The sequence below is a fragment of the Bufo gargarizans genome, chromosome 2 (assembly GCF_014858855.1).
Source record: "Bufo gargarizans isolate SCDJY-AF-19 chromosome 2, ASM1485885v1, whole genome shotgun sequence".
Classification (NCBI taxonomy): Eukaryota; Metazoa; Chordata; class Amphibia; order Anura; family Bufonidae; genus Bufo; species Bufo gargarizans.
Window position 1 is genome coordinate 225,802,190 of NC_058081.1, and position 72,089 is coordinate 225,874,278.

The window sequence follows — 72,089 nt, forward strand, 5'->3', positions numbered from 1 at the left end:
CCCTATGTGCACCTTCAATATTATATACCCTTTTTGGGATAGATTTCAAATAGCTCTGATATAGCAGGAACCACTAAATTATGAAATTGCTAAATTGGGAATTGTACTTCAACCCAGAACAAAAATGTGCTTTGACGGGCACTAAATAACTTTCCCAGCTACAACAGGACAACGGTAACGAGAGATTTAGAGGGATTTAAATTTGAGGCCTAGTATTTAGGCGCTGGGTGACAGGTATGGGTTTAGTGACAGAATTAGACTTGGAAATACACAGTAGCGGGTGTGTGTGAAGTTATTCTGAATGACCCTATGTGCACCTTCAATATTATATACCCTTTTTGGGATAGATTTCAAATAGCTCTGATATAGCAGAAACCACTAAATTATGAAATTGCTAAATTGGGAATTGTACTTCAACCCAGAACAAAAAATGTGCTTTGACGGACACTAAATATCTTGCCCAGCAACAACAGTACAGCGGTGGGTAACGAGAGATTTAGAGGGAATTAAATTTGAGGCCTAGTATTTAGGCGCTGGGTCACCGGTATGGATTTAGTGACAGAATTAGACTTGGAAATACACAGTAGCGGGTGTGTGTGAAGTTACTCTGAATGACCCTATGTGCACCTTCAATATTATATACCCTTTTTGGGATAGATTTCAAAGAGCTCTGATATAGCAGGAACCACTAAATTATGAAATTGCTAAATTGGGAATTGTATTTCAACCCAGAACAAGAAATGTGCTTGAACGGACACTAAATAACTCGCCCAGCTACAGCACTAGGGACAGATTTAGCTGGATATAAATTTGAGGCCTAGTATTTAGGCGCTGGGTGACAGGTATGGGTTTAGTGACAGAATTAGACTTGGAAATACACAGTAGCGGGTGTGTGTGAAGTTATTCTGAATGACCCTATGTGCACCTTCAATATTATATACCCTTTTAGGGATAGATTTCAAATAGCTCTGATATAGCAGAAACCACTAAATTATGAAATTGCTAAATTGGGAATTGTACTTCAACCCAGAACAAAAAATGTGCTTTGACGGACACTAAATATCTTGCCCAGCAACAACAGTACAGCGGTGGGTAACGAGAGATTTAGAGGGAATTAAATTTGAGGCCTAGTATTTAGGCGCTGGGTCACCGGTATGGATTTAGTGACAGAATTAGACTTGGAAATACACAGTAGCGGGTGTGTGTGAAGTTATTCTGAATGACCCTATGTGCACCTTCAATATTATATACCCTTTTTGGGATAGATTTCAAATAGCTCTGATATAGCAGGAACCACTAAATTATGAAATTGCTAAATTGGGAATTGTACTTCAACCCAGAACAAAAAATGTGCTTTGACGGGCACTAAATAACTTTCCCAGCTACAACAGGACAACGGTAACGAGAGATTTAGAGGGATTTAAATTTGAGGCCTAGTATTTAGGCGCTGGGTGACAGGTATGGGTTTAGTGACAGAATTAGACTTGGAAATACACAGTAGCGGGTGTGTGTGAAGTTATTCTGAATGACCCTATGTGCACCTTCAATATTATATACCCTTTTTGGGATAGATTTCAAATAGCTCTGATATAGCAGAAACCACTAAATTATGAAATTGCTAAATTGGGAATTGTACTTCAACCCAGAACAAAAAATGTGCTTTGACGGACACTAAATATCTTGCCCAGCAACAACAGTACACCGGTGGGTAACGAGAGATTTAGAGGGAATTAAATTTGAGGCCTAGTATTTAGGCGCTGGGTCACCGGTATGGATTTAGTGACAGAATTAGACTTGGAAATACACAGTAGCGGGTGTGTGTGAAGTTATTCTGAATGACCCTATGTGCACCTTCAATATTATATACCCTTTTTGGGATAGATTTCAAATAGCTCTGATATAGCAGGAACCACTAAATTATGAAATTGCTAAATTGGGAATTGTACTTCAACCCAGAACAAAAAATGTGCTTTGACGGGCACTAAATAACTTTCCCAGCTACAACAGGACAACGGTAACGAGAGATTTAGAGGGATTTAAATTTGAGGCCTAGTATTTAGGCGCTGGGTGACAGGTATGGGTTTAGTGACAGAATTAGACTTGGAAATACACAGTAGCGGGTGTGTGTGAAGTTATTCTGAATGACCCTATGTGCACCTTCAATATTATATACCCTTTTTGGGATAGATTTCAAATAGCTCTGATATAGCAGAAACCACTAAATTATGAAATTGCTAAATTGGGAATTGTACTTCAACCCAGAACAAAAAATGTGCTTTGACGGACACTAAATATCTTGCCCAGCAACAACAGTACAGCGGTGGGTAACGAGAGATTTAGAGGGAATTAAATTTGAGGCCTAGTATTTAGGCGCTGGGTCACCGGTATGGATTTAGTGACAGAATTAGACTTGGAAATACACAGTAGCGGGTGTGTGTGAAGTTACTCTGAATGACCCTATGTGCACCTTCAATATTATATACCCTTTTTGGGATAGATTTCAAAGAGCTCTGATATAGCAGGAACCACTAAATTATGAAATTGCTAAATTGGGAATTGTATTTCAACCCAGAACAAGAAATGTGCTTGAACGGACACTAAATAACTCGCCCAGCTACAGCACTAGGGACAGATTTAGCTGGATATAAATTTGAGGCCTAGTATTTAGGCGCTGGGTGACCGGTATGGATTTAGTGACAGAATTAGACTGGGATATGGCCAAAAAATGAACAGACTATTGCTGGTTAAATGCACTTGGTGTGACAGCTTCACCCTGATGTAGGCTTTAGCCAAAAAACAACCACACCATTGAGGGTTAAATGCACTTGGTGACAGGCGCAGCTTGCCCCTGATTTTGTATATGGCCAAAAAATGAACAGACTATTGCTGGTTAAATGCACTTGGTGTGACAGCTTCACCCTGATGTAGGCTTTAGCCAAAAAACAACCACACCATTGAGGGTTAAATGCACTTGGTGACAGGCGCAGCTTGCCCCTGATTTTGTATATGGCCAAAAAATGAACAGACTATTGCTGGTTAAATGCACTTGGTGTGACAGCTTCACCCTGATGTAGGCTTTAGCCAAAAAACAACCACACCATTGAGGGTTAAATGCACTTGGTGACAGGCGCAGCTTGCCCCTGATTTTGTATATGGCCAAAAAATGAACAGACTATTGCTGGTTAAATGCACTTGGTGTCACAGCTTCACCCTGATGTAGGCTTTAGCCAAAAAACAACCACACCATTGAGGGTTAAATGCACTTGGTCGCAGCTTGTGCTGGCGCACCACAAGACACAAAATGGCCGCCGATCACCCCAGAAAAATGAGACTGACAAACGGTCTGTGCAGCCTAAAAACAGTGAGCAATTGAGGATCAGCAGCTCAATGATCCACAGCTGCAGATCGATCAGTTAATCAAGTCCTTTGGAGGAGTTAATCTGCCTAATCTCGCCCTACTGTCGCAGCCGCAACCTCTCCCTACGCTAATCAGAGCAGAGTGACGGGCGGCGCTATGTGACTCCAGCTTAAATAGAGGCTGGGTCACATGGTGCTCTGGCCAATCACAGCCATGCCAATAGTAGGCATGGCTGTGATGGCCTCTTGGGGCAAGTAGTATGACGCTTGTTGATTGGCTGCTTTGCAGCCTTTCAAAAAGCGCCAAGAAAGCGTCACAAAAGCGCGAAGAAAGCGACGAACACCGAACCCGAACCCGGACTTTTACGAAAATGTCCGGGTTCGGGTCCGTGTCACGGACACCCCAAAATTCGGTACGAACCCGAACTATACAGTTCGAGTTCGCTCATCCCTAGTCACAAGGAGTGCAGCACTGAAAATGGCTACAGGAAGTGACAAGGACCAAGGCTGCTAAAAACCACGCCCAGCAGAGAAAAACTTTATAGACAAGAAACAAGGCGTGCAGCATATGAATTCCGGCCAGCAGATGGCAGCAGAGAACAATACGTTGGTAACAACATAGTGAAAGAAGATATAATAATACAGTGCAGGAATTCAATTTGAAAAGAACAGCACACTCCCCGTCTGAAATTCACTTTGGGGATTTCACTATGACGAATGTCCATAAAATATAAAACAACCTGTAAAAAGAACATGTTAGAATGCAAAACATAGATAGTCCTGTTTTCCAACTTGGAATGGAGAAGATCTGCGAAGCTAGATACCGTCCTGTTCACCCAGCAGGGACGTTCTCGATGGGTAATATCAAAATGAGTTCGTTGATTGGTCTTGAGAATGTTTTAAGCTCGCCTTTCCTGAAGATCTTTAACTCCACCTTCCGGACCTTGCCATCCTTGCTAGGGAAAACCTTTGAAATTAGCCCAATAGGCCAGTCAATCCTTTCGGTTTGTTGCTCTTTCATCAATACAAGGTCTCCTTCCCTCAAGTTTGGTTTGTGGTGTTGCCATTTTCTTCTTCCTTGAAGAACACTGAGGTACTCCTTTCGCCACCTGTTCCAGAAGTAATCTGCTAGGTATTGTACACGTTTCCAGTGTTTTTGATAGATGTTAGCATGAGTGAATTCTCCACTAGGAATAAGCGTACTCTCAGTTTTTTGGGTAAGTAGAATAGCCGGAGTCAATATGGCTGGTGTTTCAGGATCCATAGACACTGGCACAAGGGGTCTTGAATTGATAATGGCCGAGACTTCAGCAAGAAGAGTGACTAGAGTCTCATGTGTGAGTCTAGATGAGTTTACATCCATCAACATAGAATTTAAGATGTTGCGTGAGATGCCAATCATTCTCTCCCAGGAGCCCCCCATGTGGGAACTATGAGGAGGGTTGAAAATCCAGGTGCAACCTTTTTCCGCCAACTGATCTTGAATGGACTTGGTGTTGATGTTAAGTTCTCTACAGGCTCCGATGAAGTTGCTTCCCTGGTCAGACCTCAATTGTTTTACTGGTCCTCTGATTGCGAAGAACCGTCTTAAGGCATTAATAAGGCTGGATGTGTCCATAGATTCTATCACCTCTATGTGAACTGCTCGCACACTCATGCAAGTAAATAGTACGGCCCAACGCTTACTGTTTGCGTGACCGCCGCGGGTCCTGCGTGCGGACACCATCCATGGCCCAAAGACATCTAGGCCAACATAGGTGAAAGGCGGCTCTGTACATAGTCTATCTGCAGGCAAGTCGGCCATTTGTTGGTGTAGTTGTTTTCCTCTTGCTTTACGACAGTGCACACACTGATGCAGTACTTGGGCCACACGTTTTTTCATACCTATAATCCAAAGGCCTGCAGACCGTAATTTGCCTTCAGTAATTTGCCTGCCTTGGTGTTCGGCTGTTTCGTGGTAATGGCGGATTAGCAAGACGGTGATATGATGTTTGCTGGGAATGATGAGAGGATTTTGTTCTGCAATCCCCAGGTGGGCTTGATTCAAACGACCACCAACCCTCAGTGTTAGCTATTTCTCTTGGCAGGTTTATGATGGTTATATTATGAGGCTTCAGACCTCCACACCCGTGAATATTTCCCTGTGCAACGAATATCCCCTTTGCTTCTGATCAGAGAGATAAGACAGCCCAGACTCAACATAGGTTGTCAATATCTGAAATCTTTATTCTCCCAGCACATAGTTATATAGGGCTTGCTGGGGGTGGGAACATAGTGTCCTTCCAGATTCAATTGCACCAATCCTCCTAGAACTCACAAGGCATTGGGAAACATGTGTTTGTGAATATACAGTTGAAACTTTGCTAAACAATGCTTGCATCTGCTATATACAATACATGAAAGGGTTATTTTACATTGAACAGGTTTCTCTCTCCATGCTAACAAGTTAAATAGGAAATCACAGGTTCCTGTCAATGTATGTGAGGTGAGATGTTAAATAGCCTTTTGGTCAGGAAGGCTGCTATTGTGTCCCGGACTGGCAGAGGGTGTGATATGTTAATGCGAGGTACTGCATCTCACAAGAGGAGGCTTGTATAATATATGTCTAATCTGTGATGTATCAAAAGTAAGATTATGAAAATCCCTTTCACTCAGCAAGCCAAAACTGTTGATAACTGGATTTAAGTTGGCGAGAGGACTTTTTAAAGGAATCTGCTGTTTGTTGTACAAACACTTCCATTCTATGTTAAAATTTTCCTGCTGGACGTGACGTATTATGAGGTACTCACTATGAGAGATGTTCTCAGCAGAGAAGGGTTTATGGCAGGCATGCCAACCATGACAATCTTTATCTTGGTGAGTATTATGATAACATCTTGCAATGTGCACTAACCTTGCAATAGTTCTGACGAGTCTCATCCAACTGGAGAAACGCTCGAAGCGCCGACAACCGAAGCTGGCTGTTTGCTTAGTTCCAGTGACTAATGCGCTAACTTCAGCACGGATTTCTGGATCATTTTCCGGATCCTGGATGCTGAAAGCTTCCTGTACATATTTGTCCGCCTCTTCAAGCAGAAACTCTGGACCTGTAAGCCAAGTAGAGTTAGTAAAAGAACCTTTAGACATAGGCATAGTGGTGTGATCTGCTGGATTAAGTTCGGATGGTACATAGTGCCATTGTTCAGGTTTGGAGGATCTCCTGATTCTCTCTATGCGGTTACTAACGTACACATAAAATCGCTTGGTCCGATTGTGGATGTAACCCAAAACGACCTTACTGTCGGTGTAATACTGGACTTCAGCTATGTCGACACCCAGTTCTTGTTGTATGAAATCCGCAATCTCCACTGCCAACACAGTCCCACAAAGTTCCAGTCTGGGAATAGTATGATCGGGCTTAGGGGCTAACTTAGCCTTACCAAAGACGAATCCAACGTGATTCTGGTTGTTGGGTTCTGTCACCTTCAGATAGGCAACCACTGCGATGGCCTCCGTGGAGGCGTCTGAGAACACATGGAGTTCTTTCATTATGCTAGAGGAAAGTGAGGTTTTAACATAGCATCTCGGGATGTGGATCTCATCCAAGGCACACAAGGATCGCTTCCAGGCTTCCCATTTTTGCTCTTTCTCAGAGGGAAGTGGGGTATCCCAATCCTTGACTGTTTCAGAAAACTGTCTCAGTAGAGATTTACTTTGTATGGTGATGGGCGCTACAAATCCCAGCGGATCAAATAGGCTGTTTACCACCGATAGGACACCTCGTTTTGTAAATGGCTTGTCTGCGCAACTTATCTGAAAACCGAAGGAGTCAGCAGAGAGATCCCATCTGAGGCCCAAGCTCCTCTGCACAGGTGGACTGTCCAGTCCCAAGTTAATGTCCTTGAATCCTGGTGCATGATCACCTGATTCGAAGGACCTCATAACGGCCAGGCTGTTCGAAGCAATTTTGTGTAGTCTAAGTTTAGCTTGGTACAACATACTTTGAGCAGATCGATGGCCGCTTCTTCAGTCGGTAGTGATTTGAGTCCATCGTCTACGTAGAAGTCCTTTTCTACAAAGTCTCTGGCGTCTTTACCGTACTCGGATTCTCCCTCTATTGCAGTGCGCCGAAGGCCGTAAGTTGCCACGGCAGGTGAAGGGCTGTTTCCAAATACGTGTACCCTGATTCGATATTCTGCCATCTCTGCGTTGGTGTCATTATTCTTGTACCACAGAAACCTGAGGAAATTCCGGTGGTCCTCTCTGACTACGAAACAGTGGAACATCTGTTCAATGTCGGCGGTGATGGCAACAAGCTCCTTTCTGAACCTCATCAGCACTCCAACTAGGTTATTCGTCAGATTAGGACCTGTGAGAAGGACATCATTAAGAGATACACCTTGATGTTTGGCGCTTGAGTCGAAAACAACCTTAATTTGATTAGGTTTCCGTGGGTGATACACTCCAAATGAAGGCAAGTACCAGCACTCGTCGTTCTTCCCTAAGGGCGGAGCTGGTTCTGCATGGTTGTTGCGGAATATTTTGTCGATAAAGGCAACAATGTGTTCTCTCATCTCAGGCTTACTGTTCATGGTACGCTGAAGAGAGTTAAATCTAGACAGAGCTTGTTCCCTATTGTTCGGGAGTCTCACCCTGGTAGCTCGGAAGGGTAATGGAGAAACCCAGTGATTGGTTTCGTCTTTAAGGAACTCATTGTCCATTATCTTGATAAATTCTCTGTCTTCTACTGACAAAGCTACTTTATCATCGTCCTTGCTTGTGTGAAAGACTAATCTTCCCAAGTTGTCGGCAAAGAAGGGAGGAATGTCGTCAGGTGGTTGTATGGGGTCTGGAGGCTTCTCTTTCACCTTGTAGTGATGAGGGCAAGGCTTAATGCAAGTTGTGCGTCCATCTCCACGCACGTACGTTTTGAAAGAGTGGACTCTTTGTTGATCCAAGCATACATTTCCTATGACTACCCATCCCAAGTCCAGTCTCTGGGCGTATGGTGAATAGTCGGGACCATTACACTGTTGACGCACCTTGTGTACCCTTAGATTGTCTCTGCCAAGCAGGAGTAGAATCTCGGCGTTGTTGTCCATAGGTGGGATAACATTGGCTAGGTGCCTTAGGTGTGGTTGGTGAAATGCAGCTTCCGGGGTAGGAATCTCATCCCTATGGTTGGGTATTTGATCGCATTCGATCAGCGTCGGTAGAGGTATTTCTGTATTCCAACTGACGGAACAAGCGATGAATCCTTGTGCCCTCCTGCCGCTAGTCTCTATGCGACCCGAGCAGGTGTTTAAGATGTAGGGTTCTGACGGTCCCTTTATTCCAAAGGCTTCAAAGAATTTAGGTCCTGCTAGGGAGCGATTGCTTTGGTCGTCAATGATGGCATACATTTTTACTGCCTTTTCTGGTAGCCCCTCCGGGTAGACCTTGATAAGGCATATGCGGGCACAACATTTCTCACTCTGGCCCTCCCCACATACGTCCAAGCATGAGCAGGAAACAGCAGTGGCTGTGTTAGCGTTGTTTTGGGGCTCCCCGCCATGACTTGGAGCGGGACTGGTGGTGACAGCAGCCTGTGAATCCCTTGTAAGTGGAGTTGGGTGCATAGCTGAGGCGTGTCTTTCACTATGACACTCCTCACACTTGATAATGGATTTACAGTCCTTAGCCATGTGCTCCAATGAAGCGCAGCACCTGAAACATACCCCAAGCTCGGTGAGGACTTTCTTGCGCTCCTGTATGGTTTTGGATCTAAATCCTCTGCATTTGTTTAGTGAGTGTGGTTTTTTATGAATGGGGCATTCATGATTGAAGGCCTTGTCTCCTGATGAGGTAGTGTACTGTTTACCAGTGGGTACTGCAGATGATGGTAGGTTAGTCTTCCTAACATTCACGCTGCTCTTAAAGTCTCTGTGTTTATGCACAATACTTTCATACCTTGATGATGGTGTCACTGAAGCTGTAGTATTGAACTCCAGGAAGTCGAGGCTGGGGTCATTCCTCATCTGGGACTGTTCGTCGATGAACCTACAGAAATGAATAAATGGGGGAAAAGTGACGTCATGCACTCTTTTGTACCTTGAGACGGATGCCGCCCACTTCTCTTGCAGGCTGTATGGTAGCTTCACGACAATTGGGTTCACCCCATGGGCAGTATCCAGGTAGCACAGCCCGGACAGACGAGGATCTCTTTTGGCGAGCTCCAGTTCCATGAGCAAATCACTTAAATCCTGAAGCTTGTGGACATCCTTGAGACTGATCTTGGGAACGTTCTGCAGTCTCCTGAATAGTGCCTTCTCTATTGCTTCTGCACTGCCAAAGGTGCGTTCGAGTCTCTGCCAGGCTGCAGCGAGACCTGCTTCTGCTTGTCCCACATAGACAGTTCTAAGGCTCTTGATGCGATTTGTGGAGCCTGGGCCCAGCCAGTTGATCAAGAGGTCGAGCTCCTGCTCTGCGGTTAGGTTGAGGTTGGCAATGGCGGCTTTGAAGGTTGCCTTCCAGGCTCTGTAGCTCTCCGCACGGTCATCAAATTTTGAGAGACTGGTGTTAATAAGCTCTCTGCTCACCATAAACCTGGCAAACTCAGACATATCTGATCTCTCACTGCTTGTTGCCATGACAACTTGTGATGCCCCTGGGGCGTATAGGCTGCGTGGCGTGAAAGGGTGAGATGCTTCCGGGTAGAATGATGTTGCTGCAGGGTTGAGCTGTGGTCTAGCCTCTGTAGATTCTGATGACTGCTGCTTGAGCTGTGGGGGTAGGCCAGGAAACACCTGGTAGCCATCTTGCTGTAATAGCTGTCCTTGAGGGGGTGCGCCTGGGCAACTGTTATTGGGTTGCTCGGGTGCTGTGGGTATCGCTGGCACTGCAGGTAGAGCTGACTTGGAGGTTTCAGTGTAGTTGGCTTGGACAGTACTGCACACTGGGGGTGGTGCAGATAACTGTTTCAGTACATAGTCGCTGGTGCGATCAACTGGATCGTCTATCTCCTCTGGTGGTAAACAGACTGAATCAAGGCCTTGGCTCAATGCTTGCTCAAGTAGTCTTACTTTTGCTAATGCGACTTCCTCCTCTCTCTCTGATTCAAGGATCTTTATTCGAGCCTCTGCTTCTGCCCTCTGAGCTTCTGCCTCTGCCCTCTTGGCTTCTGCCTCCGCTTCTGCCCTCTTGGCTTCTGCCTCCGCTTCTGCCCTCTTGGCTTCAGCCTCCGCTTCTGCCCTCTTGGCTTCAGCCTCCGCTTCTGCCCTCTTGGCTTCAGCCTCCGCTCCTGCCCTCTTGGCTTCCGCTTCTGCCCTCTTGGCCGCCGTCTGTGCTTCTGCCCTCGCAAGGACTTCTTTTTCGGTGAAGGAACGCCTCACTTTGGATTGCTCTGCCTTTATGCGGGCCTCTAGTAATCTGTCGCTCAGGGCGGAGCTTCTAGAGCATGATGATCTGTAGGACCGCGAGGAATGTTTGGATGAATGCGATCTGTGTGATCTAGTTTCTTGCAAATGAGAGATGCGGAGTTCCACTCTATCTTTAGCGTCCAGCACCATGGCATCTCTTTGTCTGTCTATTGATTCCGCCTTGCACAATTCTAACGGGGCTTCTTCAATATTAGAGTCTTTTAGAAAGGTTATATACCTTGTGGACAGTCTCTTGTATCTTTCATGGGCTGAGTTCAGCCGCCCGACGGCAACTTTTAAACTGGTGGCATCGCCTGAGGAGGATTTAATTCCTGATATGAGGGAGGAAACTCGTTCCCATAGCTCTTCCAGGTTGTCACATAGCTCATCTTTCCTGGTGTGATAATTTTCTGTGATCTTTATAGTTGGTTTGAGAGAGCGCCTTGGTCGCGTGACTTGGTCTGCTGGAAGTGTGGATTCTACCTCCAGCTCTTCATAATGATCAGTATCAGGTTGAATTTGCTTTGTTTCATCATTGGGGAACTGTACGAGGTCCTTTTCGGCCATTTTGATTTAAGGTGCGCTGTCTCTTTAAGAAAATGAACTTTCGAATTGGGGGCTGAAAATTGCCGTGCGGCTCAGATGAGGCACCCCGATAAGGTTCCTAAAGTGTTTTCATTGAATTGCGGGGTTTTTGTTTGAGGGAGGCCCCGCGTGCATAAACAGTTCTTATATCATGCGAGCAAGGGTTAACATAGGATGTAGAAAGTAGCTTGGCAAGTAGTAGAGGACTTCCAGGCAAGAGTATATCTACTGCGGACACGCCGTGCTTCCCCTTGGGCTTATGGGACATGCACTGTTGCCGGGCAGATTTGCTGCGAGTGGGCCTGTTGCAAGGGAGGTTCCTGAGTGTGGCACTGGGCTCTGAGTGAATCTGTAGCCGGGCATTGGACTTGAGACGGGTATTTACTGGGGGATAAGGCTTTAAGGCAGTTTTTGACTGTTCTGTCCCCACATGAAGGCGAATGAAGGTGTAACTGATAATGACCTTGTGACTGTCCTACCTTCGTATCCAAGCAGTGGAGCAGACCGAACCGGCAGATGCTCAGGTTAGATGGACCCAGACGCAGACATGAGGATGCAATCAAACGTGGGTTTATTTGATCCAAAGCAGTGACATACAGTGATGCAGTACAGTGATGCAGTAGATGCTGTCATGTGGATGTCTTTGCTGAGGCAACTGCTGAGGCAACTGCTGGTCAAAAACTGATGCCTTCACAAGCCAAGGTGTGAGTCTCTAGTCACAAGGAGTGCAGCACTGAAAATGGCTACAGGAAGTGACAAGGACCAAGGCTGCTAAAAACCACGCCCAGCAGAGAAAAACTTTATAGACAAGAAACAAGGCGTGCAGCATATGAATTCCGGCCAGCAGATGGCAGCAGAGAACAATACGTTGGTAACAACATAGTGAAAGAAGATATAATAATACAGTGCAGGAATTCAATTTGAAAAGAACAGCACATTTTCCTTTGCAGGCTGTGATTGGGGAAAAAGCTCCCCCTGTGGGTAAACATGTGTCTGATATAAAAGTGTTGATAAATGTTGAAGAAACACCGCTAGGAGTCCCCATTGTAGACAACGTGGTGGGGCTAGAGGGTGTACCACACGGACCAGAGGTGGATGTGCAGTCTCCACAGGTTTCTATGATTAATAAAATGTCCCAGGTGGGGATTGACTCAGGGGTGCCCCTAGAGGCCAGGGTTAATAATGACACGAGCCGTATAAGTGGCCTATGTGCCGTGACAGTTAGAAACTCCGAGAGTGAGGCTACCATGTCAAGACCAAGCAAAACTAAAGTCGTTACTAGTAGCAACCAGGTGACAGTTATATCTGAAGAGATGAGAGTTCAGTCGGGTGACAGCCTAGTGTCTGAAGCTCATATCCTGACAGTTGTAGATTACCTGACAGGACAGTACAGCTACAAACTTGATGTTTTTCGCTCGCTCTGCACAGTCCCTAGATACACTAGAGACGGGGCTAGCGGTTCTCGCAGAGCAACTGCAGGAATCTCCAGAGGAGTCACAGAAAGAGATGAATGAACTGAAGGAACTAGAGTCACTAATAGAAGCGGAAATTCTCCAACTTCAAGAGGAACTTGCAGTTTCTGAGCAATCCAGACTTCATGCAGAGCAGGAAAGAGATGAGCTGGCTGATGAGGTTCTAAACAGCGCCTCAGAAAAATCTGCTCTCTTGGAGGAGAAAAGCCAGGATGGCTCAACTTGATCAAGAGTTATGTGATCGCATGGTGGACCTGGACCACCAGAGACAAACTGTGTCTAGATTGGAGAAGAAACAAAAGAAGTTTGACCAGCTCTTGGTTAAAGAGAAATACATATCGGCTAGATATGCCGAAGAACGCGACAGAGCGGAGGCTGATGCTTGGGAGAAAGAGTCCAAGACCCTCTCCTTGGCTAGAGCCCTTGAAGAAGTGCTTGAGGAGCGAAATGAATTAGAGAGGCTGAACAAGCAACTCAGAGCAAAGATGGAAGCTCTCATGAGCTCAAAAGATGCCATCTATGAGGTGGAGAAGCCTGAGTGTGCTCCTGCACAGCAGGTGGAAGAAAGTGAGAAACCAGAAGAGGAAGATCCTCTGGAAGGTGCCAAGAAGTCAGAGCCTGGTAAGAGTGGGTCTGGAGATGGTGGTGCCAGGGTACTGGCCAAGGCAGAGAAGGTTGAAAAGGTATCAGCTGAACCAGTTGATGGGGCTGATGTCGATGCAGAGGCCAAGAGTCTCATGACAGTGTGTAACCAGGACCAGGTTGCAAAAGACATCCCCTCCGCCTACAAGGCCTTCCAAGTAGCCAGCTGCCTGCCGGGGAAGAAATATGAGGAGACGGACGACCAGCATGCAGATCCGGGCTATTGCGATGGGCTGTCTCTCCTGACTCCTCCCCAAAAGGAGACCAGTGTCCTGGGGAAAACGCCAGAAGACAAGAAGTATGCTGAAGACCCCAGTGCCTCCAACCTTGATGCGAAAGGGAAGGAGGAATTAAGAAACCAAGGATATGATGCCATGTCCCTGAATGGGGAGAAGGCTAATAAAGTAAAGGCCAAAGAGACAGAGGCCAAGGGAGCTAAGGCCGAGCTCTTGAAATGGGAGAAAACTTTGGATGTCCCAGAGACCAAGGCTAGGGCGGAAAGAGCGACTGCTGAAGTGGGAAAAGCCACTGAAGACGCAGAAGACTCTGAAGCTGGCTCCAAAACACCTGCTGAGAATAATAGTAAAGGGGTCCAGAGGCGTGGAAAAGGAGCGAGACATAAGAAACCTGCTCTGCTGAAGGAGCCCTGCAAGGCAAACGAGAAAGGGTTGGGACACGACCATGACTGGGACCAGTTCAGTCAAGAGTTGCCGCAGTCCAAGAAAGGACGTGAGGGGCCTGTTCAGAAGCCAGGAAATATAAAAAGACAGTACCTGCTCATGAGATGGACAAGAAATACCCAGAGGCCTTGTCAGCTCTGTAATAAACTCATGAGGGTAACAAACCAAGCGCTGTGGTCCTGGGTCTGGCAGAATAAGGGGAAGACTGTAGGCCAGATTAATGCCCGTTCACGTGCATCTGGATTTGATGCTAGTGTTCACCCCTACAGGCTTGAATAAAGGGGGGAGGTATGTGAGGCAGGGACATGACTCATGGTTGTTAGGGGAGATATATGGCAGGATTTGCTGTGTCTTCCCTCAGAATCGCCAGGTCTGAAGAAAGACCAGGTGCAGTAATCACCTGGGGATAAAGGAGTGAGAGGGGGTGGGGACTTGCACACAGAAGGCTGGAGTGGCTCTGTGTGGTCTGAGCCGAAAGGGCTGAGAGACCTCTATCCCCAAGGAGACATTGTTGTGGGAGCAGCCAGGAGGCTGTGGGACATTGGCTGACAAAGCCGCATGGGTTCACAGGGTGTGGACTGTGACTTAGGTGAGTCAGGAACGTCATGTTTAGTTAGAGCCCAGCCGGGCAGGTGTTTATTTTGTATTTATGTTTGGTTTGCTGAGGCGCAATAAATGCACTGTTTGGACCTGAAACCTGGTGTCCTGAAGCCGTATAAGGTTTATTAGATGGCAGGCACAAAGTGAAAGTGAAATTACCAGTCACAGTTAGAAAAACAGTTAACCCTTTGTGACAGAATGTCTCAATATTTTTAATAAAGGAAATTGAAAAGACAATTCAACCATGGATTTTTAGACAATATGTTTATACTATGCAGTAAAAATGACATGACGACCCTTTTCTGTGGCTTGATATGATTACGTTTATATAGTTTCTATTATGTTATTTTAAAACAAATAAAAACCTTAAAAACAAATTATTTGAATCATTATATTCTTCATTAACCGCCATAATTTTTTTATTTTGTCTAAGCTGTTTGAGGACTTTCTTTGATGGGGTAAGCTGTAGTTTTTATTGGTACCATTTTGGGCTACACATGACTTTTTGATCACTTTTTATTCAATTTTGTTTGGGTGGCTAAAAGCAATGTGACCAAAAACAGCAAATTGGCTATTTTTGCTTACCATTATGGCTTTCACTGCTCAAGATAAATATTTTTTTACTTTGTTACTTTGGACATCTCCAGAAGTGGTGATAACAAAGATCTTTATTTTTATTGTTTACTTTCATGTTTAATCGGGAAAGGAGGTGATTAGAATTTTTTATATTTTATTTTTTTTAAAACATTTTTTCCCGGTATGTTTGTTGCCTTAAGGGACTTTTGCACATGCAAACTTCTGATAGCTTGTATCATAGACTGCAGTAGAACACTCCTGTACTCTATAGAGGTTTCATGGGTCACCTCTCAGGTCATGTCGTGGGCATTACTTTGCATATGACTCAATATGACAGGCCTGGGAGCCATTATTTAGAAGCAGAGATTTAATCAGAGGACAGAGGGAGCCCCCACTCTGTCTAACCCCACATATGCCACAGCCACTATTGACAGCAGAATCTGAGGGGCTAAATGATTTTGGCGTCACTGATCCCTCTCTATACTTCTCCTTAATGTTTATGATGTACATGTACACCATATACCATTGAGGGATTCATATTTTGGAAATTTTTGGACATGGCAATACAATTATGTTTAGTTTTGTTTGTTTTTGTAAGTAGTATATAAGTATAGGCAATAAATATATGTATAGCAATTTACTACGGCATGGGGATGCTGATTAAAGGTCAGAAGGAGCCTCCTGGCTCTGACTAACCTCTCAGATGTTGTGGTTGCTACTGACTTGTTACACTGGTAGCCTGTATCCACTGCTCTACTTGCTATGTATGTATGTGTGAACAGGAGCTTAAGTCAGAGTATTTCTTCTCAGGTTAAGCACTGTAGCGCATTCGTTCCATTCCGTGCATTGGGGACCACAATTTTCGGTCCCTAATGCACAGGCAACCTCCTTGTGGCCGCCGGGATGGATCCAGACCCATTCAACTTGAATGGGTTGGCATCAGTCCGTTCAGCAAAAAGATAGAGAAAGTTCTATCTTTTTGCGGAATGGAAGTACGGAACTGGTGTTTCTGTAGTGTTCCGTGATTCCGTTCCATACCGTTCCGCATCTCTGGATTTGCGGACCCATTTAAGTCAATAGGTCCGCATCCGTGATGAGGAATGCACAAGGAACAGTGCCCGTGTATTTCGGATCCTCATATGCGGTCCGCAATACGGCAATGGGACACCTACGTTTGTGTGCAGGAAGCCTTAGTCCTCTTTCACAAGAACGATACGGATTGTGTCAGGGTCTGTTTAGGAAAAAAATGATGGTTTTGCATGCAATTTAAGTCAGTTTTTTCTGCAAATACATTCAGTGCACTTGAGAAAAACTGAAGAATAACAATGGACATCTCCTAGCAACCATTAGTGAAAAAAGCATTGCATCCGGATGCAATTTTTACGCAAGCCCCATTCACTTCTATGGAATCAGAGCTGCAAGAAACACAGAATATTGAACATGCTTCAATTTTTCCTGATTGCAGAAATGATGTGTGAGAAACTATGCTTATGTAAACAGACCCAATAAAATGAATGGGGCAGGATTCAGTCTGGATGCTATGTATTTGCTTCATGCATTGCACCTAGTGACGAGCGTCAGGGGCTATATTCAAATTCGCAATATTTCATGAATATTTTGTAGAATATTCGTCATATACATTATATGTTGAAAAGCTTTTCGTGTAGTGTAAAAGTGGGAAAAAAAATTGTTGGGAAAATTAATGGGCGATTGTAGACTTTGTTCTGTAGGAACCGATGTTATATGTTGAAAAGCCTTTAGGCCTCTTTCACACGAGCGTGACTGATTAGGTCCGGATGCGTTCAGGGTGCGTTCCGTGAAAATCACACTATTTTGCAAGCCAGTTCAGTCAGTTTTGTCTGCGATTGCGTTCAGTTGTTCAGTTTTTTCCGCACGGGTGCAATGCATTTTGATGCGTTTTTCACGCGCGGGATAAAAAACTGAAGGTTTACAAACAACATCTCTTAGCAACCATCAGTGAAAAACGCATCGCACCCGCACTTGCTTGCGGATGCAATGCGTTTTTCACGCAGCCCCATTCACTTCTATGGAGCCAGGGCTGCATGAAAAATCCAAAATATAGAACATGCAGCGCAGAACTGATGCGTGAAAAACAACACTCATGTACACAGACCCATTGAAATGAATGGGTCAGGATTCAGTGCGGGTGCTATCCGTTCACGTCACGCATTTCACCCGCGTGGAAAACGTGCTCGTGTGAAAGGGGCCTTAGGCCTCTTTCACACGAGCGTGTCCGGATTAGGTCCGGATGCGCACTGGTGCATTGCGGCAAATCCGCGCGAGTAAGTGCGCAATTGCAGTCAGTTTTGACTGCGATTGCATTCCGTTGTTCGGTTTTTATTGCACGGGTGCAATGCGTTTTGCACGTGTGTGATAAAAAACCGACTGTGGTGCCCAGACCTGAACTTCTTCACAGAAGTTCAGGTTTGAGTTCAAGGTTGTGTAGATTGTAACTTGGCTACATTTTTCAAGCTGGTATAAGTTTCCTGAGACTGGAGAAAATGGTTGGCACTGCAGAACATTAGAATAGCTTTATATGGAGATAGAGTCAAGTGCTCCAATATATTAGCAATTGCGCTAATTGGCAGTGATTAGAATATTTTATCGCACTACGTGCAACTTCACATTTTAGCAGGTCTGACTGCAAATTACTAATTGGTGCACTATGTATTGTCGTGAACTTGACATTGCTGCCTTCTCATTGGCCCACAAGCAAGAAGCAGAGAGGAATCATGTGTTAAGATGGAAAAAAAATGCTGAATATTCGATATAACGATATTTGTGAATTCTCGAAGTGGCGATATTCGTGATAAAAATTAGCTATTCGAATATTCGTGCTCAACACTAACTGCACCTGGACAGAAAACTCACTCATGTTAAAGAAGCCTTAGGCCCTTTTCATACGAGCGAGTTTTGCGCGCGTGCAATGCTTAAAGTGAATGCATAGCACCCGTCCTGAATCCTGACCGATTAATTTCAATGGATCTGTGCACCTGTGCACATGAGCGTTGTTTTTCACGCATTATTTCTGTGTTGCATGAGAATTGCAGCATGTTCTATATCCTGCATTTTTCATGCAGCCCAGGCCGTAGAATTTAGTGGGGGATGTAATCCAGATGCAGTACAGATACAATGCTTTTTTACTAATGGTTGCTAGGACATGCATCAAAACTGTTTGCACCCACACAAAAAAACTCAAACACTCAACACAATTGCAGACAAAACTGACTGAACTTGCCTGTAAAATAGTGCAAGTTTCACTGAACGCATCATGAATGCATCTTGATACAATCCATAATGCTCGTGTGAAAGAGGCCTTAGGCCTCTTTCACACGGGCGTCAGTTTTTTTGCCCAGATAAGAGGCGGTGCGTTGCGGGAAAATGCGCGATTTTTCGACGCAAGTGCAAAACATTGTCATGCATTTTGCACTCGCGTGAGAAAAATCGCGCATGTTTGGTACCCAAACCCGAACTTCTTCACAGAAGTTCGGGCTTGGGATTGATGTTCTGAAGATTGTATTATTTTCCCTTATAACATGGTTATAAGGGAAAATAATAGCATTCTGAATACAGAATGCATAGTAAAACAGCACTGGAGGGGTTAAAAAAATAAATAAATAATTTAACTCACCTTAGTCCACTTAATCGCGAAGCCCGGCATCTCCTTGTGTCTCCTTTGTTGAATAGGACCTGTGGTGAGCATTAAAAACAGGTAAAGGACCTTTGATGACGTCACTCCGGTCATCACATGGTCTTTTACCATAGTGAATCACCATGGTAAAAGATCATGTGACGTACCATGTGATGACCGGAGTGACGTCATCAAAGGTCCTTTACCTGTATTTAATACTCACCCCAGGTCCTGTTCAGCAAAGGAGACACAAGGAGATGCCGGGCTTCGCGATCAAGTGGACTAAGGTGAGTTAAATTATTTTATTTATTTTTTTAACCCCTCCAGCGCTGTTTTACTATGCATTCTGTATTCAGAATGCTATTATTTTCCCTTATAACCATGTTATAAGGGAAAATAATAATGATCGGGTCTCCATCCCGATCATCTCCTAGCAATCGTGCGTGAAAATCGCACCGCATCCGCACTTGCTTGCGGATCCTATGCGATTTTCACGCTTCCCATTCACTTCTAAGGGGCCGTGAAAATCGGACAATATATAGCATGCTGCAATTTTCACTCAACGCACAAGTGATGCGTGAAAATCACCGCTCATGTGCACAGCCCCATAGAAATGAATGGGTCAGGATTCAGTGCGGGTGCAATGCGTTCACCGCACGCATCGCACCCGCACGGAAAACTTGCCCGTGTGAAAGGGGCCTTACTCTCCTTGATCTGTGTGTTGCTGTCCAGCTGCTGAAGAGGCAGTGTCACCCAGCTTGCAGGCATGCTGACTTGAGCTTCCTTCTCCTGATACAAAAGGTCATCACCTGCATGTGCAGGTGCCAATGAAGTTCTTGTCCTCTGGCTCCCCTAATGGTTCCTTGCATTATTTAAGACTCATTTGGCTTGGATTTCTGGATTTGGTGTTGTGAAAATGGCTTCTGGCGTTTTGTATTAATTTCCTGGTTTGGACTTTTTGGCGTGTTCTGGTTTTCTTGTTTGCCTCTGCCATTACTTGTCCTGCACTGTCCGATCGGAATTTGTCCTTTTTTCTGTATGACAACCCTATTAGTGTTTGTTTGTTTGTCCCTCTTTGTGTGCCGTTCTTTCACGTATTGCAGTATAGAGACCGTCGTCCATTTGTGGGGTCACTGCCTAGGGTTTGACCTCAGCTTATTCTCGACTATGAGTCAACCTGATTTCTCTGGTACTCAGCTCCGGTGTTCCTGATCCCTGTGGACCACTCCTGGGAGGTTGGCACAGTGGATACACATTCACAAATCATAACATGACTGCGACATCTGAGGGTTTAAACGACTAAGATTTGAGATTTGAGTTAACACTGATTGTGGTTAGAGATGAGCGAATCGAAGTTGATGGAGTGAAATGCTGCACATGTTACAAAGTGAAAGTAAGAAGCCTGGGAATGAGGAAACACCCACAATGCCATGCAAACCGCCAATCAGCAGATAGCCAGCCCCTGTGATCTCACAGCCCTATAAAAAGCCTCCTTATGCCCAATCTCCGCCATTTTACAGTGAATTTAGTGCAGGGAGAGATGTTACAGGCACTAGGGGCAGTGTTTAGAAAAGACTTTATAAAAAAAAAAAAAAATTGACCTGTTCAGGGAAAGATTTTTTATAGTATAGGGAGGCATTATCAACACTGTAGGGAGAGATCAGGGCCTCCATTTGCTCGCGACGGGCCGACCGCCGCCATCTTGCTTGAAGATCTCGGCTGAAATCTTGTGTGGCACGAGATTGTCATCACGTTGGCTGGCGTGGTGATGTATGACGTCATCACGCTGGCCGGCGTGATGATGTAATCTCGCGTCGCACAAGATTTTGGCCGAGATCTTCAAGGAAGATGGAGGCTGGCGGCCCATCACGAGCAAATGGAGGAGGTAAGTTTGAATTTATTTGTTTTTTATACTAATTCAGGTTAAATCGATTCGCTGACACGAAGCACGAGGATATTCGGCTTCTAGGTGAATCAAATTTACCTGAAATTCGGATCGAATTTCACTTTGTGGGATTTAATTCGCTCACGACTTTAAAATTTGGCATCGAACTCAGCTTTGGTTTTGAGGTACCAGTCAGGACTGAAGCTGAGTTTGGTTCCAAGCTTTAAATTGGTTTTCCACTTTAAAAATCAACTACCAAAGTTATTCAACAAAGTCTTGCACAAGTTCGCGAATAACTGACTTCGGCTCATTGGAGCCTGCACATTTTGAAACTCTGCTTTGGTTCTGACACTGATAACTTTGAACTGAAGACGAGTTTGGTTTTAAGTTTTAAAGTGGTTTTTCACTTTAAAAATCAACTACCAAAGTTATTCAACGAAGTCTCACATGACTTCATGAATAACTGACTTCGGCTCAGCGGAGCACCATACAGTATTACTCTGAAGTTTTGAATAAAACAACTTTGGATGTAGAATCTGAAGATTGCTTCCCTCATCACTATGGATGATCTATCCTTTGGATGATATGTTAATTAAAAGGTGTAGAACCCCTGTAAAGTAAATTTAAAAAAAATAAACTACAATAAGGCTGCAATCTGTGACCCAAGCAGAACCCATACCTATACATATAGCCAGAGTTTCAATTTACCTAGTTGCAATCCATTTGTCTAGCTCCTGTGTGAGCCTGCAACACACTGAGAGAATCATGGCGCCTGATCTTCCATCACAAAAGTTCAAAAACTACAATCCCAATAGTCCCTAGCTTTCCTTCTGTGAGTTTGTGCTTGTTAATGAGTGTTTATGTTCAGTAATCACAAGCACACTAGAGAATTGATAGCAACACACTGAGCATGCTCGATTTAACAGAGGCTCAGAACTACAGGTCGATGCCATGGTAACCTATGAGGAAACACAGTGGGTAGCAGAGGAATAAAACTACTTTTATAACTACTGAACAGTAAATATGTGAAATTTACATTATATCAGGTAATTATTGATGCTGAATTAGTCTAAAACATAAGTTATATTTATGGTAACCAGAATACCCCTTTAAGTTGCTATATTACATTATAAGGGAAAGTTACTTATTTATAATATATTATAACATTTTTGTCTGCTTTTTAATGATTTTTTTCATTTTTTGTGTTATACAATTTAATATTTATGATGGTTGATCACAAAAAAAACTATACATTGACCTTTATTTTCATTCAGTATATACTGTTGGATATAATTTACCTTGAGAGATACTTGATTCATTGAAGATATTAGCCGCTATGTTCACTAACTGTACCAAGTGATATTATAAAATATGGTATTTATTTGACGTAAGTACTGTAGGCTATTCATGAGGACAGTGCATCTGATCTATTGTCAGTTTGTTTTTAGATCTTTTTTTTTGTTTCTGTCTGTGCTTTTGATATGTTAATAAAATGACTTGTACATTTTTGAACAGCTGGAATCTGTCTTATTATGAAGTTCATGTCCCTGCTCTTTTAGAGAACATGTCTTTTTCTGTTTTAAAAATTTAAAAATCATTTATTGTAACTCAAACTATTAAAAAAACAATTCCTCATAATGACATAGACATTTAGATATATCTTTCTTCAACTGTAGGAGAAATGGACAAATGGAGATATCCTGCAAGTATTCCTACTGGAAAGCATTAATGAATGTGGTGGGACTTAAAGGGTTTTGCAGGGGTTTTATATTGATGAACTATTCAATATCTAATAAACGGGTGTCCGACACCTGGCATCCCCTGGCGATCAGCTGTTTGAAGAGGAGGCGGACCTCCATGCAAGTGCTGCTTTCCATTAATTACACTGTCCATTGTCTTGGAAGCAAGTGCAATTACAAGTACTCGCTCCATTCACTTGAATTGTGCAAGTACTTGTAACTACAATACACCACGGTTGCAAAGGAGACGACACACAGTGTAAATAAGAGGTGCAAGGAGAATAAGGGAGGACTGGTCACTATCAGGTGTATTTGCTGGCTACTGTCAGCTCAGCTTCTGACAAGTACTTCTATAGTACATATTGCATTCTTGCAATCATCGAGAAATTTCACCTTTCTTTCTAGAAATTAGTTTTACAATTGTGCATCTCAGTGCGTTATAGCCCTATTACTAAACATTACTGTAACATAGGGGGTGGATTGGATACAGCAGCAAATGCATTTCACATCAGTAAAACAAATTATAACTGTGTTACTGAAGACAATTGCATCATAAAGTCTAGATAAAAAAACATCTGGCATCAGTGCCAAAAAAATGACAGTTAATCCGAGATTTGGACGTGCGCTATTCTTTTAAAAAAGAGTACGATAATTTTTCCGGTAATAAAAATCATACGGAAATCCTAACGCCATTACTATAGTTTAGTTACTGAACACGTTGCTGTCAGATATGGGGTGGATAAGGTAGTATTCACATTTCCCCATCAGTAATGCAAATTATAACTGTGCTACTGAAGACAACTGCATCACAGAGTATAGTTAAAAAGACATCTGGCATATCACTGCAAAAATAATTGCATTGTCACACACATTTAGTGAAGGGATGTTTTACTGCTTCAGAGCATGTAGTTTAAACATGTTTCACTGCAAAAACTGCATTATTACCAATGAAAATTTTTAATAACAGTATACAGTGTGTTTGTAGATGCGTTGCGGGAAAATGCACGTTTTTCCACACCTTTCAATGCGTTTTGCACACGCGTGAGAGAAATCATCATGTTTGGGTTAGGTGTTGTGTAGATTTTATTATTTTCCCTTGTAACCGAAAATAATTGCATTCTTAATACAGAATGCTAAGTAAATTAGGGATGGAGGGGTTAATTTTTTTTTATTTTTTTATTAAACTCACCTTATCCACTTGTTTGCGCAGACCGGCTTCTCTTTTTTCTTCTTCTTTGATGACCTGGGAGGAAAAGGACCTGTGGTGACGTCACTGCGCTCATCACATGGTCCGTCACATGGTCCATCACATAATGATTTATTTTTTATTTTTTAACCCCTCCATCCCTAATTTACTTAGCATTCTGTAATAAAAATGCTATTATTTTCCCTTATAGCAATGTTATAAGGGAAAATAATAAAGATAGGGTCCCCATCCCGATCGTCTCCTAGCAACTATGAGTGAAAATTGCACCGTATCCGCACTTGCTTGCTGATGCTTGTGATTTTCACGCAGCCCCATTCACTTCTATGGGGCCTGAGTTGCATGAAAAACGAACAAAATATAGAGCATGCTGCAATTTTCACTCAACGCACAAGTGATGCAGGAAAATCGCTGCTCATGTGCACAGCCCCATAGAAATGAATGGGTCCAGATTCAGTGCGGGTGCAATGCGTTCACCACACGCATTGCACCCGTGCGGAATTCTCACCCGTGTGAAAGGGGACTTAGAGAAAAAAAATATGCAAATTCTGGTTTTGGGGACTGTTCGCACCTAGAGCAGCAACACCTAAAAAAGCAGGGTCCAGAACTCACATTATACAGATAATTAATAGGAGTGCACAGCTAAAACCAGACTATTAGAGGCACTTACAGTCAGGTCCAAAATATTGTGACATCAAAACACAATTCTAACATTTTTGGCTCTATACACCACCACAATGGATTTGAAATTAAACAAGATGTGCTTTAACTGCAGACTGACAGCTTTAATGTGAGGGTATTTACATCCAAATCAGGTGAACGGTGTAGGAATTACAACAGTTTGCATATGTGCCTCCCACTTGTTAAGGGACAAAAAGTAATGGGACAATTGGCTTCTCAGCTGTTCCATGGCCAGGTGTGTGTTATTCCCTCATTATCCCAACTATGATGAGCAGATAAAAGGTCCAGAGTTCATTTCAAGTGTGCTATTTGCATTAGGAATCTGTTGCTGTCAACTCTCAAGATGAGATCCAAAGAGCTGTCACTATCAATGAAGCAAGCCATCATTAGGCTGAAAAAATAAATAAATCAGAGAGATAGCAAAAACATTAGGCGTGGCTAAAACAACTGTTTGGAACATTCTTAAAAAGAAGGAATGCACTGGTGAGCTTAGCAACACCAAAAGACCCGGAACGCCAGAGAAAACAACTGTGGTGGATGACCGAATAATTATTTCCCTGGTGAAGAAAACACCCTTCACAACAGTTGGCCAGATCAAGAACACTCTCCAGGAGGTAGGTGTATGTGTGTCAAAGTCAAGAATCAAGAGAAGACTTCACCAGAGTGAATACACAGGGTTCACCACAAGATGTAAACCGTTGGTGAGCCTCAAAAACAGGAAGGCCAGATAAGAGTTTGCCAAACGACATCTAAAAAAGCCTTCACAGTTCTGGAACAACATCCTATGGACAGATGAGACCAAGATCTACTTGTACCAGAGTGATGAGAAGAGTATGGAGAAGGAAAGGAACTGCTCATAATCCTAAGCATACCACCTCATCAGTGAAGCATGGTGGTGGTAGTGTCATGGCGTGGGCATGTATGGCTGCCAATGGAACTGGTACTACTTTTTGATGATGTAACTGTTGACAAAATCAGCAGGATGAATTCTGAAGTGTTTCAGGCAATATTATCTGCTCAAATTCAGCCAAATGCTTCAGAACTCATTGGACGGCGATTCACAGTGCAGATGGACAATGACCTAAAGCATACTGCAAAAGCAACCAAAGAGTTTTTTAAGGGAAAGAAGTGAATGTTATGCAATGGCCAAGTCAATCACCTGACCTGAATCCAATTGAGCATGCATTTTACTTGCTGAAGACAAAACTGAAGGGAAAATGTCCAAAGAACAAGCAGGAACTGAAGACAGTTGCAGTAGAGGCCTGGCAGAGCATCACCAGGGATGAAACCCAGCATCTGGTGATGTCTATGCGTTCCAGACTTCAGGCTGTAATTGTCTGCAAAGGATTTGCAACCAAGTATTAAAAAGTGAAAGTTTGACTTTTGATTATTCTGTCCCATTACTTTTGGTCCCTTAACAAGTGGGAGGCACATATGCAAACTGTTGTAATTCCTACACCGTTCACCTAATTTGGATGTAAATACCCTCAAATTAAAGCTGATAGTCTGCAGTTAAAGCACATCTTGTTAGTTTCATTTCAAATCCACTGTGGTGGTGTATAGAGCCAAAAATGTTAGAATTATGTTGATGTCCCAATATTTATGGACCTAACTGTATATAATATAGTAAGAGCAAATTATGTTCTTAGAGACTTTTCGCATCTAGTACAGCATCACCCAAATCAATAAGGTCCAGAAGTCAAATTATACAGATAATGAATGAATGTTGGAAATACAGTATAGTATAGGCTTATTGCCATTCAAATTACATTCTTGAAAGCACTGAGGAATTGCACCCCTTTCCTTCTAGAAAGCAGTTTCTTTTGAAATTGGGCATCTTAGTGTGTTATAGCTGTGCTACTGAATGTATTGTACAATGGTGCAAGACAAGGGATTAATACAGGGGTGTACACAAACAGCAGAGTGGGGGGCCCTATGCAAAGAATGTGCCTGCTCCCCTCAGTGCTTTGTGGCAGGGCGCAGTGGTGCATATAGCAGGGATGGCCAGCGTGCAGCTCTTCAGCTGTTGCAAAACTACTCCCAGCATGCCCAGTCTGCCTACAGCTCTCAGCCTACAGCAGGGCATGGTGGGCCTTTCTGCTGCCAGAGGCATAAATTGAAATAGTGCCCCCCACCCCATGCCAAATTCTCACCATAACAGTAAATAGTATTTCTGACACTAATAGTGTATCCATTAGAGTTGAGCCGACACCTGGAAGTTCTTGTTCGAAGGGTTCGGCCGAACTTCACAAAAAAGTTCAAGTTCGGGACCAAAACTTGACCCCGAAACCCATTGAAGTCAGTCAGTTGGGCACTAAAATGGCTGTAAAAATGTCATGAAAAGGGCTAGAGGGCTGCAAATGGCGTTAAAATGTGGTTAAGAGCATGGCAAGTGTTCTGCAAATAAATGGATAGGGAAATGACTTTAAATAACATAAAATACGTAAAAATAATAATCTTGATCTAGCAGGACGAGGTCCATATGGAGTAGGAGGTTGAGGAGGCGAAGGATGTGGCAGTGTAGATGGAAGAGGCAGTGGAGGAGGAGGAGGTAGCCTACACTGCTTTTTGGTTTTAAATTTATTTTTATTTTTTTAAATTAGGTTACACCCCAAAACATTGAAAAATATAACCTGTGATAACCCCTTCCAGTCATGCTAAATACACGTTCAGACAATACACTGGCTGCAGGGCAGCACCTCCAAGGTGTAAAGGGCAAGCTCAGGCCATGAGCCCAATTTGGAGACCCAGAAGTTGCAGGGGACAGAACCATCACTCAGTTCATGTAGGCGTGTACAAACATACTGCCCCACCATGTCGCACGTCCCCGTGATGTTCACGATCCATTTTGATATCTGCACTATCAACTTTCGATGTTCTTTTCTGCACCTACCATGTTGATCACGGTTAGTGGCGAATCAGGGTTTCACCCCGGAGAGGGAGCATGAGAAAGAGAGACCACATCCAAGGGAGATCAATGGATGAAATTTAATTGTAATTGAGTGGAAATGTGGAAGAAGCTATTAAAACGGAAGAATTGAAGAAAAGGAGGGGGCGCGCAGCAATTACCCACTCCCGACTCGGAGAGGTAGTGACGATAAATAACAATACAGGACTATTAAGAGGCCCTGTTATTTGAATGATTATTTAAAAATTACAGGGAATGTCACTGCGGTGTTTTGGATTAGGAAACGTTAGACAGGACTCTAGATAACTTCTGCCTGATCGCACGACCCTGTGACGTCCACCATGCATTTGGATATCTTCTCTATCAACTTTCGATGTTCTTTTCTGAGCCTATCATGTTGATCACGGTAATCACCAAATCAGGGTTCCACGCTGGAGAGGGAGCATGAGAAAGAGAGATCACATCCAAGGGATGCCACCTATGCAGAGTAGGGGTTTTTCATCGCCAGAAATGGGTTAATGTCACCCACCTATGGAACAGATTATTTTAAAAAAAATTGGTCCCTGTCACCTATGCAGAGCAGTGGTTTATTCACCTCCAAAAATGTAAAATGTCAACCCAAGAATGTAACAGACAAATTAGTGAAATGTATTAACCTGATTACTAGGTAGAGCAGGGGTCTATCACAGCCAAAGATTGTTGAATGTCACCAGAAAATGTAAAAGAAATATTAGTAAAATTTATTAAGATGTCAAATAAGTAGAACAGGGGTATATCAAACCCAAACATTGGTGAATTTCACCCGAAAATGTAACAGACAAATTAGTGAATATTTTTAACTGTCTACTAGGTACAGGAGTGGTATATCACAACCAAAAATTGCTGAATTTCACCCTAAAATGTAACAGACAAATTAGTGATTTTTTTAAACTGTCTACTAGGTGTAGCAGTAATATATCACACCCAAAAATTTGTGAATTTTACCCGAAAATGGAACAGAACTATAGTGAAATGACATAAAATAAAATACGTACAAAAAAAATAAATAAATTGATTTATGAGGTGGAGGTCCATATGGAGTAGGATTTTGAGGAGGCGGTGGAGGAGGACGAGGTAGCCAAAACAGTTTTTTTGTTTTAATTTAAATTTTATATTAGGGTACACCCCAAAAGAGTGGGTAATACCAAAAATACAACAATGAGCAATTGCGCTGTAGTATAACAATGGCTGTGTAAGGCCGGTATACATGTCTATTCTGCACAAAGTACAGACAAGTCCTGTGGGATCCATGCCTGGTTCATTTTAATGAACGTGTGCTTGTCCACATTGGCTGTGGAAAGGCGGTTGCGCTTGTCTGTGATAACGCCCCCTGCCATGCTAAACACAAGTTCAGACAATACACTGGCTTCAGGGCAAGCCAGCACCTCCAAGGCGTAAAGGGAAAGCTCAGGCCATGTGCCCAATTTGGAGACCCAGAAGTTGAAGGGGGCAGACCCATCAGTCAGTACGTGTAGGCGTGTGCACATATATTGCTCCACCATGTTGCTGAAATGCTGCTTCTTGCTAAGACGTTCCATATCAGATGGTGGTACTGGTTGTTGTGGCATGCTGACAAAGCTTTTCCACATTTTGGCCATGCTAACCCTGCCTGCCTGAGGTGCTGGTGGTGCCCCAGCTGCTTTGGCGACCTCTTCTTCCTTCTCTGCCTTCGCCTTGTGCTTCCACTGTGCCCCCGCTGTCAGGTGGGAATGCCACCAGCAGCATGTCTACCAGCGTGCGCTTGTATACACGCATCTTCCGATCACGCTCCAGTGAGGGATTTAAGGACGGTACATTTTCCTTGTATCGTGGATCCAGCAGCGTGGCCACCCAGTAACAAGTTAGAATGTAGGCAACTCGGTGGTCATTGCGGAGACACTGCAGCATGTAATCGCTCATGTGTGCCAGGCTGCCCAGAGGCAACGAAAAGCTGTCCTCTGTGGGAGGTGTATCTTCTGTGTCCTCTGTATCCCCCCAGAAACGCAGCAGTGATGGCCATGAGTTGGTCTGGGTGCCACCTTGCTGTGAACAAGGTTCCTCCCCCTCCATCTTCTCCTCATCCTCTACCTCGTCATCCTCCAGAACTGTGCCCTGACTAGACAATTGTGTACCTGGCAATTGTGGGTGCCGGAACCCATCCTCTGAGCCACTTTTGAATGACTGGCCGGAAACCCTACGAAACGATCCCTCCTCCTGTGCCACATCCTCTTCCATCATCGCCAGCAGCGTTTTTTCAAGGAGGCATAGAAGTGGAATAGTAATGCTGAGAATGGTGTTATCGGCACTGGCCGTGTTAGTAGAGTACTCAAAACAGCGCAACAAGGAACAGAGGTCTCGCATGGAGGCCCAGTCATTGGTGATGAAGTGGTGCTGTTCCGCAGAGCGACCCGTGCGTGCTGCAGCTGAAACTCCCCTATCGCCTGCTGCTGCTCGCACAGTCTGGCCAGCATGTGCAAGGTGGAGTTCCACATTGTGGGCACGTCGCATATGAGGCGGTGAGAGGGAAGGCCGAAATTACGCTGCAGCGCTGACAGGCGATCAGCAGCAGGGTGAGAACGCCAAAAGCTCGCACAGACAGCTCGCACTTTATGCAGCAGCTCTGACATATTGGGGTAATTTTTAAGGAATCTCTTAACCACCAAATTCAACACATGCGCCAGGCAAGAGATCAAACCGGCTAGTCCCAGAGCTGCTATGAGATTTCACCCATTATCGCACACCACCAGCCCGGGCTTGAGGCTCACTGGCACCAACCACTCATCGGTGTGTTGTTCAAGGCACATCCACAGCTCCTGCGCGGTGTGGGTTTTGTCCTCCAAACAGATAAGTTTTAAAACTGCCTGCTGTTGTTTACCCCTGGCTGTGCTGAAGTTGGTGGTGAAGGTGTTACGCTGACCGAATGAAGAGTCGGTAGAGGATGAGGAGCGGAGTAGAATGAGGAAGCAACAGGAGGCAAACTGAAGCGTTATGCAATCCTCGGTGGTGGAAGGACATGCGGCAAACTGCTATCCCCCTCAGGCCCATCCACCACTGCATTTACCCTGTGTGCTGTTATGGAGATATAACGTCCCTGACCAGGCTTACTGGTCCGCGTATTCCGTTCTGAGGTGCACCTTGCCACAGATGGCGTTGCGCAGTGCATACCTGATTTTGTCCCCCACATGGTTGTGCAGGGAAGGGATGGCACGCCTAGAAAAGTAGTTGCGGCTGGGCACGACGTACTGTAGGACAGCCACCGCCATAAGGCCTTTCAAAACTCTTCGTCTCCACCATACGGAATAACAGCATTTCAAAGGCCAGTAATTTTGAAATGCTGACATTCAGGGCCAGGGGTCGTGGGTGGATAGGGTGGTTCCTTCTTCTTCCGCTCCAGTGTTTGGGAGATGGAGAGCTGAACGCTTCCGTGGGACATTGTGGAGATGCTTGTTAACCCAGATAGTGGTGTTGCTGGCAGATCCTCTGTTTGCGGGGTGGCAGGTGGCACTGTCACTCAAGAGGTGGATGAAGAGGCTGAGACTGCAGCAGAAGAGGAAGCAGGAGGAGCCAGAGACCTTTCTTGGTTTTTGAGGTGTCTACTCCACTGCAGCTCGTGCTTTGCACTTAGATACCTGGTCATGCAGGTTGTTCTCAGGTTGAGAACGTTTATGCCTCGCTTTAGGCTCTGATTGAACAGCGTGCAAACCACTCGTGTCTTGTCGTCAGCACATTGTCTGAAGAACTGCCACGCCAGAAAACTCCTTGGAGCTAACTTTGGTGTGCTTGCTCACTTGCTGTGGTGGGCAGTAGCATGCGTACTGTCTAGGGGACGGCCGCTCCGCTTTTGCACCCTCCTCCCTCTTCTGCTGTGCTGGTGGCTCTGTGCCACCACCGCCTCTTCCACCAAACTACCCAGGTCACTTGCATGACCTTGATTCCATGTGGGGTCGAGGAGTTCATCATCCTCCACATCATCTTCCACCCAGTCTTCACCCCTGCTGTCCTTGTCAGTCTGCACACTTTTGAATGCCCCAGCAGTTGGCACCTGTGTTTCGTCATCATCTGAGACGTGCTGTGATTGTCCTCCCATGTACTCATCTTGAAACATAAGTGGTTAGGCATCGGTGCACTCAATCTCTTCCACTTCTGGGGCAGGGCTATGTGGATGGCCCACGGAAACCCTGCCAGGAGAGTCAACAAAAAGCATAAGAGACTGCTGCATGACTTGGGGTTCAGACTGCTTCCCTGATTTTCAAGGGGGTGAGTTGAAAGAAAGATGGACATGGGCTGCAGGTGCCAACTCTGGGTTTTCAGCAGGGGACTGGGTGGGAGAAAATGTGAAGGAACTGGAGGAACTGTTAGCCACCCAATCTACTATCACTTGGACTTGTTCTGGCCTCACCATTCATAGAGCCGCATTCGGGCCTACAAAATAACTCTGAAGGTTCTGTCGCCTACTCACCTATGCACAACCACTTATGTTTCAAGATGAGTACATGGGAGTACCATCGCAGCACGTCTCAGATGATGACGAAACCCAGGTGCCAACTGCTGGGGCCTTCGAAAGTGTGAAGACTGACAAAGAGGGCAGGGGTGAAGACTGAGTGGAAGATGATGTGGAGGACGATGAGGTCCTCGACCTCACATGGAATCAAGGTCATGCGAGTGAGGTGTGTAGTTCGGAGGAAGAGGCAGTGGTCGCACAGAGCCACCAGCACAGCAGAAGAGGAAGCAGGGTGCAAAAGCGGAGCGGCCGTCCCCTAGACAGTATGCCTGCTACTGCCCACCACAGCATGGGACAGAGCACACCAATGCCAGCTCCAAGGAATTACCTGGCGTGGCAGTTCTTCAGACAATGTGCTGACGACAAGACACGAGTGGTTTGCATGCTGTGCAATCAGAGCCTGAAGGGAGGCATAAACGTTCTCAACCTGAGCACAACCTGCATGACCAGGCATCTAAGTGCAAAGCACGAGCTGCAGTGAAGTAGACACCTTAAAAACCAAGAAAGATCTCTGGCTCCTCCTGCTTCCTTTTCTGATGCAGTCTCGGCCTCTTCATTCACCTCTGGAGTGACAGTGCCACCTGCCACCCTGCAAACCACCATCTGGGTCACCAAGCTTCTCCACAATGTCCCACGGAAGCATTCAGCTCTCCATCTCCCAAACACTGGAGCGGAAGAGGAAGTACCCCCCTACCAACCCACGATCCCTGGACCTAAATGCCAGCATTTCAAAATTACTGGCCTTTGAAATGCTGTCAGTCCATCTGGTGGAGACGGAGAGTTGTAAAAGCCTTATGGCGGTGGCTGTCCCACAGTACGTCGTGCCCAGCCGTCACAACTTTTCCAGGCGTGCCATCCTTTCCCTGCACAACCAAGTGGGGGACAAAATCAGGTGTGCACTGTGCAACGCCATCTGTGGCAAGGTGCAAGTCACTACAGATACGTGGGCCAGTAAGCACGGTCAGGGACGTTATATCTTCATAACAGCACAATGGGTCAATGCAGTGGCGGCAGGTCTCTTCAGTTTGCCTCCTGTTGCTTCCTCCTCCTACTCCCCTTCCTCAGCCGGTCAACGTAACATAAAGTGCAGGCAATCTGTGCGTTCTTTCGGCGTTCTCACCCTGCCGCTGCTTGCCTGTCAGTGCTGCAGCGTAACTTCGACCTTCCTGCTCACCGCCTCATATGCAACGTGCCCACAAGGTGGAACTCCACCTTGCACATGCTGGCTAGACTGTGCGAGAAGCAGCAGGCAATAGTGTAGTTTCAGCTGCAGAACGCACGGATGAGTCGCTCTGCGAAACAGCACCACTTCACCACCAATGACTGGGCCTCTATTCGAGACCTGTGTTCCTTGTTGCGCTGTTTTGAGTACTCCACCAACATGGCCAGTGCCGATAACGCCGTTCTCAGCATTACTATCCCACTTCTATGCCTCCTTGAAAAAACGCTGCTAGCGATGATGGAAGAGGATGTGGCACAGGAGGAGGAGGAGGAGGAAGAGGGATCATTTCATTGGGTTTCCGGCCAGTCATTCACAAGTAGCTCTGAGGGTAAGTTCCTACACCCACAAACGCCAAGTACACAATTGTCCAACCAGGGCACAGTTCTGGAGGCTTACGAAGTGGAGGATGAGGAGGAGAAGATGGAGGCGGAGGAACCTTGTTGACAGCAGCGTGGCACCCAGACCAGCTCATGGCCATCACTGGTGCCTGGCTGAGGGGATACAGATGACACAGACGATACACCTCCCACAGAGTACAGCTTTGTATTGCCTCTGGGCAGCCTGGCATACATGAGCGATTACATGATGCAGTGTCTCCACAACAACCGCTGAGTTGCCCACATTTTAACTTGTGCTGATTACTGCGTGGCCACGCTGCTGGATCCCCGTTACAAGGACAACGTACCATCCTTAATTCCGTCACTGGAGCGTGATCATAAGATGTGCGAGTACATTGGTGGCATTCCCACCTGACAGCGGGGGCACAGTGGAATCACAGAGGTCTCCAGTGGAGGAAGAGGTCTCCAACAAATGTGGAAAAGCTTTGTTAGCACACCACAAGAACCAGCACCACCAGCTGATATGGAACGTCTTAGCAAGAAGCAGCATTTCACCAATATGTTGGAGCAGTGTATGTGCACACGCCTACACGTACTGAATGGCGGGTCTGCCCCCTTCAACTTCTGGGTCTCCAAATTGGGCACATGGCCTGAGCTTGTCCTTTACGCCTTGGAGGTGCTGGCCTGCCCTGCAGCCAGTGTATTATCTAAACGTATGTTTAGCACGGCAGGGGGCGTCATCACAGACAAGCGCAGCCGCCTGTCCACAGCCAATGTGGACAAGCTCACGTTCATTAAAATGAACCAGCCATGAATCCCTCAGGACTTGTCCATACCTTGTCCAGAATAGACATGTATACCGGCACTAACCGGCCATTATTATTCTGTAGTGCAATTGCTCATGTTTGTATTTTGGATATTTTATACTCTTTTGGAGTGTACCTTAATTAAAAAAAATTAAATTAAAACCAAAAACCTGTGTTGGCTATCTCGTCCTCCTCCACCGCCACTTCCACCTACACCGCTACGTCCACTGCCTCCTCAAACTCCTACTCCATATGGACCTCCACCTCATAAATCAATTTTTTTTTTTTATTTGTGTCTTTTTTAGCATTTTATGTCATTTCACTAATTTGTTTGTTACATTTTCTGGTGAAATTCGACCAATTTTTGGGTGTGATATACCACTCCTATACCTAGTAGACAGGTAAAAAAAAATCTATGAATTTGTCTGTTACATTTTCAGGTGAAATTCACAAATTTTTGGGTGTAATAGACCACTGCTATACCTAGTAGACAGGTTAAAAAAATTCACAAATTTGTCTGCTACATTTTTAGGTGAAATTTGACCACTTTTTGGGTGTTATATACCACTCCTATACCTTGTAGACAGTTTTAAAAAAATCATGAATTTGTCTGTTACATTTTCATGTGAAATTCACAAATTTTTGGGTGTGATAGACCCCTGCTATACCTAGTATACAGGTTTAAAAAGTTTACTAATTTGTCTGTTACATTTTCAGGTAAAATTTACCAATTTTTGTGTGTGATATACCACTGCTTTTCCTAGTAGACAGGTGAAAAAAATTCACAAATTTGTCTGTTACTTTTTCATGTGAAATTCACCAATTTTTGGGTGTAATATACCACTGCTATACCTAGTAGACAGGAAAATAAAATTCACAAATTTGTATGTTACATTTTCGGGTGAAATTAACCAAATTTGGCTGTGATATACCCCTGCTCTACCTAGTAGACAGGTTAATAAATTTCACAAATTTTTCTTTTACATTTTCTTATGACATTAAACACTTTTTGGCTGTGATAGACCCCTGCTCTACCTAGTAGACAATTTAATAAATTTCCCAAATTTTTCTGTTACATTCTTGGGTTGACATTTTAAAATTTTTGACGTGAATAAACCCCTGCTCTGCATAGGTGACAGGGACCAAAATTTTTAAAAATAATCTGTTCCATTGGTAGGTGACATTACCCATTTCTGGCGATGAAAAACCTCTACTCTGCATAGGTGACAGGGACTTAAATTTCTAAAATTCATCTTTAATTGGCCCTTTCCTTCGATCCTTCTGCTTTAATAACTTTTCCCATATTTCCAAATTTCATCCTTTTATCTCCCTTGGTCTCTCTTTCTAACGCTCCCTCTCCGGTGTGGAACCCTGATTCGCCGATAACCGTGATCAACATGCTAGGCTCAGAAAAGAACATCAAAAGTTGATAGAGAATATGTCCAAATGGATGGGGACGTCACGGGGACGTGCGATCAGGCAGAAGTTATCTAGAGTCAGCTAAGCGGCAGCAGGGCCTCTCCTGTCTAACGTTTCCTAATCCAAAATACCGCAGTGACATTCCCTATAATTTTTAATGAATCATTCAAATAACAGGGCATCTTAAGAGTCCTGTATTGTTATTTATCGCCACTACCTCCCCGAGTCCGCAGTGGGTAATTGCCGCGTGCCCCCACCTTTCCTTCAATTCTTCTGCTTTAATAATTTTTCCCACATTTCTGCTCAATTACAATAGCATTTTATCTATTGATCTCCCTTGGATGTGGTCTCTCTTTCTCATGCTCCCTCTCCGGGGTGGAACCCTGATTCACTGCTAACCCTGATCAACATGGTAAGCGCAGAAAAGAGCATCAAAAGCTGATAGAGCAGATATCCAATTGCATCGTGAACATCACGGGGACGTGCGACATTGTGGGGCAGTATGTTTACACATGCCTACACGAACTGACTGATCGGTCTGCCCCCTGCAACCTCTGGGTCTCCAAATTGGGCACATGGCCTGAGCTTGCCCTTTACGCCTTGGAGGTGCTGGCCTGCCCTGCAACCGGTGTATTGTCTGAACGTGTGTTTAGCATGACTGGAGGGGGTTATCACAGGTTATATTTCCGAATGTTTTGGGGTGTGCCCTGCTTAACCTCCTACTCCATATGGACCTCTTCCTCCTAGATCAAGATTATTACTTTTTCTTTTACGTATTTTGTTATTTAAAGTCATTTCCCTATCCACATTTGTTTGCAGAGCATTTGCCATGCTCTTAACCACATTTTGATGCCATTTGCAGCCCTCTACAGTCGTAGCCAAAAGATATTGGAAATTGGAAAAGTTGCTGCTTAAGTTTTTATAATAGCAATTTGCATATACTCCAGAATGTTATGAAGAGTGATCAGATGAATTGCATAGCCCTCCTTTGCCATGAAAATTAACTTAATCCCCAAAAAAACTTTCAACTGCATTTCATTGCTAAACCAGAGTCCAGGTCCGCTCTTCAAAGGAGATATAGTATGGAAACGCCTTGTAGAAGAAAAGCGCAGTTAAATCATATCCCACGCTGAAACTTCCCCACAGGCACACGCCACACTGCCAACCGAAACTTCACAGGACAGCGATGACCCTTTAAAAGATCAACAACATAGTGCAGTACCCGTGAATATGTCAAAGATAAAGGCTTTATTATACTCACAACAGCACCGCTAGAGATCAGCGTATAAAGTCGTCTGAAATATCACTGCCCGACTCGGGTTTCGCCTGGAGGCTTCGTCAGGGGCGTGTGCCTGTGGGGAAGTTTCAGCATGGGATATGATTTAACTGTGCTTTTCTTCTACAAGGCGTTTCCATACTATATCTCCTTTGAAGCGCGGACCTGGACTCTGGTTTATTGATTGCATGTGATAAGGAGGTTGGATCAACTCCTATTCTCAGGACTGCTGCTTAGTTTGCGACTTTGACACATAGAACCATTTTTCTTTGTTGCATTTCATTGCTGTCATTAAAGGAGCTGCTGAGATCATTTCAGTAATCATCTTGTTAACTCAGGTGAGAATGTTGATGAGCACAAGGCTGGAGATCATTATGTCAGGCTGATTGGGTTAAAATGGCAGACTTGACCTGTTAAAAGGAGGGTGATTCTTGAAATCATTGTTCTTCCATTGTTAACCATGGTGACCTGCAAAGAAACGCTTGCAGCCATCACTGCGTTGCATAAAAATGGCTTCACAGGCAAGGATATTGTGGCTACCAAGATTGCACCTCAATCAACAATTTATAGGATCATCAAGAACTTCAAGGAAAGAGGCTCAATTCTTGTTAAGAAGGCTTCAGGGCGTCCAAGAAAGTCCAGCAAGCGCCAGGATAGTCTCCTAAAGAGGATTCAGCTGTGGGATCGGAGTGCCACCAGTGCAGAGCTTGCTCAGGAATGGCAGCAGGCAGGTGTGAGCGCATCTGCACGCACAGTGAGGAAAACACTTTTGGAAGATGGCCTGGTGTCAAGAAGGGTAGCAAAGAAGCCACTTCTCTCCCAAAAAACATCAGGGACAGATTGATCTTCTGCAGAAAATATGGTGAATGGACTGCTGAGGACTGGGGCAAAGTCATATTCTCTGATGAAGCCTCTTTCCGATTGTTTGGGGCATCAGGAAAAAGGCTTGTCCGGAGAAGAAAAGGTGAGCGCTACCATCAGTCCTGTGTCATGCCAACAGTAAAGCATCCTGAGATGTTTTTCATGTGTGGGATTGCTTCTCATCCAAGGGAGTGGGCTCACTCACAATTTTGCCCAAAAACACAGCCATAAATAAAGAATGGTACCAAAACACCCTCTAACAGCAACTTCTTCCAACAATCCAACAACAGTTTGGTGAAGAACAATGCATTTTCCAGCACGATGGAGCACCGCGTCATAAGTGATAACTAAGTGGCTCGGGGACCAAAACGTTTACATTTGGGGTCCATGGCCTGGAAACTCCCCAGATCTTAATCCCATTGAGAACTTGTGGTCAATCTTCAAGAGGCGGGTGGACAAACAAAAACCCACTAATTCTGACAAACTCCAAGAAGTGATTATGAAAGAATGGGTTGCTATCAGTCAGAAATTGGCCCAGAAGTTGATTGAGAGCATGCCCAGTCGAATTGCAGAGGTCCTGAAAAAGAAGGGCCAACACTGCAAATACTGACTCTTTGCATAAATGTCATGTAATTGTCAATAAAAGCCTTTGAAACGTATGAAGTGCGTGTAATTATATTTCACTACATCACAGAAACAACTGAAACAAAGATCTAAAAGCAGTTTAGCAGCAAACTTTGTGAAAACTAGTGTTTGTGTCATTCTCAAAACTCTCGGCCACGACTGTAGTCCTTTCCATTAAATTTTTGCAGCCATTTTAGTGCTCATAGTTCGGATCCCCATTGACTTCAATGGGGTTCGGGGTCAAGTTCGGGTCAAGTTTGGGTCCCGAACTCAAACTTTTTTGTGAAGTTCGGCCGAACTCGTTGAACCCAAACATCCAAGTGTCCGCTCAATTCTAAAAGGGAATCAACAAGGTAAAAGAGGAGAAAATATTTAAAAGAAGAAAAACTGCTACAAGAGGACATAGTTTTAAATTAGAGGGGCAAAGGTTTAAAAGTAATATCAGAAACTATTACTTTACTGAGAGAGTAGTGCATGCATGGAATAGCCTTCCTGCAGAAGTGGTAGCTGCAAATACAGTGAAGGAGTTTAAGCATGCATTGGATAGGCACAAGGCCATCCTTCATATAAAATAGGACCAGGGGCTATTCATAGTATTCAGTATATTGGGCAGACTATATGGGCCAAATGGTTCTGCCGACACATTCTATGTTTCTATCTATGTTTTCTATGTTTCTATGATTAAGAGCAGAGTGATGGGCGCTGCTACGTGACTCCAGCTTATAAAGAGGCTGGGTTACATGCTGCACTCGGCCAATCACAGCCATGCCATTAGTAGGCATGGCTTTGATGGCTTCTAAGGGCACAAGAGTTAAATGCTTGTCGATTGGCTACCCTGCAGCCTTTCAACAAGCACCATTAAATCGCCGAACAACGAACTCGAACCCGAACTTTTACGAAAATGTTCGGGTTTGGGTCCGGGTACAAAAACCCTAAAGTTCGATACGAACCTGAACTTTACAGTTCGGGTTCACTCAACCCTACTGACTACCTTGAGATAAATATCCTTCAGCATATTGGTCTATGTGAAAGTACCCCTTCTTGTACTGACACAAAGAACTTTTCCATTCATGTCAGATATAAAAGTATCAACTATTTTCTGTCCCCTTTCACTGATTCATAGAAAGATTATACTTCTGATAAAAAAAGTTTTCTATTGTGAAAAAACATAGAGACATGTTCTGAGCAACCTTTGCTGAACCCTACCATAATGACCCCACCAGAGTTGATGCATCTGCAAAACGGACCTGAACATGTGAATAAGGCATACAAATTTTGGTTATTCTTCTTTAAGTTTTCTTTATAAATGTTGCTGCTTTCTCTTAGGCCTCATGCACACGATCATATGTATTTTGCAGTCTGCAAAAACGGATCCACAAATAATACAGATGACGTCCGTGTACATTCCGTATTTTGCGGAACCGAACAGCTGGCCCCTAATAGTACAGTACTATCCTTGTCCATAATGCGGTCAATAATAGAACATGTTCTATTTTGTTGCGGAACAGAAATGCAGACATACGGAAACGGAATGCACACGGAGTACCTTCCATTTTTTTGCGGACCCATTGAAATGAATGGTTCCACATATGGTCCCCCAAAAAACGGAACATACACTGAAAGAAAATACATTCTTGTGCATGAGCCCTTAGACTGTATAGCAAAGTTCCTCTAAATGTCACCACCAAATCCAGCGTACGCTTAAAGTTAATTTGCCTTTCATAGTTCAATTTTTAAATTGATGATTCTGATAAATGGATTCTGGGTGAGCACCAGGGAATTACTTATTAATAACTAGTGTCATTATTTATTAATTTCAAAGCTGTGTTGGAGGCGAAGCAACTCAAACACAGTATCATTTACCCATAGGCTACTCATGAAACCAGATGTGAAACCAAAATACTAATCTGAAATTGACAATAATGGGTACAAAGCTTAATTTGCTTCTGCTGACATTAATAAATAAAATTTTTGCATATCTAAACTTTCTAGTGCTGAGAAGCATCTAAAATTGTATAAGTTTTTTTTTGTATGCAAATATTTTATTAGTATTGTAATAGTAATATTAATAGTTAATAGTAATTTTAATAGTTAATAGTATAATGTTGTATGTGGGTATACTGTTTATCCATGCATCAAAAATGTAACGTCAAACTCTTACAGTGAATCCAGTTATTCATAATAATAAGCAATGAAGGAATTTGTGAAAGTGGTGACAATGTGGTTAATTTTCTGATCTGGGAGGAGACAATACCTGAGACAAAGGGAGAAAGACTAACATTGTTTATGCTGGTCTTAATTTGCCATGTGCTGACATTAGATGTGACACAATTATTAAGAGCGCCCCTGTGCACCAGAACTGATGTCTGTAATAACTTGTGCCCGTTTTCTGGAGCACATATTGTTAAAGAGCAGGGCTAAGGCTTGAACGTGCAAACTTTCTAAATACTTACCTTGAGTTGTAGTAAAGTGTGAAATTCTCTGGCACATTTGTTGCAGAAATGTCTCCACCTGTCTCATTTAGCTGAATGGGGCTTGCAGAAATCCATGTACTTGGTGCCAAAATGAACTGCTTCATACATATAGAACCTAACTTCACCAAGAGCAATTTCTGCAAGAGTCTACCACATGTTAATCCATACTACCTGCTAGATATGGGGGATGATTTATCCATACTGTCAAATCGTGCATGAATTTTCTGTGTGGGACAAATTATGCCATTTACTCCAAATTTATCAAAATAACACACATGGAATGATAATTTTGCCACAACTTACTAGAAATATTAAAATTTGCTCTTCTTAATTCCACTGTAAAATCCATTCTAGTCTCACTAGCAGTGCTCTTCTCTATAAAGAGTACTGCGTCTGGATTCTGGGACAACTTGGATGGGCTTCGATGTACAGGAGCACTGGCCAATAATAGGTAGCACTGGCACGTCTGGCATAATGATCTCATAGGTCACGTGACACTCCGGCGTACCATATTGACCTGAAGTGTGGTTATATCAATAGGCAACTGCTGTGTTTGTCTCCAGATACCCTGACTTCTGCTTGAATTGTGACTTTGCTCTTCTGCCTGACATTTTGAACCTTGATGTGACCTCTTCGTATTTGACTTTTGGCTTGGTATTGTGACTTGTCTGAAGTTTCAGATTTTGCCTCTGCACTGATTTGCCATGTATGACCTTGGCTGACGTGACCTGAGCACTGCTTGTGCACAGAGCCTTTGAGGAGCTGATGCAGAGGATGAGAGTGGTAGTGGCCTGAAGAGATGTTGTGTCATGGTATACTCCATCAGGCAATCGCTCTCTGGGGTTGGGTGCAGAGAAAGTGCAAATTGAACAACCAGGCCCAAAGTAAGCATTTGACAGTCTCTCTTTACTTAGGGCAAAATATAACTCATAGTACACCCAGTAGCAATAAATACAAATTGAAGTTTCTCTGGCACCAGTTAAGGAGGTATGGTGACTGCTTAGATGGCAATAGGTTGGAACTAACAAGCCTTTGTGGATTTAGTTGTCCACTGTAGTATGGGCTTAATGTTTGTCTGGCCTAGTGATAGTTTAGAAAAGTGGGAGTGCTTGAGCTGTTGTCCCTCACACTTGCAGCAGTGTCTGTAAAACTGTATTTCACTGATCAATCTGCTGTCTTGTTCCACTGATGCTTTCTTGAAGCTGTGCTCATGAATTTTGCTGATCTCTCTGGAGTATTGGTCTCACAAGGGAATACTAGCTGGCTCCTGAGTTTCCCTTTGGTGTGTTGGTCTAACAGGTTAATACAATATGGACCCTGGGAATTGGAGCTCTGACAGGTGCTCCCTCGCTATCAGAACAGGAACCCCTGTCACCTGTTTTCTGCAGCTAGACATGAATCCCCCCAAGAGGGGAGGAATAGGGTAGTTAGCCCTGTTCCTGCAAACTATTGCCAACCATTACCTCCTCTGCCACAACAAATGGTAAAAACATTAAAATACTTGTAGATTTTTCCCTTTATTCTGTAATTTTGTTTATAGTTTTCTTCTTAGTTATTTCTCTATAGTCTATAGCCTTATCAACTAATATGGGCAGTGGACGCCTTCACACGTGACAGATGAAACACACTGTCACCTACCAGATATTGTTGCAGAAAATTGTGCAACTGAAATTCAGTTCCATTCATCTGCAGAAATCCATGTGCTGCCACCAAAACAACCCCATTCAGATGAATGTCATGGATTTTTCAGTCACAGAAATTTCTGCAACAATATCTGTCATGTGTGAAGGCACCCTATGGTGACTGAGTTGGCCACTCAGGTGTAGGGTCATTTTTCTAAATATGAGGTATTTTTTGCTGCCTAGCCCTACTATGTAGGATTGTCTTGTGCAGAACATCTGCTCAAAAAATAGGACTATGTAATGTATCTCTATGTTAATGTACCTGCATGGTGCTTGATATTTTACTGTTCTGGCTTATTTGGCTGCACTTGAGTCTTAATGTTTTACTATCAGTTAAACCCTGAGTTAAGAGAATCAGCCATCACCTTTTATCATTCATCCTTGTTCAATACACTGCTCTCTGTTACCATCTTTAGATTAAATAGGAAAACATTTCCCAAGTGGAAAAAAACGTCCTCCTGACCTATTTGAAATGGCATTTAACTTTATGAAGCACATAGTGGCTTTTCTTTAAACTTTCCTTACTAACAACTGCTCAGTTGCATTTGTATGAACTCTTCTTATACATGTTAACCCAAAGAATAATCAGTTCTAATATTAAGAAGTCCATTAGAGAACCACATAGAATGTTCGTCATATATCAGCACAGTAAATGATATTAATAAAACACTTCATAAAAGTCATAATGAAATGTTATGCATCACTTCCATTATGGAATTTTATCGCCTGCATAAAGCAATAGCCAGAGCCTATGATTATTCAGTGCAGATAAGTGGAGAATTTTTATTGCTATTTTTTGTTTGTCAGAACAGCAATGGTTTACACTTTTCTGACTGATTCATGGTCTATATTGTTAAACAATATGGCAAGAGAATGAAAAAATACAACAAGGCTGCCATAAAAGTGGAGTTTATAAAATTCTGGGCACATTAAATAGCGTCACAATTTAATAACATAGCCATGGTTTTAAATGTCACTTATGAAATGTGCTTTGCAATGCCTGCTGATGTACTTGGGCTTGGCATTTTCTTTTAGAAATGTAATGATGCTGGTGCATGATTTGTTTATTTGAATATATTTTCCGTGTTATTTGCTTGATGCATTTTAATCTGTGTTGTGTGCAGCAGGCAGATAACAAGGCAGAAAAATAGATGTTCATTACTATTGCAATTACTTTGATTGTATCTATCAATTTCTTGTATGGGTACAAATGAGATTAAATATAAAGTGGTAAGAATAGTACAAAGTAATGAAAAGATACACATTGATATTTTATCTTGATATATTTTTTCAATATCCAATTTTTACAACAAAAAACAATGAGTGCACTTTTATTAACCAACTCTGAATGCAGTAGATTAATGTGCTTAAATAGACAATTGATTAACCAAGTGATTGATGTACTTCATGGCCCAAGAGTATAAGGACCAACATACATATACGTTCATAATCAAGCATTGGTCCGACTTGAAGAGTAGGCGCGTCAGGTGGATCACTCGGATCCGTGACCGCAAATGCCCAGGTACAATGCTTACATTACTTTTGTATCTCTCGCCAACACTCTGTAATGTATATATACAGTTATGTAAATAAGTATTTCATCCCTTTACAAATGATTACTTAGTACCTGGTGTGACACGTAGCAAATCAGCCATTACATCATACATCTCTACCTAGCTGTGAGAGTATATAAATATTTATAAACACATCGAGGTACAGATGTATGAAGTAACCGGCTGATTTTGTACGTTTCACACACACAAATATTTATATGTGTGTGTGTGTGTGTATGTATAAATATATATATATATATATATATATATGTATATATATATATATATATACACACACACACACACACACACATACGCATAAACTGCAATCATCTTTCTGAATTTAAGTAAAAGGCCCCGTCCATCATTACATTAGATACATCCCCCACTTAATTTGCATTTGTTATGAGTTCTGAGTTGTTTGTCAAAATTCAAAACATTGTGTGATTACAGGGGTTCCTGTTCTTTCAGTCCGCCACAGGTATTCCCCAGAGGATTTGGAGGTGGTGGAGGTCTCTGCAGATTTTCTCGTCACATATTGTACTTCATGACCGTTGTAAAAATGAGTCAAAAGATAAATTTTTTATTCATAAGAAAATACCATATTTGCCAAATATTGGGAAAAATTAGAAAATTTAGAAATTTCTATTTCTCTTCTTTTATAATAGATAGTAATACTTTCAAAAAGGAGTTATTACTTTACATTCCCCATATGCCTACTTAATGTTTGGATCATTTAGAAAATGACATTACATTTTTTGGGGACCTTATAAATTTAAAAATTAAATTTTTTTTTAAGAACTGCTCCAAAACCCAATTTATTCAGGTCCAGATAAGTTATGAAGTCACTTTTTGAGGCTTACATAGTGGAAACCACCCATAAATAACCCCATTTTATAAACTACAACTGTCAAGCTAATCAAAACTGATTCTACAAACTTTGTTAACACTTTAGGTGGGCCACGAGAATGAAATGAAAATGGGAATTAAATTTCAAAATTGCACTTATTTTAGCAGATTTTAATTTTTTATCAATTTTTATTAAACACATCAAGGGTTAACCGCCAAACTAAAGTCAAAATCTATTACCCTGAATCTGGAGTTTACAAAAACACACCATGTACCGGGTTTTTTTCGCCCTATAAGACGCACCGGCCCATAAGACGCACCTAGGTTTTTGGGGAGAAAAATAAGAAAAAATATATTTTTTACCAAAAGGTGGGCTTTTGGTGGGTTTGGAACTAATGGTGGTCTGTGGATGGCACTATTACTGGGGATCTGTGGATGGCACTGTTATGGGGGGATCTGTGAAGGACACTGTTATGGGGGATCTGGGGATGGCACTGTTATGGGGGATCTGTGGATGACGCACTGTTTTGGGGGGATCTGTGGATGACGCACTGTTTATGGGGAGATCTGTGGATGATGCACTGTTATGGGGAGATCTGTGGATGACACACTGTTATGGGGGATCTGTGGATGACGCACTGTTATGGGGGATCTGTGGATGACGCACTGTTATGGGGGGATCTGTGGATGCCGCACTGTTATGGGGGATCTGTGGATGATGCACTGTTATGGGGGGATCTGTGGATGATGCACTGTTATGGGGGATCTGTGATGGACACTGTTATGGGGAGATCTGTGGCTGACACTGTTACAGGGGGATCTGTGGCTGGCACTGTTACAGGGGGGATCTGGTTCTGGCACTGTTACAGGGGGATCTGTGGCTGGCACTGTTACAGGGGGATCTGTGTATGGCACTGCTACAGGGGGGATCTGTGGGTGGCACTGTTATGGGGGATCTGTGGGTGGCACTGTTATATACGTGCCATGCACATCCTAACAGCTTCTGTAGAATGCAGGTAGGCAGGCCGGACGGCCGGCGCGTCACTCACTGATGTCACTTGCCTGCGCCGCCTGCTTCATTCATAAAGTAGGCGGCGCAGGCACGTGACATCAGGGAGTTATGCTGCCGCCCGCCCGGCCTGCCTGCCTGCATTCTACAGAAGCTGTTAGGCTGTACAGTAATATTAGGAGTGGGGGGGGGGCAAGTTTAATCACTTTTAATTGAATAAGACATTTAATTTTTGTATAGTTCAGCACTGGAGTGGCGGGGCCAGAGTACAGTGACTGCACCGCCCCGCCGCAATTGCCGGCCCCCAGCTCCTCCTCCCAGTCCCTCCCCGCTCTCGCATACATCGCAGCCTGCGATGTAAAACTGTCAGCATTCGCCCCATAAGACGCAGGGGCATTTTCCCCACATTTTGGGGGGGGGGGGGAGTGTGTCTTATGGGGCGAAAAATACGGTATGCTCAAAAAATGATGCATATTTGCATGGCACGGCTCTAGAGTAAAACTGCCAAATATGAATTTTGATGACAGGCCTGAATTGGCATGTATTTTAGGTGCCATGTCACATTAAATTAATTCCTCCTGAGGTCCCCAAAAATTAAAAACCCCAGTTCGGAAAGAGCACCACTGTACTAACATTTTAAGGCGTGGAAAGGGCACTTTGGACCTAACAGTTGTCTCACAGAAAAGAATATGTATTGGTTATTGGAAAGTGGATATGCAAGCGAGGTTGACTAAATCAGAGATATAAAGTGGTAATATTGCAGGGAGCATAAAGGATGAAATAAAATGTATTCACTATAGATTAGTGGTAGATTTTAAAACACTACTTCAGGCACAGGCCAGGTTTTTCAGGGGAGGTTTCAGAGTGGTAAATGGTGTGATTCCTAATACCCTTTTTTGAACACACTTTGCATCTTTTTGGGGTTTTTCCCTTGCTTGCTGTCTTGGGGAATTCAGTTGGGAATGATCTGTAACAGCTGCAAATGAAAAAATAAATATGTGCAGCAATTCTGGATTATCTTTTTTTTTTCTTCTTTTCTTCCTTTTTCTTTTCAGCATGAAGGGGGTTAAATTGCTGTGGTGTGCACCACAAGTCCCAGCAAGCCACAGCTGCACAGAAAGGTACAGAACCTCTCTGTATGCAGTCACCAGCTAGAATGGCTGCATGCAGGGAAGTTCTGCATTTTCCTTTGCAGCACCAGTGCTGCAATTGGCTGGAGCATTGTTACAGCCAATAGCAATACTGGCAGGGGACGGAGGAGGAGACAGGTGATGACTTTTTCATTATCGGTCACCTCCACATGACACCCACCGCCCCCACCCCCTACAGCACCGGAGATGCAATGCGCATGTATAAGGAATTTGGCCAATAGCAGCAATCGGGCCTCAGGGGCCCTTAGTTAACATAGCTTCCTGCTCAGCAGAGCAGCCTTTGCATCCCGGTTCCCAAACGATTATGCCTGGTGGCAGGGTGTTCGTTGCACTGTTATAGCACGGCGTTGGGCAGAAAGTCACATCCGGCTGCCCTATACTATTACGGCGCAGGTCGGGAAGTGGTTAAAATGGCCAACAATGAGGGGACAACACTGAACACTAACTCTGTAATCAACATAAAAACCATTTACTTACCAAATAAATAATATTATACTCTACTTAACTATCACTAACTAACCAACTATATAATTATCATAAATATCATTAATAGGGATGAGCGAACTCGAACTGTATAGTTCGGGTTCGTACCGAATTTTGGGGTGTCCGTGACACGGACCCGAACCCGGACATTTTCGTAAAAGTCCGGGTTCGGTGTTCGTCGCTTTCTTCGCGCTTTTGTGACGCTTTCTTGGCGCTTTTTGAAAGGCTGCAAAGCAGCCAATCAACAAGCGTCATACTACTTGCCCCAAGAGGCCATCACAGCCATGCCTACTATTGGCATGGCTGTGATTGGCCAGAGCACCATGTGACCCAGCCTCTATTTAAGCTGGAGTCACATAGCGCCGCCCGTCACTCTGCTCTGATTAGCGTAGGGAGAGGTTGCGGCTGCGACAGTAGGGCGAGATTAGGCAGATTAACTCCTCCAAAGGACTTGATTAACTGATCGATCTGCAGCTGTGGATCATTGAGCTGCTGATCCTCAATTGCTCACTGTTTTTAGGCTGCCCAGACCGTTTGTCAGTCACATTTTTCTGGGGTGATCGGCGGCCATTTTGTGTCTTGTGGTGCGCCAGCACAAGCTGCGACCAAGTGCATTTAACCCTCAATGGTGTGGTTGTTTTTTGGCTAAAGCCTACATCAGGGTGAAACTGTCACACCAAGTGCATTTAACCAGCAATAGTCTGTTCATTTTTTGGCCATATACAAAATCAGGGGCAAGCTGCGCCTGTCACCAAGTGCATTTAACCCTCAATGGTGTGGTTGTTTTTTGGCTAAAGCCTACATCAGGGTGAAGCTGTCACACCAAGTGCATTTAACCAGCAATAGTCTGTTCATTTTTTGGCCATATACTAAATCAGGGGCAAGCTGCGCCTGTCACCAAGTGCATTTAACCCTCAATGGTGTGGTTGTTTTTTGGCTAAAGCCTACATCAGGGTGAAGCTGTCACACCAAGTGCATTTAACCAGCAATAGTCTGTTTATTTTTTGGCCATATCCCAGTCTAATTCTGTCACTAAATCCATACCGGTCACCCAGCGCCTAAATACTAGGCCTCAAATTTATATCCCGCTAAATCTGTCCTTAGTGCTGTAGCTGGGCGAGTTATTTAGTGTCCGTTCAAGCACATTTCTTGTTCTGGGTTGAAATACAATTCCCAATTTAGCAATTTCATAATTTAGTGGTTTCTGCTATATCAGAGCTATTTGAAATCTATCCCTAAAAGGGTATATAATATTCAAGGTGCACATTGGGTCATTCAGAATAACTTCACACACACCCGCTACTGTGTATTTCCAAGTCTAATTCTGGCACTAAACCCATACCTGTCACCCAGCGCCTAAATACTAGGCCTCAAATTTATATCCCGCTAAATCTGTCCCTAGTGCTGTAGCTGGGCGAGTTATTTAGTGTCCGTTCAAGCACATTTCTTGTTCTGGGTTGAAATACAATTCCCAATTTAGCAATTTCATAATTTAGTGGTTTCTGCTATATCAGAGCTATTTGAAATCTATCCCTAAAAGGGTATATAATATTCAAGGTGCACATTGGGTCATTCAGAATAACTTCACACACACCCGCTACTGTGTATTTCCAAGTCTAATTCTGGCACTAAACCCATACCTGTCACCCAGCGCCTAAATACTAGGCCTCAAATTTATATCCCGCTAAATCTGTCCCTAGTGCTGTAGCTGGGCGAGTTATTTAGTGTCCGTTCAAGCACATTTCTTGTTCTGGGTTGAAATACAATTCCCAATTTAGCAATTTCATAATTTAGTGGTTTCTGCTATATCAGAGCTATTTGAAATCTATCCCTAAAAGGGTATATAATATTCAAGGTGCACATAGGGTCATTCAGAATAACTTCACACACCCGCTACTGTGCATTTCCAAATCTAATTCTGTCACTAAACCCATACCTGTCACCCAGCGCCTAAATACTAGGCCTCAAATTTATATCCCGCTAAATCTGTCCTTAGTGCTGTAGCTGGGCGAGTTATTTAGTGTCCGTTCAAGCACATTTCTTGTTCTGGGTTGAAATACAATTCCCAATTTAGCAATTTCATAATTTAGTGGTTTCTGCTATATCAGAGCTATTTGAAATCTATCCCTAAAAGGGTATATAATATTCAAGGTGCACATTGGGTCATTCAGAATAACTTCACACACACCCGCTACTGTGTATTTCCAAGTCTAATTCTGGCACTAAACCCATACCTGTCACCCAGCGCCTAAATACTAGGCCTCAAATTTATATCCCGCTAAATCTGTCCCTAGTGCTGTAGCTGGGCGAGTTATTTAGTGTCCGTTCAAGCACATTTCTTGTTCTGGGTTGAAATACAATTCCCAATTTAGCAATTTCATAATTTAGTGGTTTCTGCTATATCAGAGCTATTTGAAATCTATCCCTAAAAGGGTATATAATATTCAAGGTGCACATAGGGTCATTCAGAATAACTTCACACACCCGCTACTGTGCATTTCCAAATCTAATTCTGTCACTAAACCCATACCTGTCACCCAGCGCCTAAATACTAGGCCTCAAATTTATATCCCGCTAAATCTGTCCTTAGTGCTGTAGCTGGGCGAGTTATTTAGTGTCCGTTCAAGCACATTTCTTGTTCTGGGTTGAAATACAATTCCCAATTTAGCAATTTCATAATTTAGTGGTTTCTGCTATATCAGAGCTATTTGAAATCTATCCCTAAAAGGGTATATAATATTCAAGGTGCACATTGGGTCATTCAGAATAACTTCACACACACCCGCTACTGTGTATTTCCAAGTCTAATTCTGGCACTAAACCCATACCTGTCACCCAGCGCCTAAATACTAGGCCTCAAATTTATATCCCGCTAAATCTGTCCTTAGTGCTGTAGCTGGGCGAGTTATTTAGTGTCCGTTCAAGCACATTTCTTGTTCTGGGTTGAAATACAATTCCCAATTTAGCAATTTCATAATTTAGTGGTTTCTGCTATATCAGAGCTATTTGAAATCTATCCCTAAAAGGGTATATAATATTCAAGGTGCACATTGGGTCATTCAGAATAACTTCACACACACCCGCTACTGTGTATTTCCAAGTCTAATTCTGGCACTAAACCCATACCTGTCACCCAGCGCCTAAATACTAGGCCTCAAATTTATATCCCGCTAAATCTGTCCCTAGTGCTGTTGCTGGGCGAGTTATTTAGTGTCCGTTCAAGCACATTTCTTGTTCTGGGTTGAAATACAATTCCCAATTTAGCAATTTCATAATTTAGTGGTTTCTGCTATATCAGAGCTATTTGAAATCTATCCCTAAAAGGGTATATAATATTCAAGGTGCACATTGGGTCATTCAGAATAACTTCACACACACCCGCTACTGTGTATTTCCAAGTCTAATTCTGGCACTAAACCCATACCTGTCACCCAGCGCCTAAATACTAGGCCTCAAATTTATATCCCGCTAAATCTGTCCCTAGTGCTGTAGCTGGGCGAGTTATTTAGTGTCCGCTCAAGCACATTTCTTGTTCTGGGTTGAAATACAATTCCCAATTTAGCAATTTCATAATTTAGTGGTTTCTGCTATATCAGAGCTATTTGAAATCTATCCCTAAAAGGGTATATAATATTCAAGGTGCACATAGGGTCATTCAGAATAACTTCACACACCCGCTACTGTGCATTTCCAAATCTAATTCTGTCACTAAACCCATACCTGTCACCCAGCGCCTAAATACTAGGCCTCAAATTTATATCCCGCTAAATCTGTCCTTAGTGCTGTAGCTGGGCGAGTTATTTAGTGTCCGTTCAAGCACATTTCTTGTTCTGGGTTGAAATACAATTCCCAATTTAGCAATTTCATAATTTAGTGGTTTCTGCTATATCAGAGCTATTTGAAATCTATCCCTAAAAGGGTATATAATATTCAAGGTGCACATTGGGTCATTCAGAATAACTTCACACACACCCGCTACTGTGTATTTCCAAGTCTAATTCTGGCACTAAACCCATACCTGTCACCCAGCGCCTAAATACTAGGCCTCAAATTTATATCCCGCTAAATCTGTCCTTAGTGCTGTAGCTGGGCGAGTTATTTAGTGTCCGTTCAAGCACATTTCTTGTTCTGGGTTGAAATACAATTCCCAATTTAGCAATTTCATAATTTAGTGGTTTCTGCTATATCAGAGCTATTTGAAATCTATCCCTAAAAGGGTATATAATATTCAAGGTGCACATTGGGTCATTCAGAATAACTTCACACACACCCGCTACTGTGTATTTCCAAGTCTAATTCTGGCACTAAACCCATACCTGTCACCCAGCGCCTAAATACTAGGCCTCAAATTTATATCCCGCTAAATCTGTCCCTAGTGCTGTAGCTGGGCGAGTTATTTAGTGTCCGTTCAAGCACATTTCTTGTTCTGGGTTGAAATACAATTCCCAATTTAGCAATTTCATAATTTAGTGGTTTCTGCTATATCAGAGCTATTTGAAATCTATCCCTAAAAGGGTATATAATATTCAAGGTGCACATTGGGTCATTCAGAATAACTTCACACACACCCGCTACTGTGTATTTCCAAGTCTAATTCTGGCACTAAACCCATACCTGTCACCCAGCGCCTAAATACTAGGCCTCAAATTTATATCCCGCTAAATCTGTCCCTAGTGCTGTAGCTGGGCGAGTTATTTAGTGTCCGTTCAAGCACATTTCTTGTTCTGGGTTGAAATACAATTCCCAATTTAGCAATTTCATAATTTAGTGGTTTCTGCTATATCAGAGCTATTTGAAATCTATCCCTAAAAGGGTATATAATATTCAAGGTGCACATAGGGTCATTCAGAATAACTTCACACACCCGCTACTGTGCATTTCCAAATCTAATTCTGTCACTAAACCCATACCTGTCACCCAGCGCCTAAATACTAGGCCTCAAATTTATATCCCGCTAAATCTGTCCTTAGTGCTGTAGCTGGGCGAGTTATTTAGTGTCCGTTCAAGCACATTTCTTGTTCTGGGTTGAAATACAATTCCCAATTTAGCAATTTCATAATTTAGTGGTTTCTGCTATATCAGAGCTATTTGAAATCTATCCCTAAAAGGGTATATAATATTCAAGGTGCACATTGGGTCATTCAGAATAACTTCACACACACCCGCTACTGTGTATTTCCAAGTCTAATTCTGGCACTAAACCCATACCTGTCACCCAGCGCCTAAATACTAGGCCTCAAATTTATATCCCGCTAAATCTGTCCCTAGTGCTGTAGCTGGGCGAGTTATTTAGTGTCCGTTCAAGCACATTTCTTGTTCTGGGTTGAAATACAATTCCCAATTTAGCAATTTCATAATTTAGTGGTTTCTGCTATATCAGAGCTATTTGAAATCTATCCCTAAAAGGGTATATAATATTCAAGGTGCACATAGGGTCATTCAGAATAACTTCACACACCCGCTACTGTGCATTTCCAAATCTAATTCTGTCACTAAACCCATACCTGTCACCCAGCGCCTAAATACTAGGCCTCAAATTTATATCCCGCTAAATCTGTCCTTAGTGCTGTAGCTGGGCGAGTTATTTAGTGTCCGTTCAAGCACATTTCTTGTTCTGGGTTGAAATACAATTCCCAATTTAGCAATTTCATAATTTAGTGGTTTCTGCTATATCAGAGCTATTTGAAATCTATCCCTAAAAGGGTATATAATATTCAAGGTGCACATTGGGTCATTCAGAATAACTTCACACACACCCGCTACTGTGTATTTCCAAGTCTAATTCTGGCACTAAACCCATACCTGTCACCCAGCGCCTAAATACTAGGCCTCAAATTTATATCCCGCTAAATCTGTCCTTAGTGCTGTAGCTGGGCGAGTTATTTAGTGTCCGTTCAAGCACATTTCTTGTTCTGGGTTGAAATACAATTCCCAATTTAGCAATTTCATAATTTAGTGGTTTCTGCTATATCAGAGCTATTTGAAATCTATCCCTAAAAGGGTATATAATATTCAAGGTGCACATTGGGTCATTCAGAATAACTTCACACACACCCGCTACTGTGTATTTCCAAGTCTAATTCTGGCACTAAACCCATACCTGTCACCCAGCGCCTAAATACTAGGCCTCAAATTTATATCCCGCTAAATCTGTCCCTAGTGCTGTAGCTGGGCGAGTTATTTAGTGTCCGTTCAAGCACATTTCTTGTTCTGGGTTGAAATACAATTCCCAATTTAGCAATTTCATAATTTAGTGGTTTCTGCTATATCAGAGCTATTTGAAATCTATCCCTAAAAGGGTATATAATATTCAAGGTGCACATTGGGTCATTCAGAATAACTTCACACACACCCGCTACTGTGTATTTCCAAGTCTAATTCTGGCACTAAACCCATACCTGTCACCCAGCGCCTAAATACTAGGCCTCAAATTTATATCCCGCTAAATCTGTCCCTAGTGCTGTAGCTGGGCGAGTTATTTAGTGTCCGTTCAAGCACATTTCTTGTTCTGGGTTGAAATACAATTCCCAATTTAGCAATTTCATAATTTAGTGGTTTCTGCTATATCAGAGCTATTTGAAATCTATCCCTAAAAGGGTATATAATATTCAAGGTGCACATAGGGTCATTCAGAATAACTTCACACACCCGCTACTGTGCATTTCCAAATCTAATTCTGTCACTAAACCCATACCTGTCACCCAGCGCCTAAATACTAGGCCTCAAATTTATATCCCGCTAAATCTGTCCTTAGTGCTGTAGCTGGGCGAGTTATTTAGTGTCCGTTCAAGCACATTTCTTGTTCTGGGTTGAAATACAATTCCCAATTTAGCAATTTCATAATTTAGTGGTTTCTGCTATATCAGAGCTATTTGAAATCTATCCCTAAAAGGGTATATAATATTCAAGGTGCACATTGGGTCATTCAGAATAACTTCACACACACCCGCTACTGTGTATTTCCAAGTCTAATTCTGGCACTAAACCCATACCTGTCACCCAGCGCCTAAATACTAGGCCTCAAATTTATATCCCGCTAAATCTGTCCCTAGTGCTGTAGCTGGGCGAGTTATTTAGTGTCCGTTCAAGCACATTTCTTGTTCTGGGTTGAAATACAATTCCCAATTTAGCAATTTCATAATTTAGTGGTTTCTGCTATATCAGAGCTATTTGAAATCTATCCCTAAAAGGGTATATAATATTCAAGGTGCACATAGGGTCATTCAGAATAACTTCACACACCCGCTACTGTGCATTTCCAAATCTAATTCTGTCACTAAACCCATACCTGTCACCCAGCGCCTAAATACTAGGCCTCAAATTTATATCCCGCTAAATCTGTCCTTAGTGCTGTAGCTGGGCGAGTTATTTAGTGTCCGTTCAAGCACATTTCTTGTTCTGGGTTGAAATACAATTCCCAATTTAGCAATTTCATAATTTAGTGGTTTCTGCTATATCAGAGCTATTTGAAATCTATCCCTAAAAGGGTATATAATATTCAAGGTGCACATTGGGTCATTCAGAATAACTTCACACACACCCGCTACTGTGTATTTCCAAGTCTAATTCTGGCACTAAACCCATACCTGTCACCCAGCGCCTAAATACTAGGCCTCAAATTTATATCCCGCTAAATCTGTCCTTAGTGCTGTAGCTGGGCGAGTTATTTAGTGTCCGTTCAAGCACATTTCTTGTTCTGGGTTGAAATACAATTCCCAATTTAGCAATTTCATAATTTAGTGGTTTCTGCTATATCAGAGCTATTTGAAATCTATCCCTAAAAGGGTATATAATATTCAAGGTGCACATTGGGTCATTCAGAATAACTTCACACACACCCGCTACTGTGTATTTCCAAGTCTAATTCTGGCACTAAACCCATACCTGTCACCCAGCGCCTAAATACTAGGCTCAAATTTATATCCCGCTAAATCTGTCCCTAGTGCTGTAGCTGGGCGAGTTATTTAGTGTCCGTTCAAGCACATTTCTTGTTCTGGGTTGAAATACAATTCCCAATTTAGCAATTTCATAATTTAGTGGTTTCTGCTATATCAGAGCTATTTGAAATCTATCCCTAAAAGGGTATATAATATTCAAGGTGCACATTGGGTCATTCAGAATAACTTCACACACACCCGCTACTGTGTATTTCCAAGTCTAATTCTGGCACTAAACCCATACCTGTCACCCAGCGCCTAAATACTAGGCCTCAAATTTATATCCCGCTAAATCTGTCCCTAGTGCTGTAGCTGGGCGAGTTATTTAGTGTCCGTTCAAGCACATTTCTTGTTCTGGGTTGAAATACAATTCCCAATTTAGCAATTTCATAATTTAGTGGTTTCTGCTATATCAGAGCTATTTGAAATCTATCCCTAAAAGGGTATATAATATTCAAGGTGCACATAGGGTCATTCAGAATAACTTCACACACCCGCTACTGTGCATTTCCAAATCTAATTCTGTCACTAAACCCATACCTGTCACCCAGCGCCTAAATACTAGGCCTCAAATTTATATCCCGCTAAATCTGTCCTTAGTGCTGTAGCTGGGCGAGTTATTTAGTGTCCGTTCAAGCACATTTCTTGTTCTGGGTTGAAATACAATTCCCAATTTAGCAATTTCATAATTTAGTGGTTTCTGCTATATCAGAGCTATTTGAAATCTATCCCTAAAAGGGTATATAATATTCAAGGTGCACATTGGGTCATTCAGAATAACTTCACACACACCCGCTACTGTGTATTTCCAAGTCTAATTCTGGCACTAAACCCATACCTGTCACCCAGCGCCTAAATACTAGGCCTCAAATTTATATCCCGCTAAATCTGTCCCTAGTGCTGTAGCTGGGCGAGTTATTTAGTGTCCGTTCAAGCACATTTCTTGTTCTGGGTTGAAATACAATTCCCAATTTAGCAATTTCATAATTTAGTGGTTTCTGCTATATCAGAGCTATTTGAAATCTATCCCTAAAAGGGTATATAATATTCAAGGTGCACATAGGGTCATTCAGAATAACTTCACACACCCGCTACTGTGCATTTCCAAATCTAATTCTGTCACTAAACCCATACCTGTCACCCAGCGCCTAAATACTAGGCCTCAAATTTATATCCCGCTAAATCTCTCGTTACCGCTGTCCTGTTGTGGCTGGGAAAGTTATTTAGTGTCCGTCAAAGCACATTTTTTGTTCTGGGTTGAAATACAATTCCCAATTTAGCAATTTCATAATTTAGTCGTTTCTGCTATATCAGAGCTATTTGAAATCTATCCCTAAAAGGGTAGATCATATTGAAGGTGCACATAGGGTCATTCAGAATAACTTCACACACACGCTTCTGTGCATTTCCAAGTCTAATTCTGTCACTAAATCCATACCGGTCACCCAGCGCCTAAATACTAGGCCTCAAATTTATATCCCGCTGAATTTGAATACAATACATTGGGCCAAATAATATATTTGTTGTTGTGGTGAACCATAACAATGAGAAAAACATCTAGTAAGGGACGCGGACGTGGACATGGTCGTGGTGGTGTTAGTGGACCCTCTGGTGCTGGGAGAGGACGTGGCCGTTCTGCCACATCCACACGTCCTAGTGTACCAACTACCTCAGGTCCCAGTAGCCGCCAGAATTTACAGCGATATATGGTGGGGCCCAATGCCGTTCTAAGGATGGTAAGGCCTGAGCAGGTACAGGCATTAGTCAATTGGGTGGCCGACAGTGGATCCAGCACGTTCACATTATCTCCCACCCAGTCTTCTGCAGAAAGCGCACAGATGGCGCCTGAAAACCAACCCCATCAGTCTGTCACATCACCCCCATGCATACCAGGGAAACTGTCTCAGCCTCAAGTTATGCAGCAGTCTCTTATGCTGTTTGAAGACTCCGCTGGCAGGGTTTCCCAAGGGCATCCACCTAGCCCTTCCCCAGCGGTGAAAGACATAGAATGCACTGACGCACAACCACTTATGTTTCCTGATGATGAGGACATGGGAATACCACCTCAGCATGTCTCTGATGATGACGAAACACAGGTGCCAACTGCTGCGTCTTTCTGCAGTGTGCAGACTGAACAGGAGGTCAGGGATCAAGACTGGGTGGAAGACGATGCAGGGGACGATGAGGTCCTAGACCCCACATGGAATGAAGGTCGTGCCACTGACTTTCACAGTTCGGAGGAAGAGGCAGTGGTGAGACCGAGCCAACAGCGTAGCAAAAGAGGGAGCAGTGGGCAAAAGCAGAACACCCGCCGCCAAGAGACTCCGCCTGCTACTGACCGCCGCCATCTGGGACCGAGCACCCCAAAGGCAGCTTCAAGGAGTTCCCTGGCATGGCACTTCTTCAAACAATGTGCTGACGACAAGACCCGAGTGGTTTGCACGCTGTGCCATCAGAGCCTGAAGCGAGGCATTAACGTTCTGAACCTGAGCACAACCTGCATGACCAGGCACCTGCATGCAAAGCATGAACTGCAGTGGAGTAAACACCTTAAAACCAAGGAAGTCACTCAGGCTCCCCCTGCTACCTCTTCTGCTGCTGCCGCCTCGGCCTATTCTGCTGCTGCCGCCTCGGCCTCTTCCTCCGCCTCTGGAGGAACGTTGGCACCTGCCGCCCAGCAAACAGGGGATGTACCACCAACACCACCACCACCACCTCCGTCACCAAGCGTCTCAACCATGTCACACGCCAGCGTTCAGCTCTCCATCTCACAAACATTTGATAGAAAGCGTAAATTCCCACCTAGCCACCCTCGATCCCTGGCCCTGAATGCCAGCATTTCTAAACTACTGGCCTATGAAATGCTGTCATTTAGGCTGGTGGACACAGACAGCTTCAAACAGCTCATGTCGCTTGCTGTCCCACAGTATGTTGTTCCCAGCCGGCACTACTTCTCCAAGAGAGCCGTGCCTTCCCTGCACAACCAAGTATCCGATAAAATCAAGTGTGCACTGCGCAACGCCATCTGTGGCAAGGTCCACCTAACCACAGATACGTGGACCAGTAAGCACGGCCAGGGACGCTATATCTCCCTAACTGCACACTGGGTAAATGTAGTGGCAGCTGGGCCCCAGGCGGAGAGCTGTTTGGCGCACGTCCTTCCGCCGCCAAGGATCGCAGGGCAACATTCTTTGCCTCCTGTTGCCACCTCCTCCTTCTCGGCTTCCTCCTCCTCTTCTTCCACCTGCTCATTCCAGTCAGCCACACACCTTCACCACCAACTTCAGCACAGCCCGGGGTAAACGTCAGCAGGCCATTCTGAAACTCATATGTTTGGGGGACAGGCCCCACACCGCACAGGAGTTGTGGCGGGGTATAGAACAACAGACCGACGAGTGGTTGCTGCCGGTGAGCCTCAAGCCCGGCCTGGTGGTGTGTGATAATGGGCGAAATCTCGTTGCAGCTCTGGGACTAGCCAATTTGACGCACATCCCTTGCTTGGCGCATGTGCTGAATTTGGTGGTGCAGAAGTTCATTCACAACTACCCCGACATGTCAGAGCTGCTGCATAAAGTGCGGGCCGTCTGTTCGCGCTTCCGGCGTTCACATCCTGCTGCTGCTCGCCTGTCTGCGCTACAGCGTAACTTCGGCCTTCCCGCTCACCGCCTCATATGCGACGTGCCCACCAGGTGGAACTCCACCTTGCACATGCTGGACAGACTGTGCGAGCAGCAGCAGGCCATAGTGGAGTTTCAGCTGCAGCACGCACGGGTCAGTCGCACTACAGAACAGCACCACTTCACCACCAATGACTGGGCCTCCATGCGAGACCTGTGTGCCCTGTTGCGCTGTTTCGAGTACTCCACCAACATGGCCAGTGGCGATGACACCGTTATCAGCGTTACAATACCACTTCTATGTCTCCTTGAGAAAACACTTAGGGCGATGATGGAAGAGGAGGTGGCCCAGGAGGAGGAGGAGGAGGAGGAGGAAGAGGGGTCATTTTTAGCACTTTCAGGCCAGTCTCTTCGAAGTGACTCAGAGGGAGGTTTTTGGCAACAGCAGAGGCCAGGTACAAATGTGGCCAGCCAGGGCCCACTACTGGAGGACGAGGAGGACGAGGATGAGGAGGAGGTGGAGGAGGATGAGGATGAAGCATGGTCACAGCGGGGTGGCACCCAACGCAGCTCGGGTCCATCACTGGTGCGTGGCTGGGGGGAAAGGCAGGACGATGACGATACGCCTCCCACAGAGGACAGCTTGTCCTTACCCCTGGGCAGCCTGGCACACATGAGCGACTACATGCTGCAGTGCCTGCGCAACGACAGCAGAGTTGCCCACATTTTAACCTGTGCGGACTACTGGGTTGCCACCCTGCTGGATCCACGCTACAAAGACAATGTGCCCACCTTACTTCCTGCACTGGAGCGTGATAGGAAGATGCGCGAGTACAAGCGCACGTTGGTAGACGCGCTACTGAGAGCATTCCCAAATGTCACAGGGGAACAAGTGGAAGCCCAAGGCCAAGGCAGAGGAGGAGCAAGAGGTCGCCAAGGCAGCTGTGTCACGGCCAGCTCCTCTGAGGGCAGGGTTAGCATGGCAGAGATGTGGAAAACTTTTGTCAACACGCCACAGCTAACTGCACCACCACCTGATACGCAACGTGTTAGCAGGAGGCAACATTTCACTAACATGGTGGAACAGTACGTGTGCACACCCCTCCACGTACTGACTGATGGTTCGGCCCCATTCAACTTCTGGGTCTCTAAATTGTCCACGTGGCCAGAGCTAGCCTTTTATGCCTTGGAGGTGCTGGCCTGCCCGGCAGCCAGCGTTTTGTCTGAACGTGTATTCAGCACGGCAGGGGGCGTCATTACAGACAAACGCAGCCACCTGTCTACAGCCAATGTGGACAAGCTGACGTTCATAAAAATGAACCAGGCATGGATCCCACAGGACCTGTCCGTCCCTTGTCCAGATTAGACATTAACTACCTCCCCATAACCATATATTATTGGACTCCAGGGCACTTCCTCATTCAATCCTATTTTTATTTTCATTTTACCATTATATTGCGAGGCTACCCAAAGTTGAATGAACCTCTCCTCTGCCTGTGTGCTAGGCCTAAATATATGCCAATGGACTGTTGCAGTGGTGGGTGACGTGAAGCCTCATTCTCTGCTATGACATGCAGACTGATTCTCTGCTGACATGAAGCCAGATTGTCTGTTACGGGACCTCTCTCCTCTGCCTGTGTGCTAGGCCTAAATATATGCCAATGGACTGTTGCAGTGGTGGCTGACGTGAAGCCTCATTCTCTGCTATGACATGCAGACTAATTCTCTGCTGACATGAAGCCAGATTGTCTGTTACGGGACCTCTCTCCTCTGCCTGGGTGCTGGGCCTAAATTTATGACAATGGACTGTTGCAGTGGTGGCTGACGTGAAGCCTGATTCTCTGCTATGACATGCAGACTGATTCTCTGCTGACATGAAGCCAGATCCTCTGTTACGGGACCTCTCTCCTCTGCCTGTGTGTGTGCTGGGCCTAAATATATGCCAATGGACTGTTGCAGTGGTGGCTGACGTGAAGCCTCATTCTCTGCTATGACATGCAGACTGATTCTCTGCTGACATGAAGCCAGATTCTCTGTTACGGGACCTCTCTCCTCTGCCTGTGTGTGTGCTGGGCCTAAATATATGCCAATGGACTGTTGCAGTGGTGGCTGACGTGAAGCCTCATTCTCTGCTATGACATGCAGACTAATTCTCTGCTGACATGAAGACAGATTCTCTGTTACGGGACCTCCCTCCTCTGCCTGGGTGCTGGGCCTAAATATATGCCAATGGACTGTTGCAGTGGTGGCTGACGTGAAGCCTCATTCTCTGCTATGACATGCAGACTAATTCTCTGCTGACATGAAGACAGATTCTCTGTTACGGGACCTCTCTCCTCTGCCTGGGTGCCGGGGCCTAAATATCTGAGAATGGACTGTTCCAGTGGTGGGTGACGGGAAGCCAGATTCTCTGCTATGGAACCTCTCTCCAATTGATTTTGGTTAATTTTTATTTATTTAATTTTTATTTTAATTCATTTCCCTATCCACATTTGTTTGCAGGGGATTTACCTACATGTTGCTGCCTTTTGCAGCCCTCTAGCTCTTTCCTGGGCTGTTTTACAGCCTTTTTAGTGCCGAAAAGTTCGGGTCCCCATTGACTTCAATGGGGTTCGGGTTCGGGACGAAGTTCGGATCGGGTTCGGATCCCGAACCCGAACATTTCCGGGATGTTCGGCCGAACTTCTCGAACCCGAACATCCAGGTGTTCGCTCAACTCTAATCATTAACAAACACATTTATATGTAAATCAGCAGTGCTTAATCAAATACTACGAACAATGCACTAATTGCCGCTCAGTCTGAATAGTAAGTAATTTTCATATTATTTTTTTCCCAACAGTACTGATTAAATTTAAAACACTCCTGAACAAGATGCAGCAGGAGAAGAAAAAAAACATTCAGGAGTACCAGGAGCAGCAGCAGCAGCTAGAAAAGAAAGTGAAGGAGATCCATGCGCAACAGCAGAAGCTTGCACTGAAGGTGCAGCAGTTTGATGTGCTGCAGCTAAATCAGATGCAGGAGTTGGGTGACCTGCATGAGCTACTTAAAAAGTTGCCATAGAGCCATTTTTGGCGCCAACTGCTGAATAAATAGTTTTTGCAGTTAAAAAGTGAGCGTACTTTTTTTAATACTGTTATGTTTTCATGTTATTTTAAACAATAAGGTTGCAGTAAGGCCCCTTTAGTCCATGGCAAACTCAACATTATCTAGACAGACAGCAGCATCAGCGGGTAATGGTAACAGTGGAAAATAAGGCCTACATATAACTCAGCATGATCAGGTCAGACAGCAGCAGGTTCTTTGTTTTCAGCAGGAATGTGTTCCCAGGAATGGGACCCACCTGACCGGGTAAAAACACCACAAATAAACGTAGACACCTCTGTCAGCAGTAGGTTTTTTGTCTAGAGCGGGAATGTGCTCCCATGCATACAAAATGCAATATTTTCCATTAAAATTGTTGTTTTTCTAAGGTATTTTAACTTTGTAGAGCCCACAATAAATTTGTACAAATTTAACTTCACACACCGCCCCCAACGGTCTGCTCTCCTTTTCCATATCCGGCACATCGAGTCTGGAGCAGAACACTGTGGTAATGCAGCCTGCCGCTGTGTGCTGATTGCTCCAAGCCAGAGGGCAGCAGGACTGGCGGGGTTTAGCAGCGGCTCTCTCATCCTCTTTTTGACGGTAGTTTTTGGGGATCCCTAAAGTAGTCTGTGGCTGGGGGTAGGAGACCGAGGACGACATTCTCCTGGGCAATGAGCAGGAGCCAGGGCGCTCCATCGCTTCTAATTTAGTGCAAATGGGAGCCTTCATGCTCCAGTGTTTGAAGAGGGAGCCCGGTATAAAAATAATAAAGGGCAAGGACCAGTAGTGGGTGGCAATGAACTTAGACCCCTGGCACAAACACAAAATGGCGGACATGTTACCTCCAGCCACATAATCCCAAGTTATATTCTGTCAGGTGAATGCCTAATTTTTGGGGCCTGTACTCACATGGCCTATAATAACATTTTTCTTGGCTCCAGCAGGGCACATTTTCGTGAGTTTCCCTTTAAGATGCATAAAAATGTCCCCTGATTAAAATACATATTTTTTGTGGGAATTTTTGTCATTGATCCCCCTCTGGTATGTCACTGTCCATGTTGTGGGACTATTTGTGCACTTCTACTAAGTATTTGGTGGCTGAAAATATGACCTGAAGGTTTTTCAGTTTTGTCTGCCTTTAAAGTGAATGGGATTTGCCGCGAAGTTGCGGTTCGTGAACATTTGATCGCGTTCGCAAATCGTCCCGCCAATTTTCGTCCATCAATACTCATATTCTGATGCCTGCAAGCACATTGCAAACACGCTGCTAATGTAGACCCTACATCTTCTGAATTTTTCTTGAGTCAGTTGGACAAGATTCTGTTTGGTATATATTTTGCCTTGTTATCACCATATGGATATTATTATATATGGGTATATACTGTTACAGTGAGTTGGTTTGGACCCACTGTGCCAACTGTTTCTGTGATGTAGTGAAATATAATTACACGCACTTCATACGTTTCAAAGGCTTTTATTGACAATTACATGACATTTATGCAAAGAGTCAGTATTTGCAGTGTTGGCCCTTATTTTTCAGGACCTCTGCAATTCGACTGGGCATGCTCTCAATCAACTTCTGGGCCAATTCCTGACTGATAGCAACCCATTCTTTCATAATCACTTCTTGGAGTTTGTCAGAATTAGTGGGTTTTTGTTTGTCCTCCCGCCTCTTGAGGATTGACCACAAGTTCCCAATGGGATTAAGATCTGGGGAGTTTCCAGGCCATGGACCCAAAATGTCAACGTTTTGGTCCCTGAGCCACTTAGTTATCACTTTTGCCTTATGGCACGGTGCTCCAAAATGCATTGTTCTTCACCAAACTGTTGTTGGATTGTTGGAAGAAGTTGCTGTTGTAGGGTATTTTGGTACCATTCTTTATTCATGGCTGTGTTTTGGGCAAAATTGTGAGTGAGCCCACTCCCTTGGATGAGAAGCAAGCTTTACTGTTGGCATGACACAAGACTGATTGTAGCGCTCACCTTTTCGTCTCCAGACAAGCCTTTTTCCTGATGCCCCAAATAATCGGAAAGAGGCTTCATCAGAGAATATGACTTTGCCCCAGTCCTCAGCAGTCCATTCCTTATATTTTCTGCAGAAGATCAATCTGTCCCTGATGGGTTTTTCTTTTGAGAGAAGTGGCTTCTTTGCTGCCCTTCTTGACACCAGGCCATCTTCCAAAAGTCTTCAGATCGTGCAGATGCGCTCACACCTGCTGCCATTACTGAGCAAGCTCTGCACTGGTGGCAGTCCAATCCCACAGCTGAATCCTCTTTAGGAGACGATCCTGGCGCTTGCTGGACTTTCTGGGACGCCCTGAAGCCTTCTTAACAAGAATTGAACCTCTTTCCTTGAAGTTCTTGATGAGTCTATAAATTGTTGATTGAGGTGCAATCTTAGTAGCCACAATATCCTTGCCTGTGAAGCCATTTTTATGCAATGCAATGATGGCTGCATGCCTTTCTTTGCAGGTCACCATGGTTAACAATGGAAGAACAATGATTTCAAGCATCACCCTCCTTTTAACAGGTCAAGTCTGCCATTTTAACCCAATCAGCCTGACATAATGATCTCCAGCCTTGTGCTCGTCAACATTCTCACCTGAGTTAACAAGACGATTACTGAAATGATCTCAGCAGGTCCTTTAATGACAGCAATGAAATGCAGTGGAAAGTTTTTTGGGGGATTAAGTAAATTTTCATGGCAAAGAAGGACTATGCAATTCATCTGATCACTCTTCATAACATTCTGGAGTATATGCAAATTGCTATTATAAAAACTTAAGCAGCAACTTTTCCAATTTCCAATATTTATGTAATTCTCAAAACTTTTGGCCACGACTGTACTATGACGCTACCTCCTGGAGTATTCCTGGTGTAGTTGTCTGCTGACCCACAGAGGTCAGAGACACCGGTGTGAAGCTCCAAGATCTGGTGAGTTTTTACAGTGAGCTTCCTTGCGGTCTTACATTCAGACCATTTTCTACACCTAAACAAAGCATAGCAAATGATGAATGAGACCTTTGATGCACTTCACTCAAAGAAGATTTACCTGCTGGTTCTCCCGAAATCCACAAGTCCTGTGCTGCAGGCACTACCATGGTTACGACAACATAATCCAGTCCTGAATTGGAAATCTGGTGAGATTGGGGGTCAATTCTAAATGCCTGACTCCTTTACAGCTGCTCCGACATCCACCAGTGCCACATAACCTCCAAGGCATGCCAGAGGCTTATAGTTTTGCTAATGTCTTTGGCCAAAAAGAAGCTTAATCCCAGCCATCTCATTGTCCTTATGACTGCCATCGACAGGCCAAGTCATTATTCTTTGCAAGATTTAATTTTCGTCTGCATTTCTGGTCCACAGATAAGAATGTTAAAGCTGATCCCATTGACTAAGAGGAAGAGCCGCAGTACATCATTGATCCTGCTAAAATTTTAACTGTAGCTCCTGTTTGACTGAAGAGTGTTTCCCCTGGAAATTCATATGTACCTCAGTCTAAAAGAAGACTTATTTTGTCTCGGGGACATGGTTCAAAGGTAGCTGGGCATCCTGGTCAATGTAAAATAGCAAAATCAATCTCTCGTTATTATTAGTGGCCTCCTATGATTGAGGATGTTTGGAATTTTGTGCTTCTGTTTGCACAACCTGCACTAAGAAAAATACCCCAAAACAAAGACCATCTGGCCGTCTTTGTTCTTCACCCATTCCTCAGGCTTCGTAATAGCACATCACTATGGACTTTATCGTGGACTTGCCTTCCTCTAATGGATGTACAGTTATCTGGGTAGTAGTTGACTGGTTTTCCAAAATGTCTCATTTTGTCCCTATGCCCGGATTACCTTCATCCAGTCAGTTTTCTAAGAAGTTTATTGATCATATCTTCAAGCTCCATGGATTTCCACGGCATATAGTGTCCGATAGCGGGGTCCAGTTTACTTCAAGAGAGCCATTTGCAAATTCATGGATGTTTCTCTGGACTCTTCCAAATACCATCCACAGTCAAATGGGCAGGTTGAATGAAGGAATCAGATCTTAACTAATTATCTCTATCACTTTACTAGTGCACATCAAGGTTGATCTGCTTCCTTGGGCAGAGTTTTTTCATAATAATCATACAAGTGAGTCCATGGCAAAATCCCCATTCTTCACAGTTTATGGTCATCAACTCAGGATTCCTGTTCCTATCTTATCCCTGTCTGATGCTACAGCAACAATTTCTTTTGTGGCTAATTTTTACAAAGTCTGGCAAGAGACCAAAACTGCACTAGAGAGAGCCACAGTCCGAATGTAGAAGTTTGCCATTCGCAAGCGCAGATCTCCTCCGTGGTTTTCTCCAGGTGACAGAGTATATTTTTCTCTAAGTACATCAAGTTAAAGGTGCCTTTCTATAAACTAGCTCCTTGATTTCTCCGACCTGACATTATCACAAAAAAAAAATCCCTGTATGCTGCAAGTTGTGGGTCCCTGCCTTTTTGCACATACCCAACTCCTTTCACATCTCACTTCTCAAGCCCCTGGTCTTCATAAAAGATTCCAAAGATTCCAAGCCTGCTGCTGCTCGAGTTAATTCTGAACATATTTATAAGGTCAAGGACATTCTCGATATGAAGAAAATCAGGAAAGAAACATACTTTTTGGTGGACTGGAAAGGTTTTGGTCCAGAAGAGAGGTCTTGTGAGCCTTTGAAAATATTGATGCACCTCTTCTGATAAAGAAGTTTCTGATAAGATCTAGTTTAAAGAATAAGGGGGTACTGTTAAGCTGGCAGGTCATGTCCGCTGTTGTGCTGCTGTCCAGGGCAAGTGCAGGCATCACTCCATTCTTCATGTGGGTACTGGGACTAGTGCTCAGTTAACGCCTTTCAGCACTAGGAAAGTTAATCCCTTTCTCCTGTCCCTGTCCAGTTGCTGGTTAAGTTGCTGATCAGCCTCCTATTTAGCTGGGCTCTGGATCCACCTCCTCATCTTTGAGGTTTTCTACTAATTAGTACCTAGTCAAGGTGATCTCGTCTGAATTTCTGTATACCGAACCGTGTCTGTCTTCTTATTCTCATCCCTAACACCAATTAATAATAATAGATTACAGAGATTACTTACTAATATGCCACTTGAGTCACACTCCGATGCCAGTTCATCCACATGGCTGATGAGGGGGCGAAATAGGAAGTACGTATAAAGCGCAGTCCCTGTTACACAGTCACCATAAAGCCATGGGGCACAGTGAACGTCACCATGCTTTCCAACCAGATGCAGTATCTGAGATATTAGAATTGGGAAAAAGAGATATACATGCCCATCTTTTTTTATTGAACACTTCATTGGATTCATAGAATCATATAAAATTAACCCAATGTAATCAAATAACTTACACTACTTACACAAAACTTACGGATATTTGGCTTGTGGGTGAAATTTCACAATGACCCTAAAATGCACTCTAACCTTTACAGGTTTTCTATATTTTTGAATGCTTATGTCCAACATGTCCAGCTTAAAGGGGTTCTCCTATCTTCTAATATTGATGACCCATCCTGAGGATAGGCCATCAATATCAGCAACCCCGCCTATCATTTGTATGAGGAGACGGTGCATGCAGTGTGCATGTGCAGTCTCAGGTCACTCTTCCTGTTGCTGCTGCTATGTCTATGGCAAAGCAGCAGCCAGCAGGAACAGAGAAGGGAGACAGCACGTGCACACTGTGCCCCGTCTCCTCATGCAGCTGATCGGTGGTGGTGCAGATTGCCAAGTGTGGGACCCCAGCATATCTAATATTGATTACCTATCTTGAGGAAAGGTCATCAATAATAAAATCCTGGAGAACACAACAGGTGTTTGATCCATGAATCACCCAATAAATTTCCTAGTACACTTACAATTGGTATTTAAATAGTCCTCCTCATCATGCTGTTCACATTTTGACATCATGAGACCAAGACCACACCTAACAATTGATCAACAGTACCTCGCCATTGCAAGGCTTCAAGCAGGATGTTTTCAGACAGAGTGGCCACTGAGCTTAGAGTGTCACAGAGTGTCATCAGCAGCATTGCAACAGAGATACAGAGAAACTGCAAGAGTCACAGAAAGGCTTAGAAGTGGACATTGCCCTGTGGAACTGGATGATGAATGCCACACAACTCCAGGCATATTTAAGAGGCACCCAAGTGTCATGTAAGACCATTCTAAACCATTTACATCAGCGTGGTTTGTGTGCTAAATAACCTGCAAGGGTACCAAACCACACCTCCAGGAATAGGTGTCATTGTCTTGCATGGGCCAGGGAGCATCTATGCTAGATGAGCGATCAGTGGGCCTCAGTGCTGTTCCCTGATAAAAGTCGATTCAGAGCAGAAATAATGGTCGCCAATGAGAACTATGCATCAGCCACTGTTGTCACCAGACAAGCCATTAGTGGTGGTGGTGTTACAGTGTGGGTAGGTGTGTCTAGTCAATAAAGTACTGCCCTGCACTGGTACAGTGACAAGCCCATACTACTTGAATTACATCATTAATCCAGTCATTGGGCCTCTGCATGAACAACACAGGTCTAATTTCATCTTCATGGATGACAATGCGCCAGCTCATTTGGGTTATAACCGAAATACTTCTCAAAAACAATGAGAAAATCATGTGTGAGCACCAACTCAATAGATCCGATAAACAACAACACACATATACGTAAATCACAAAATATTTTATTAATTCATCACATAAAACACAAAACCATAGACATAGATAAGTATATAAATAGCAGCAGTAATGTGGCAGCACTGCCAATCAGCAACCCACCAAGGTTACAATATGGAACTATCCCCCAAGCGCACGTCACCTACTAGCCTGAGTAAGCCACATGGCTGAAGCGAGAAAAGTTCTCATACACAGGCCAGGTGGAAGTGTGGGCTTTCAGTGACAATACAATTGTACACCATATCAATTGCAATACTGAGGCAGTGATATACCAGATCACTTGCCCATGTAATTTGTTTTACATCGGTATGACCAAGAGAGCACTCAAGGTACGAGTTTTGGAGCATATCTGCAGGATTCGGTCAGCTGCAGGTACACCTGAGAGAGACTGGGATTTGCTACAAGCAGTCCCACGACACTTTTGCAAGTTCCACAGATCCGATCCAGGGGGACTAACGGTTAGGGGTATTGACAGAATCCACTTGGGATCCAGAGGCGGGAATATAAAATTGGCGTTACTCCGCAGGGAAACCAAGTGGATAGTCACCCTGGATACCGTTACACCCCATGGCCTCAATGAGTTTAGTAGCTTTTCCTCCTTCCTATGAACAGCGCGCGAATTTTAATTACAGGGTATATTTTTGTGTTTTTAATACACTTCTTTGTGACTATAACATTATATGTTTGTTTTTTCTTTTTTCTTTGAGATCCATATATTCAGTTCTTTTGTGGGATTTGGTGGCAATGGATGTCGTCATCAACTATGGGAGAATGTGTGCGACATGTGGGACAATGCCGGATATGAACCATTGGACACACGCAGGACATCAGTTGTGATCGAAGTGATGTTATCGTTCTAATATCCAGGGTGTTAATATGTCTCTATTCTGTCGGCTGGCCTTAAAATCGTTTATGACCATCCGGACATTTCTGAGTTTCAGCCTGTCCTGGATATTTTTTCCCACAACTGGGTCGTCTCGGCCCCGTGCATTTGTAGACCTCCGGGCCTTTTTGGGCTGGGGGCTCCCGCGTCGACCCCGCCGGCGGCCTTCTGCCGCCCGCGGTGCCGACTCGTGTGCTCCTCGTCCATATCTCGGCCCTTACTGATACCAGCACATGTAGCCCATCCACCCACTATAATACAATATACATTTTTATCCACTGGTGGTCACTATTTGTATTTTGTGTCTTTTGTGTCTTTTTGTGTAATATAATTGTTTGTATCATGAATTTGTATGCCTATATCATGAAGTAATTGTATGCAATACGGACTAGTCCCTTATCACGGAATCTATTGATTTATGCCGGATATCGGACTATTATTCTGAATTATGGGTACTGTACATTGTATTTTCAGTCTCGTTACTCTAATCATGGCTATTTAATTTTAATTTTAATTATATTAATCATTCTATTTAATTATAATTATTTTTATTCAATTATATTACTTGAATCATGGTTATTTAATTATGTACTCGATATTCGATCATAATCATGATACATGATGTATGTGATATGCATTCACTCATTTATTCTTTATTTATCAATGTATGGATTTATTCATTGTTACTATATATTTCTTACATATATTCTTGTATTATTATGTACTACTTCTCACACAATACACTATGCCTCTAGACACGATACTTTATATATATATTTTTTTTCCATGCCATTATGGCATTTTGGTTCCATTTATATGGATCCCCGATACACGGCACTTTGTTTCCATTTATATGGATTCTGGTTAGATGGCACTTTGGTTCTAATTATATGGTCCGTATGACATGTTTTTTATTTCATACAGTGGCTATTGTCTGTGTGGGCGGGCTAGAGCAACCAATTGATAATGGATGTGCTCTGCCCCGCCCACACACATATACGGCGGACTTAATATATCATACTGTGTTTATTATATATGTATTTTGTCACTTATGGCACTGTTTGCTGGTCTCAGGCCTAGTTCAATTTGTGTGGGACTCAATATGGATGTGTCCAGTGCAGATTCCGGCATCCCGTCGCTGTCATTCACGTGACTGTGACGCTTCCTGGCCTCTTATTTATGTACTATCAGTTGCGGGTCACCTGCGTTCCACAGGGCCGCGGAATGCCCATGCGCTGCACGGCGCCATCTCAACGCGCTCCGTGACGTCTAAGTGTCGCGCATGCGCGATGACGTGGATGCGCCGAGAGATGACGTCTTGCATCATGGAGCCTTCCGCGCCCGTGCATGTGGACTGCAGGTGTACCATATAGAGGTAATTTTACTCCACCTACCCACTCCCACTTTTTCCTATATATACCCTGTCTGCACACAATCCAGTACCTCCTGACGAAGCCGTAAGGTGAAACGCGCGTCGAGGTTGTGCGCCCAGGGTCCGACCGTCCACTCACCACCATGTCCTCAGGTACGTTCTGAGTCAGTATCGTTTCACACTGTTGTCTGGGACTTCTGTACACATCCATAGTGAGTCCCTCAACACACCCATGGTGTATACCATCAATATTTTTACTTCAATTTGAGTATTTGTTATTTCCATGGTCTGCTTCAATTGTTTCAGTACTATGTGTAGTGTGATTAAGCTCTTTTTTGTACCTGGTATGGTCATTTGCATGACTTGTGCATAGTCTCATTGCGGAGACATTACACCTGGCCATCCAGGTAATTCCTGAGCTTGTATTATCATCAATAGACTGTACCTTTCTGTGTGTTATAACCCACAGATACATTGGTGTTTTGTGGTGTCTGTGACCCTGCGCTTCTCCGTATCCTTGCATTATCTGTAGTTGTTCCATTCTTTATACTTTATAATAAATTTATACTTTTATACATCATTTCCACTTGTTCGTTTTGGTTTACCTTAGATGTTTTATGAGTGGTAATCGCAGCTGTCTGGTTGACAGGTGGCCTTTTGTAGGTTAACAATACAATTGTTGCCATGCTAGCTGTATTGTGAGTGTAAATGGATGCAGTGTGTGGATCCTCCACCCCAGCAGCAGCTAAATAGCATGCAACATGCATCCAACATATAAGAAATCATAACCAGCATGGGAAACACATATAAGAACAAGTAAAGGGGAACCAACCTTGGGACCTTGGTAAGCGCACCCCTGACGCGCGTTTCGCTCAGCTTCTT